This window comes from Vanellus vanellus (assembly GCF_965231255.1).
Source record: "Vanellus vanellus genome assembly, chromosome: 7".
NCBI classification, from domain to species: Eukaryota; Metazoa; Chordata; class Aves; order Charadriiformes; family Charadriidae; genus Vanellus; species Vanellus vanellus.
Window position 1 is genome coordinate 11,231,955 of NC_138912.1, and position 71,465 is coordinate 11,303,419.

Below are 71,465 nucleotides of genomic sequence, written 5' to 3' on the forward strand. Positions count from 1 at the left end.
CTAGGTGTCATCATTACTGAAAGAATGAAAAGTTCATGACTGCAGACTGTGGGACATTCAGAGCATGCCTGTATACGCACTTCTTGGAGGTGGAGTAGACACTACCAATGTTGAATTATGCTCATGGTCATTAGTCAAAGAATCCTGAGCTGTAGAAGTCTTTGTATATAACTGAGAAATAGTCAGGCATCAGTCTTTGAAAAAAGCCATAAAATAGAATCAGAGCATGAAGTGGATTAATCAGTGTATCCAGTTGACTCTGTTGTTAAAGAGTAAGGCCGGGGGGGGGGGGTGCACGCACCCAAACCAGACACACTTCTAAATGCTGTGATTGTTGTAAGTGGCTTTAAAAGCCTGGGTTAGTATAGCACAAATTTACTTCTCTTGCCTCAAAACACTTGCCTTTAGGTCTCATGGACCCATACAGGGCATATGACCTGGCCTTCTTAATATTTGCTACTCAATTGCAGTTTTTAGGGTAAGTTTTTATGTACTGCATTTCTGAATTGTTTTCCAGGCCAAAGACAGAATCCAGTACTACCAAACGGGTGAGACCTTTATTTTCCCTTATGACATGGGAAGTAAATGGAAGAACTTCAAGCAAGTGTTTACATGGTCTGGGATTCCTGAGGGGGATGGCCTGGATTGGCCAGTAAGAGATGGCTGTCATCAATACAGTTTGACGGTAACTGATCTTCAATGATACCTCAAGTTAATCCTCCCCATAATCGAATTGCCTGCTTTCCTTTGTAGTGATAAACCAACTTTTTAAATAACTAATATAGACTGAGTAGTAATAAATATACTTAAGAAACAGGAGTTCTGTCAAATGTTCTCCCCTTTTTAATAGCCTGAAAAGTTATGCTTTTGTGAGTGCTTTTAAACGCTAATTATATTTCCTGTGTTTGTTGAATGATTTCAATACCTGACTTCATTTTGTGTTGAGTACGCAAGTCCTCTTAAACTAAACACTGCCTAAATTTCTATTTATAATCATTTATAGATAGAGCAACTGAAACAGAAAGCAGACAAGCGAATAAGAAGTGTAAGTATTTGTGGAGTTTGATCTGAAATGACTTTGAAATATCAGTATAAACAAATGTCAGTAATTGCTGAGACTATATCATTTCTTGATTTTAAACCTGCCAATTAAATACTTTGTGTTTCTACACAAACAGTGTGCTGCAACCTTTGCTTAATTAAACTTGGCATTTAGCTTTCTTTGCAATTGGTCCTTAGTTTCCAGATGGTAAGAAATGTGATAATAAAGATTACTGTGCTTCATTGTTAAGCAGTTAATTTAGAATTTAGAATCCTTTTGACAGCTGTTGTCACTATGCTCAAATCTAATGGTATGCTTGAATTTTTTTGGTGTGAAACTCAGCAAGGCCATAACTCCTTACAATAATATATTGCTGTGTTCTGTTTGTATTTGCAGGTGCGGTATCGAGCAGTAGAAGATTACAGTGGTGTCTGCTGCCCTGTGACTAAAGGTGTTAAAACATTCTTCACAACACCGTGCACTGAAGAACCTAGAATTGCACTGAGTAAAGGGGATCTGATTTTAGCCACAAGAGGCTTAAAGTTAGTGGCTCCACACCTTTATGTTTGGTTAAAAGAAATATTGAGATGAGTTCTGGCATCTAATTACCTATTACGCTTTCTTCCTCAGACACTGGATGTATGGTGAGAAGATTCTCGACTCAGCTGCTGATGGTATGAGGCAGTTATTTTTCACTTTTTTTGTTGAAAATTACAAATCAATTTTATAGCTGTCTAGAAATGTGGACAATATTACATATTCAGTTTTCAAAACGTATAATGACCTTATTGGCTCCTCTCCCGTCTTAAAACCACATCCACAATTTTTACTCTTTATATCTGGTAGATATACCAGTTTTGATAAACATCAAAAGCATTTGTCAGACTGAAAGAACATTCATCTAGTAGTTTATTGAAGGTTGAATGGGAAGAGGGACACTGCTTCAAAGTCTAAGAAAAAGTTAGACTTCTAGACTTTAAAGAAGTTAATGGTGATTTCATTTTTTGGGGGTGATATTTAAATAGAGAGACAACATCATAGCCACCTGCATTGAAATTTTTACATTTTTTACTTTAGCCCTCCTGCTTAGGACTCAGCTAAAATTTTACCTGCCAGACCTTCCATCGAGGGGGCATTGGATTCTCTTGTCTTTGCCAAACAATTGTGAATTCATTGCATGTACATTCCTTGGTGGCAAAAAAAGAGGCAGCCAACAGATTGGCTTACTAGATTGAAAGTTTCCATGCCTTTCATGGGAGATCTGAGACCTTTGTGGACTAGAAGTGCTTTGGCAGCTCACGCCAATGAACTCTTTCAAACATCAAATCTAAAGGAGTCACTGAACAAGCACGGTAATAGTTTGTATTGTGTTACTTATTGTGAAGATTAGCTGGAGGTATCTGTGCTATATCGATTATTTATTTATTTTAAATCAGATGAAGCGTGGTCTGGGTGGGGAACCTGGTGTATACTGAGAGGCTGGATTAGAATTTAAAATAACATTGACATTTTGGAGAATTAGGCTTCAAAAATAGGATGAGATTTGTTAGGAATGTGTAGCAAAATGCTGTGAATAGGCAGGAATAATAAGCTGCACTAAAACAAAGTGGAAGAATTAAGTAGCAATTCTTCTGAGGAAAAAAGAGTCAGTCATAATCTTAAGATGAGTCAACACTTGCAAAAAAGAAAAAAAGCACATAGCTTCCCGGATGCCTGAAATAATCCTTCCATCCTTCCATATTCAACATTGGCAGAGACTTAGCTGAAATACCATTACAATTAAAAGCAGCTACTGCATCTCAAGAAAGAGGGAGATCAGCTGTAAAGGGTTGAGAGGAAAACAGAATAATAAGAGCACTAGAAAATGTGATTTATAAGGGAAAGCTGAAAGAACTGGAGTGGCTTACCTGGAGAGGAAAAGGAGATAGGAGAAAGGCAGGGTATGTGCAAATAGTCATCAGCTGCATGAAAGTCTGTTGTAGAGGAGGTTGTTAGCTGCTTCCTGTGTCCCTGGTGTGTAGAAAGAGGAGTTGTGAACTTGAATTATAGACAGAAAGATTCAGGTAGGGTATCAGGAAATATTACCTAATAGTAAGGAAGGTATAGTACTGGAAAACTAGAGATCTCTGAAAACATTTTAGGCGATGAGAGAGACTACATGCATCCCTAAGCAGTGATGTTAGGAATGACTTTCATGTCCTGCCTTGGAGAAGAAAATAAACTAGGTAACCTCTTGATGTCTCTTCCAGTCCTGTATTTTTCCTCTGTAGTGGGTCATGTTTTGTTCCAAGTTAATGCAACTTTTCATGTCTTAAGGTGGAATAAGAGAACGAGGCTGGTTCCCTAGGAAATGTGTGGAAAAATGCCAATATGACTCTGAAACGGATCAACCAGTGGATGGAGAGAAGAAAAACAGATAGCCTTCTAATTTTTTACATAAGAAATGGAATTTTTACTTCAAACCACAATCCTTTACTTGAAATTTTCTGTATATTACTTTAGACTTATGCAATGAATAGGACAAGGTTTTCTCTTCCTCGCAGCTGAAAGGATTGGATCGTGCCATGGTTTGCATACCTTTTTAACAATAAATAACTGAAGAAGCCATTCAGTGGATTGCCTTCAAGGTGCATCTTTTTCATCACTTAAGGTTTTTTTTTCTTTTTCCTGTCTAAATTGCATTCTGAGGGTTCATATTTTAGTTTTTTTTTTTTTCCTCAACCGCATCTGGTTGTGATGCGTGCTGCTTATCTTTTGTATTTTACTTTCTCTGAAGCTGCCCCTGAAAACTATAAAATAAACATCTGCTTCAAATTCAAGATAAGATTTGTTACCTGTGACTTTTAATGATGTGAATTGTCCACCTCAAATAAATGATACACTCATATTCACTTGTGGATTTAATTGTTCTTAGACCTACAAGAACTTGTTTGTAGGCATGGCAATGTGAACTGACTGGGAAGTAAAGATTTCAGTGTTATAAATTGCTTTCCAAGGTTAGAAAGACTTCAGCTCTTGCTTATAAGAACATTCTGTGCTTTTAATGGCAAAAAATATAGCCAGCTTTATCTGTTCCCTATGAAATCTGAGCATGCACCCAAGAGACTAGAGTTCTTGATCTATCTTAGAGTGAAAGGAAGCAGTAGTACCAGGCATGTTTGTGAACCTAGTTGCTAAGTGATTAACACCTTTCCTAAAGCATTTTTATTTAGCATCTGGTATGGATTATTAGAAGGAAGACCTTAAAATGGAGTAACCTGTACCAGCTGAAGGCTTTCTAAATGTGTCCTAAATGCAGCAGGTTGTTTTGTTCTCTCATAGTCTAGTTGCATGTCACATTTTGAGACCTTTTGCAAATTACTATTTTAAAGTAACAACTGATTTACCTCCACCTGTATGAGTAATCTCAGCTAGATGAGCATTTCTTAAACTATATTAAGTGTTTATAGAAATAACTACATAAGGACAAGCCAGCATTACTCCTGTATACTTCTACTCAGAATCTTTATCTCCAGCACAAAGCCACTTTTTTGTTATTTCCAGCCTGCTGTGCGTTAGTGCTCATGGTGAGCCATAATCCAAGGCTGATTATGAGCTGTGGCAATTGGGAGTTCCAGTAGTGCCAGAAGATTGCAAGTGAGTGCTTTGCCCCTTTTGAAATCAAAGCACTATTTTCTAGAAGCAGGCTTCATTAGAGGTGAAAGACCATAACTCAGCAGGATGTGAGTTCTAATTTTAGAAATTAATATGAAAACCTTCAAACTGCATGAAATACTCTTAGTCTCAACTGCAGTAGTTTCTGTTCAGTGTCTGTGGAGTCTTGAACTAAACAAAGATAAGCTTGTCTTCCAGCTGAGGAAGCTGGCAACTAAGGACCTCTTGTTCTTGACTTTGAAATTATAAAATAGCTACTATCTATATTAGCAGGCAGCAATTAACAGTGTAATAGGAACAGATTAACAGCACTAATGATCACAGTTGATTGTTAGCTATTAGGAGGGGAATTCATGTAAGATGTGGTCTGTTTATAGGGAGCTGGATATCTTTTAGTGGTTGAAGAGCATCTTCAATTGGATTTCAGCTTTCATCTGAGCAGAATTTTGCATACCAAGATCACTGCACTGTGAAAGTGCCCAGAGTGTGCTCAGGAGCTCTGATTCAGAAGTGCACTTACAAACTGAAATGGACTTTATATGCTTTTCTTTTTAAGCTCTCATCTTGACTTTGGTCCCACCTCATCCCTTTTGTAGCACATTTACCATTACGACACCTTCACTCAGCAGCGCTTGCCTACAAAGAATCAGCTGAAACAAAATGCATACCTCCTAAAGGCATTTAGAGATTCTACAGCCAAGAAAATACAAGCTGTCTTTTCATTGCTGAAAACTGTATTGGAGCACGAACTTTAAAGAAAAACCACCTCTGAGGAACTCTGATACTTAATACTAGTAGATTTTCTTTTCCTTCTTTTCTGCCAGTCCATTCTACCTTTTATTTTTCTTCATCATTCCCCACTCCGTGCATTTTGCTTTTGTTTATTAAGGAAAGGAACAGGTATAGATTTGGCGCTGTTCTGTGTTCTGCAGTGATTCATCAGATTTTCTTTTAGGTTCAAATCCCTGGAGAAGCCAGGTCTGAGGGAAGCAAAAAGCAAGTGTCTTTTTCACACAGCAGTTAGCTCTATTAAACTATCTCTTGTTTTTCCCTGGGGAAAAATTACTATTTGTATCTAAAATTTTGAGCTTGGCATCCTTTCCATCATCTAACAGCAAGTCTAGACTTGCAATACCACACTAGGCTGGCTGGGGCTCTAGTATGATGGAAAGTAAGGGTAACTACGTACTGAAGTGGAACCCTGCCCTCCTGTTTAAAGGAAAACAATGAAATAGGCTAATAGAAATAGCCACCTGCTTTGGTTTAGGCAGTTTTTGCACCAAAATAGAATCTGTCATAAAAGCAGACAATACTGGCCATGCTAAACGGACATCTCGGGCAGCCTGTTCAACCACCAAATCAATGAAAATTTTGCTTTCTACGCACCTGCCCTCGCTTTGGCCTCCAATCTAAAGAGACTTTCCTTTGCAGAGTAAAGCCACTGTCTGTGCCAGGTGTCTTGGTTCCTAATGAGGAAGGGGCTAGATTACCATATACAACAGGCTGTGCAAAAGCCTAGCTTTGGTATTCTCATGCCTGGTAACTTTGAGGTGATTACCAATAGTAAAAATCAACAATGAAATAGTTCTCAATAGTCTTAGCCAAGAGGCTTCTGATTTTAATCCAGATCTTAAGAGTTGAGCGAATACAAGCTCACGCTAGAGTTTAAGCATCTCCCATACAGTTAGTTTTTCAAATGCAAAGTAGCGACCAGGAGGAGAAAAGAGAACTTCCCAGGTTTGGAAGCCAGGGATTTGCAGGTTATCTGTTTTTTACAGTTGAGTTTCCTAGTTATAGCATTAGTTAATAATTCTAGATCTGTTTTGAGGGCATTGATTATAAGGATCTCGTTAAAGCCAAATGATGAATTAAGATTCAATATTTCCCTCTGAACACTTGCTTTCAGGATAAGGACCAAAAGAGACTAACCAGTAATTAAGTTGCAAGTACAGGGCTTGTTACATAGAGATTGAAAGATGTGTTTAACAAATTGTATTTTGGTATACAAGTCTTCCATAATTTGGAGAGCCTAAATCAGGCAATCTAAGTTGCTAAGCCACTATCCGTCACATGTGAGAAGTTGTGGCAGTCTGGTGAGGTTCCTGCCAACTGGAAAAGAGGAAACATAACCCCGATTTTCAAAAGGGAAAAAAGGAAGACCTGGGGAACTACAGGCTGGGCAGTCTCCCCTCTGTGCCCAGCAAGATCATGGAGCAGATCCTTCTGGAAACTCTGCTAAGGCACATGGAAAATGAGGTGATTGGTAGCAGCCAGCATGGCTTCACCAAGGGCAAGTCATGCCTGAAAAATTTGATGGCCTTCTATTAGGGGTTACAGTGGCAGTGGACAAGGGAAGAGCAACTGATGTCATCTACCTGGACTTGTGCAGAGCGTTTGACACTGTCCCACACAATATCCTGGTCTCTAAATTGGAGAGACACGGATTTGACAGATGGACCACTGTTGGATGGATAAAGAACTGTCTGGACATTTGCACTCAAAGAGTTGCAGTCAATGGCTCGATGTCCAAGTGGAGACCAGTGATGAGTGGTGTTCCTCAGGGGTTGGTACTGGGACCTGTGCAGTTCAACATCTTTGTCAGTGACATGGACAGTGGGATTGAGCACACCCTCAGCAAGTTTGCCGATGATACCAAGCTGTGTGGCGAGGTACACACACTGGAGGAGAGGGATGCCTTCCAGAGGAACCTGGACAGGCTGGAGAGGTGGGCCCATGCCAACCTCATGAAGTTCATCAAGGCCACGTGCGAGGTCCTACATCTGGGTCAGGGCAATCCCAAGCACAAATACAGGCTCAGCAGAGAATGGATTGAGAGCAGTCCCGAGGAAAAGGACCTGGGGGTGCTGATTGATGAGAAGGTCAACATGAGCTGGCAATGCACAATCGCAGCCCAGAAGGCGGATCGTATCATGGGCTGCATCAGAAGTGTGGCCAGCAGGTCAAGGGAAGTGATTCTGCCCCTCTTCTCTACTCTGGTGAGACCACACCTGGAGTACTGTGTCCAGCTCTGGAGCCCCCAACATAGGAAAGACATGGACCTGTTGGAGCGGGTCCAGAAGAGAGCCGCAAAGATGATCAGAGGGCTGGAGCACCTCTCCTATGAGCTGGGGAGGGACTTTTTACTAGGGCATGTAGTGATAGGACGAGGGGGAATGGCTTCAAAATGGAAAAAGGTAGATTTAGATTAGATATTAGGAAGAAATTTTTCACTTTGAGGTGGTGAGGCACTGGCACAGGCTGCCCAGAGAACCTGTGGATGCCCCATCCCTGGAGGAGTTCAAGGCCAGGCTGGATGGGGCTTTGAGCAACCTGGTGTAGTGGAAGGTGTCCCTGCCCATGGCAGGGGAGTTGGAACTAGATGATCTCAAGGTTCCTTCCAACCTAAACCATTCTATGATTCTATGAGTCTAATTCCTTGTGTAGTACATATGAGGGTCGTTTCCAATCTGTTAAGTAAAAGGAAATATTATCAATATTAGTATTAAATATCTGCCTTATGTAAATCTTTATTAGTCATGGTATCGCTTGTTATTCAGCATGTATGTACATCTGTGTTGCAATCCAAATGGATCATTTTGGAATGGATAGCTACTAGATAGAAGGTTTTTAAAGCAAGTAGAGAAGACTAGATGTTATTTTTAGCTCCAATCCCTGTATTCTGGGGAAAAAAGTTGCAGCAATGTAAACTTCATTGCACCTATAGCCATCCTTGCCTCAAATCTTTGTTCACTGGGTATTACAGTGCTTCAAGCCTGCTGTTGGTAGCTTTCTCTAGTTCTCAATATCTTGAAATAATTTTTTGCATCGTTTCAATGCAAGCATGCTTAAATTACTCCTGTTTTCACTCTAGATCTGTGTTGTGGAAGCAGTACATATGGCAGAAGCAGCACCCAAGAGACTAGTTTCAGACCAATTTACACTTGAATTATTATATATGGTTTATTGGACAGACGGTGCCATAACTCATCCAATTCAGCTACTAGCTGATGCAACAGACGTGAAAAATCTAAAGCACTGTAGTTTGCCACGGCGAGAAGAGGCTTAATTGCCATTACGAGTAAACCAATTTCAGAGATTGAAATTCTCTTCCAAAAGAGAAAGCATCTCTATTGTATTAGAAATTGACCTGTAAAAGTTACTAGTTTCTGAGATGCACCAGGGAAAAGTAAGCATTCTCTACCCACTCCACAAAGAAGAAATCTGGAATGAAGCACTATGGTTGGTATCTGAACACTGCTAGTTGAAGGGCCCACCACAGAGTGCTGGGCTTCAGCAGCCAAACTCATCTCTATAGAGAGAGTTTCACTTGTTGATGGAATGAACAAGGTACTTTCCAGGCATTGCAGCAGGTGGCATCACAGCATTCAGCCTCGAGTTTATACAGATCTTGGTGGCACTAGACTTACTGTCCTCAACTGAATTGCTCATCAGAACCCACAGTGAGTTTAAGTATACATTTCTTCTTCCCTTTCGTTCCCCTCTTTCTCCCCAGTCTCACCTGGGGGAAAAGATTAAGCCATCAGTAAATTTTAAGTCACATATTGCTTTAAGGAAACATGGGAAAGATAAGCAGCATAGTTAGATGCATTTTCAGAGTCTTAGAAGCCTTTATAGCCTCAGGTTATGACAAGCACAATAAGTGACAGAGCAGTTACCAGGAAATGTCAAGGTCTTTGGGCCTAGACTGGAAACAGAATAGGGTCAGTTGTTTTTACTAGTCAAAGCTAGAGATGCCTCAGAGCAAGAGTTGAGTCTTTCCTGACCATCAAATCTACTGGTTGCTTTCTTTTTGGGATATCTGACCAAGAGCATCAAATACAGAGAGGAATAGCCACTAGCTGTAAGAATCTGGCACAGACAAGGAGAACTGGTATAGAAAAGCTACATGTACTCCTCCCCCATGTTACATCCTCATTAGCGCTACATTGCCTTTGGGACTGATACAGCACACTACTATAGGGACAGGGAGGAACTGTCAGCAGAGACAACATACAGTAATTGAAGGCATGTTTCTAAAAATAGAGACAGTACTCATCTTGCCACATAGTTTTCTAAAGAAACAGCTTTAGCCTTAGAAAATAAGGCCTTATTTTGTGTGATAGGCTGAGCTGGAAGAATGAATTTGTCCTGAAGTCTTCAGCACATACTACCTTACTACAAGAAAAGGCAACTTGAGTAAAGGAGCAACATCTGGGCTGGCACTGTCTTATAAACAAGGTAGCTTTCTGCAGCAGTTATGTGATACCTGCAGCTATACAGAACCGGCAGCAGTAAACCTTTCCGCTGACAGTCTGGTTGCGGCAGAGAAACAAGTCACACACAGGCTTTGGTTTGATTGTGCAGTTACAGTTTATTACATCCTATACCCTTAGGAATGACAGCTAAAGCTTTCCATTTATCAGGCAAAAATTCATAAGTATAGAGGCTTTGTAACTGCCATTGCGTTTGAGAACATGTGAAGAACTGATCCAGTGCCTCCCATGCTAGAGTATAAACTGTGTTTGCTTTAGACAGGTACTTTGTAAACCAGTTGATGGCAGACTACTCATTTTCATTAAAAACAACCTGTACTGTGTGGTCCAGTACTTGGGACAGGAAATTCACTTCTTTATTTGCTGAACAGGTGTTAAGCACCAATTCATCTTGTGACATCTTGAGTTGAGACAGGTTATAGCATCCTGAGTGGAAACGGAAGTGTTATTTTGCTGCACTTGTTTTTTTTAACCATCTCCCCTGCTCCCCCCCTGCTCCTGCCCCTGCCCAAACATGTAACTGCATGAAAGAGGTCAGTCTGATTGCAATTCACAAAAGTCATAATGGAGTTCATAGTTGGAGGAGGAAAACAAGATTTGCTTTTTGCAGGGAGAAGTTCACACTGCTGCCTCTTAAAGGCTGAGTCTCTAGAGTGTTTTTGCACTTCAGTCACAGTCCAAGGAAGGTGAAAGTTCAGGCTTCGCCTAGATAGCTGATGCTTAGTCCTGCAAGATGTGAACACTGCCACTTGTCAGTTGTACTACAGCCATCTTCATCTGAAAGTCATTTTTCCCAGGATACCAGAAACAATATATTTAAGTTCTTGCTCCCCTCCACTCACGTGTGTGTTCTCCACAGATCATGTAGTGTCACAGATTTGCTTGGATACTCCATGCAGTTTAATTTAAACTGACCACTTATTCCTGCGTACTTGAATAGAGGGCCTCAATCTGCTTCTCAAAGACTTTAACGAGTTCTGCTCGTTTTGCCTTCAGTGTTGGTGTCAAGAGTCCATTTTCTACTGAGAACATCTCTGTGTGGATGTACAGGTCTTTAACCTATTAAAAGAAAGTACTTTAGCATGTGACACTTGCATAATTACTTAGAGGACAAGCAACAGTTCTTCACAGCTTCCTTGAGCTCAGTGTAAGAACTCACTTAGTCTCAGGAGGTCCAATAACTAAACTGTTCTTTGATGTAAGTCAATCTCCTTTTGGCAGACACAGCAGAGGATACGCTGGAACTACAGTACAGCTCCTGCAGCCTATGGTGAACCTCTACTCCATCTCACGGCAATTGTGACTATTGCCCTTTACAGCCACCTGTCTCTTGGTCAAGAGACAGACAGCCAGTCAATGTTTCACCGCCTACTGCAATCAGTTGTCTGGGGCAGTTTTCTTGGGTCCCATCCTGGCACAGTCAACAGGAATGAAGACTTTCCAGCCATTGCATTCGCAATACAGGTGCTTGTGACAAGCAGGATTTAGAAGTACTCACTTGTTCAAAGGATTTAAGACCAGCCTCTTTCCCCAGTCTGGTCATATCTTCTAAAATAGCTTTCTTCACTGCCTAGAAAATAACAGAGCAGGAGCAGAGTGGGTAAAGCTGCCATTTTGTAATTGCAACTCAAGACCATACCCATTACCCAGGCCGTGAAAAATGAGGTTGGCAAGAATACATGTACGTATTTCAACGTTCAAGATTTTTTATATTAAGGCCACTATGACATCATGTCTATCTTTTCATTGGAAAAGAAGCACTGATAGCCCTCGAAACATAGACACCCCTATACTTAGTTCCAGTTTTTACTGTACAGCTGCTTGCGTGACTCACCCAGCATTAAGCCAGTTTAATTTACAAAAAAGGTGGGTAGAATGAAGTCAAAGCAATGCAAGACTGGGCTTCATAATTAAATTCTATCTATAACCCACTAAAACCAAAGCCACTCACTGGATTTTTGCAGATATCTTCATAGGAACCTTTTATTCCCAGTTTTGCTGCAAATTCTGGAAGTGTCTCAGGATCAGGAACCACTATACCTATTAGAAAAGACTGAAAACAATTGGAAGTAGTCATTTTGAGACCGAGATAAGTCATCTGAAGTTAATTTGATTGTCTATGTGAACTTGATTGTGGACAGTGTCTCTATAACAAGCCACATCCACATCCACATCCATTTCCAGAGTTTGGAAGGTAGCTACAAGGACTTTCAAGTCATTTATCTGAGTTCTGACAGCAGTAATTGAAGTACTAATGCAGTTTGTTATGTGTGCTGAATGCTCCAGCAATTACTTTTGGCTGGTTTACAGATTGAAGACTGGTCTCTGCTAGCATAGGTGACGTCTCTGGGGCAAAGGAGTGGAGAAACACCCGTCCTGTGAAGAAAGGCTGAGAGAGTTGGGGTTGTTCATCCTGGAGAAGAGAAGGCTCTGGGGAGACCTTATTGTGGCATTTCAGTACTTGAAGAGGGTTATAAGAAAGATGGGGACAAGCTTTTTAGCAGGGCCTGTTGCAATAGGACAAAGGGTAATGGCTTTAAACTAGAAAAGGGTAGATTTAGACTAGATACAAGGAAGACATTTTTTACAATGAAGTTGATGAAACACTGGCCCATGTTGCCCAGAGAGGTGGTCGATGCCCCATCCCTGGAAATATTCAAGGTCAGGCTGGAGAGTGTTCTGAGCAACCCGATCTAGTTGAGCATGTCCCTGCTCATTGCACATGGGTTGGACTACATGACCTTCAGAGTTCCCTTCCAAACCAAACTATTCTGTGATTCTAAACTGTACAGAGCTGACCTGACATACTAATCCCATACAAGTATGTAATTAGACTTTACCCAGCTTGCAGCTCGATCCCAACATCTCCTTTTTTTTTTTTTTTTTTTTGCTGTCAATTGGGAAGGCTATAGGTCTGAAAGGATATTCCTATAAACATGGCACTATTGGGAACAGGTCTTTTCCAAGGACTCTTGTAAATGCATACATTTGTGCCCTGATCTTCCAGAACTCATTGTAGGAGGAATCTTACAGGATGCTCACTCCTGACATCACTTACCCTCAGGCTTTCCCCATGTACAAAGACCTGGGCTACAGGAGCACTTCTGATATAGACATTTTCTATCTTCTCTGGAGCAATGTATTCTCCTTGTGCAAGTTTAAATATATTCTTCTTCCTATCAATGATTTTCAGCGTTCCATTCTAGAAGTTAAAGGTGGAGGTCATTAGTTTCAAGTCTGTCTTGCTTCTATAAGAAGTAGAAGATAATAGGTTTGGTTTTGTTGTATGAAAGGCATGTGCTAGTTTGGAACTGGTCTTTGCTCTCTACAGAGAAAAGGGCATTTTGTCTAATTTCTCCAGTTAGCTCAGGACATGATTAGACAGCTCCTTTATTCTCTTCTAACCGAAAGCAAGACAGCTTGTTGTTCTTCACTGTGGAATTGACATAGTCTTAACTACTGGTCTAGCACATGTTATTTGAGATCTTGTAACCTAATTAGTCTTTGGAGCTTTGCCTGGAGTTACTTGGTGAATGATAACAAAATACCACGTGGGGCTTTTATCCTAGAATTCACTTCTCCAGCTTTTCAGGTTACTGTAAACTAGCCAGGAATTCACATCCAAGGCATGGTTCGTACTAAGCAATTACTCACTGGCAACCATTTCCCTATGTCTCCAGTGTGAAGCCAGCCATCTTTATCAATTGCTTCTGCTGTCTTCTCAGGGTCTTTCAGATAACCCTTGAACACATTTGGTCCTTTAATGCAAACCTATAGGAAGCACAGAAATTTATTAGTCACCAAGCCATATGTTTCCGTATTTCCTGACACACACGACATGGTACCTACCTCGCCTTCATTGTTAGAAGAGAAGTAGTTCATTTCTTCCACATCATCTAGTTTTATGATATTACAAGCCAGAGGGGCTCCAACATGGCCTGGGGGAGGGGGGGGGGGGAGAGGGGGGACAACAAACAAGGACAGTTATGTTTTGGGGATTCTGCTAGCAGTTGTCCTTATTTGATCTAAAGCTAGAAAGACTAGGTCTTGAAGATGGGAGAACTCAGGTGCCCCCTACACTGAAAGACTTCAGTGATAGTAGATACTTAATGGCTCTTCATTCACTGTTTTAGCAAGAACCAGTACTGTATAAAGGAATCTGACATGTTCAAGAAAATTATTGTAATGCTATTTTCAGACAGTTAATGCAGAATAAGTAGCAGCTAAGCCTCAATGCGTAGAGCCATTTATTGGTGTAATCAATCGACCACACCAACCATGTACCACACTTGCCTCGACAGAATTCCCTCACAGACCCTGGCGTTCATTTTCATTTCATCCTCATTATGCTCTGAAGTTATTGTGGTCTCAGAGATGGTGACTTGAGCTTGAATTTAGAATACCCAATATTAAAAACATCCTTACTAAGATGAAAGCTAAGTCTTCAGGGTCAGGTAGTCCTTCAGGAAAATACTCAAGTATCATGTCTGATATTTTAGTCATAGTTCTCTCGGTAACACAAGTTATTTGGGAGCTAAAGCTCGTTTCTTAAATCCATTTGGGAAGTCCTTATCCAGTTTGCTTAGCTCTGTACAGACACTCCTTTCCTGTACACTGGGAAAGGGTTTAAGCTGGTCTATGTCACCGTACACGAGAGATTCACACCTACTTGAGTCAAGAATTTTGGTACCTATTAAGCATATACATGGCTGTTCCTACCAAGAATCACTTTGAGATTAAGTACCCAGGATTTAACTTTCATTGAACTAAAAGCGGTAGAGCGCCTATAGCTTGAGTGCCACTTTCTGTTGACAGCTGTGGGAGAGTTTCCAAGTCTCAACTACCATACCTGTTGTCCAGTCTCCAGGCATTGAAAAAGTACATCCAGCTGAGCATTCAGTCTGGCCATAAGCTTCAAAGATCTGTGTGAGGAAGGATGAATATTCTTTGAACATTAAGTCTTTGACATGAAAGAGCTCAGTTTCAACTATGCCTATGCTTAATTCTTCTTAGGAAGAGAAGCCAAGACAATCTTAGCCTTTAAGACTTCTTGGTCTTATTGGTGTAACCAGATATTCTTCAAGTTCACCTATGCAAGCCTTGCTTTGGTCACCTCTCTCTGAACTCTGTTTTCAAATGTACTGCATTGGGAGCTCATTGACTGTCCAGATAAGCCACAAAGCTCAGAGGCAGCTGCCTGACTTTAAGTGCTGCATGTTCCTATTTCTGCTGCTCTATTCCTCTTCCCAGAGCCTACAGGATAGTTTTTTGGTAGTGTAGTTGGAAGCCAGCCCTGCAGAATTTTGTTCCTCTTATGATTAACTCAAATCAAGCAGCCTGTAAATACCGAAGACTGACAGCAATCTCCCCAGTAATCAAGTTGGGCTGGACCACAGCTGTATCATTGGTCACTTATTTGGGCATAATCAAACAGGTCTTACTTTAAGAAAAAACTCAGCTTACCTGACAGCCCAGTGCTGCTCTAAGAAATGTCAGGACAGAGGGAGATATAGGGGCCGCGCCTGTTACCATTATACGCACTCTTCCACCCATGTTTTCCTACAAGTGAAATAGAAGCCATCAGATCCTCCAGTACTACAATGCTCAGCTTACTTACACTTAGAGTAACTTACCTGAACTCGTTTGAAGATTAGCTTATCCCAAATGCTGTCATTTCGAATTATTCCCTGTTTTATTTCAGCCATCTTCATAATCACAGCAAAGTTTAACAGGCAACGTTTCACTGGGCTCTTTGCACCACTTTGTATCTGCAAGGAGAAGTAGTGGTGACTGCTCAACTCACATTTGTACCTCCAGTTCTCGCTTTGTTAGGAGGCACCATATCTTACTTTAATGTTCTAGGGTCTGTCTTCGCTCTTGCCATGGTATAGGAGATGAACCAAGGGGCAATACTAATTTGTGTTACTGCTGACATACTTCAGCCACAGCGTTGGGCAGTAGCTTTACACTTGCTTCATTTGCTTTCCAAAGGTGAACAAGCTTCGTCTCTGAACAGCAACAGACTCAGTCCAGTCATGACTCGTTACACTGTTCCTATCCTTCAGGTCCCAAGGCTCTTTCTATCTCCTCAGAAAGGATTTTAAAGAATTCTTCCTTTTGCAGAGTAATTAACTAGTGGCAATATTATGCTGGATTCAATATTAAACTTGTATGCTTGCTCAGATGTACAAACATGAAGATAATTTAGCTAAAATTGTTCACGTACCTTGTCATATATTCTATTGAGCAGTCTTGGTACAACTGGAAATAGTGTTGGCTTCAAGGTTTTCATGTCATCCGTTAGCAACTTGATGTCTCCTTGGAAGAAGCCTACTTTTGCTCCACAGCTGTAGACCACAGTCTAAAAAATTGACCAGACTAAGCTTAGTCACAGACAGTTCCTAGCTTTGTTAGTCGTAAATATTTGACTAGAAAACCACATGATTTCCAGTGCCCAGTGGTAGGAAAGTTCTTGTGTGAATAGATTTTGAGAAGGCTATCATACTTTTTACTATAATTTGATCTATAGAAGCTCAGATGCATAGATGAAGTTCTGGCATGCAACTTTGTTTTGTAGTTCACGAGCACCACAAAACAAAGCTTCACATTATAGTTGAATACAGTTAATATGAGCTTCACCACATTTGTAACAACTGTTCTATTTTGGTATCTTTTGAGATACCTAGAAATTTAAATACAAGGCAACAGAAGAATTTCACAGCTTGACAAGGAATAGGACAAGACACATTCTATTTTAAATACTGTCTTTGGAAATTGAGGTTAAAAGACTGTTCTGAGACCACTAAATGTAGAAGAATTAGATCCTGCCACAAAGTTGCTAGTATTCCCTGTAGGAGGTGTTACTTATACAACATGCTGGAGGAAGTGCATTAATTGGAAAACTAGAACTTCAGCTTCGGAAACAGATAGGCAGGATGACACAGGCCAGCAGAGTAAACAGTGGAGAATGTACCACTGTTTACCTCCGAGTACTAAATCCACTGGTCTTAAACTGCTTCCACTTCAAGCATTAGCTTTCACTGTGTTTGACTAAGGTCTCGATGCTCTTCATTTCCCTTGCTGATTTCTTAATAAGTCACAGACTCAGTGAGGCTGGACTGAAGAACAAAGCTTCATTTAATGAAGAGAGTAGCTATATCTAGGAGAAGTATCTGGGCATTATTTAGTCAGTTCAGAGGTTTTATTTTAGGTAGATGGTCTTAACCATTTAGATATGGCTTCTAACAAGTGTTACTGCCTGAACTAGTCATACATACCAGATCTTCTACAGCAGCTTAGTAGCATGCACACAGTCCACTCACCTGTACAACTCTCTCAAACATGTGAGCCAAGGGGAGATAGGACATGGCGATATCTGAACTTGTACACTCAACTGTGTTCTAGAGGGGAAAGAAATAGAGGTGGGTTAGCACTCGCTATGTCTGCTTGAGTTACTCTGAAGTAGAAAGTGAATAAAGTTTGGATCAATTTGAATACTTTGAAACAGACACTTCAAATGACTGAAACAACTCAGGCTCATCCATCACCTCTTCGAAATTTGCAGCTGTAACTCAGCCATACTACATCAAGATTCGTTTTATGTTTTGGCAAGACTTGAAGTAGGGTAGTTTAGTACTCTTGGCATTTAGGACTGACTCATTCTAGAATAACTTCTGTGTAGATGTTTATGTTCAAGGTTAAACCCAGTTTCTTGCAATACTATTGTCCCATTGAAATGTGGGCACTTAGGAAACCATGAGTTTGCTGTGAGTGAATGGTTTGCAGAAAATGTCCACATTAAAGCTAGCTTCACGACTGAGTGACATAGCCTAGAGATCACCATTAGCAGAAGCTCACCTCTGTGCTTCTGAGGAAGGCAGCAGCATTTGCAACAACATTTTGATGTGTCAGCATGGCTCCTTTAGGGTTACCTTTGGAGAGATCAAGCAAAGTCAGTTGTGGCTCTCACTGCTTCTGCTGTCATTTTCCCATACCTTGTTCGGTTCAGTTTGAACTATCTTGCTATTAGGCTCAGTCATAGCATACATTATCTTAAGACATCACAAATACGCCTCATTTTATGTGCTTTCAGCTATGGATATTAAATAAAGGAAAGGTCTACTGAAACAGCAGAGGAATTAGGAGTAGCATAGAGAATGCTGAAACAGGGTGTTTCTCTAGCCCCTGTGGATCAGAATACAGACACAGTTAAATGACCAGTCTCTAACATTAAGACCCTGTATTTTTCATTGGGTAAGACAACATGAGTTTGGCTATTCTTCCCCCCATGTCTAAGAAGTCTTAGTGCACTTGACTAAGTGCACTTAGTGTAGTGGCAATGTCCCAAGTAAAACTGCAGTAGTGGCTTGACACTGCTCTAATTTACTGGTTTAGTTCTATGTTGTTAGCATTTCCTTTTTTTGTGTGCTAGAAAGCTATTTTTTTCAGCACAGGGGGATTGTTTTAGTGAGGAAGCATCACTCTATGTTCTCTTACCTGTGGTTCCACTGGTAAAACACACAATGCAAAGATCTTCAGGCTTAGGAGGCTAGAGGGAAAAAGCCATATAAGGTCAGAGTAAGGATTATGTTGCTCATCAGTATTTACATACACTTCCTAAAGGGAGATGAACCAGGAATTCTGTTTGGAAACAGCAAGACAAGATACAAACAAAATCCCTGCCAGCCATCTCTACTAGCAGCAGGGCAAAGTCTTTTCAGAGGTCTTTTCAGGGCAAGGTCTTTTTCAGAGACTAGTTTTGGAAGTTTATAACTGTTCCAGAGATACTTACAACTGGTTCTCTGATGTTGTTTCTTCCCAGCTCCTGTGTTAGAGAGAAAACACAGCTTAACAGTTGCAATAGAAAGATGTGCAACAACAGTAAATGAATAGGTAATTGCATGTCAAATGCAATTGCATGCCAAATGCAACACTTTTTTTTTTTTTTTACTTTGCCTCTTGATACTCTGTCTCATTCAGAGAGAGAAGTTGGTCTTCCTGAATTTAGCGTACACAGCTTGGAAAAGCTGACTCCTGTGGTTGTGGAAAGCATGAATTTGATTATGTAGAAAGTGACCAGAACTACTTAAGGAATTTGGAAGTCCTGGGTGGAGATATTTCATTTTATTTGACGTATGCCACATGTCTTATACTTTACATTTCTGCATTATATCTGGAAGGTTAAGCCTAGAATTGGGATGCCAAAGCAGCCAGTAATTTGCGTTACAGTTTCAATTAGACTCAACTGCGAGCTTAGAAGCCTGATAAATCCTGTTACAACTACACCGTGAATTAAGCTAAGGAAGTCTTCAGTTTAATGCTTACTGACTGTCCACAACAGATTGACATAACTTTAGTCAGGGGTTTGAACTCTGCAAGTCCATTTGTCTATCTTTGTCAAGTTCCAAAATGACTCAGGTACAGGTGTGACAACTGGATAATGCTTACATTAAAGTGTCATTGTTGCCAGAGAAGGTCCAGGTGTCTAGCTGGCAAGGTCAAGCAGAAGCCTTTAGTCACCTACCTCAGCCTCCTGCAGTGATAGAATTTCCACTCCCACTTTAGCGCCTCTGTCCTTGAGCTCTTTATCAAAGAGGTCCATGAGAATGATAGCCTTCAGGCCTGGGGTCTTTTCTTGCTCACAGTTCTCAAGCAAGATCTGTGCTTTATCAGGCTTGTCACAGATCACGAAGCTTATATCAGCTATAGAAAAAATTACATTTCAGAAGTCTGTTTAGAAGTCATGAGGCTAGTGAGTGACAGCTCAAGTAGCACATACGTTTAGAACATAGCATTGATTTGTTCTAAAGCCATTTGCATTTGTTTATGTGGTTTCAGTGGCTGGCTTACAGTGCTAAGGTTCCTCCTACAATGGCCAACTGATTGTATAGCTAGAATCTCAAAGTGAGGGCAAATGCTGAGGAACTGAAGACAAATATCCTCAGTCACTGTTAAGATCGGCATTTAAACTTTTAGCATTGCCATAAAACCTCAGAATTGTCCTCACTGATTGTTGAGGTTTAGCCATCTTCCTTAAATCTAAAAGAATTTAGACCTGCTTGAAAGAGGTAGCCAAAATTCTTGAGTTAATGCCTCATCTTCCCCCTGCATGTGCAAGAGAGTTTCATGCAATTACAAAAGCATCTCCCATTAAGTCAGTAGAGGAGTTGGATTTGCCTGAACATGCCGGTTCCCTGTTAGCCTAGTAAGTCACAGCTGTGTAGTCCCAAGGCAAGACCTGTTTGCAAGGTTCAGCAGCATAACTGTTGAAGTGATTTTGCTTGCCAAATCCTGTTTATGGGTTGGATCCCAGATCATTGTGACAGCAGTGGATATTCCCCCACTCCCCCACATATCTGCCCTAAGACTGAGAGAAGAAAGTTTGAAGATTTATTCAAGCTTCCTCACCAGCTTCTTCCACGACAGCATGCTAGTTATTGCTTCTGTAGAACAACAGGCCCTAACCAGACAGATTAAACAGATTTAGGCATATCTTTACCTCTCCCTCCTTCACTCTTTACGTCCTACAACTTTAAACCAAGACACACATCTAGTCTTAATTTGCAGGCAAGCCTGTCTGCATTGTCTGTTTATGTGGCAGTGTGGGAGTTCAAGATTGCAAAGCCTCAGATAGCAAATAGTTGAACACTGATTGCAGGATGGTCCACAGGATCTAGCAGGTCTTCAGTGGACTTGCACTCAAGACACTAGGAGACACAGGAAGCCCACTGGCTTCTTCTAGACATTGAACCATGTTCCCTACAAAGCAGCTTCATTTACAGAAATTGTCTAAAAGTATAAGAGCAGTAAGGTTAAGACTACTCTGACTTTTGCATTAAAATTCCCTTGAACTTCAGCCTTCTCAAAACAAAGCTTCTTAGAGAAATCATTACAAAATAGTGGAAGTCAATATTTACCTTTGTTAACAATATATACAATGGCCTCTGGCCCCAGAGTGTCATAGAGTGGAACAGCAACCATTGAGTAAGTGTAGCAGGCATATTCTGAAATGATCCACTGAAGAGAGAAAACAGCAAAGCTAAGGAAAACTAGCAGCTCACAAGACAGGATTACCTACAGATTTCATACAGCTTGACTAGCCCATGCACATATTAGTAGTAGGGGTTGTGTAAGGAGCATGTCCATGAGATTCTCAGAGCAGTGAGGGTTCAAGATCATTGGATTACATGCCTGGCATAGTATGTGCTCAGTCAGTAACAAGAGAACTGGGAGTCACAGAATCACAGAATGGTCAGGGTTGGAAGGGACGTCTGGAGATCATCTAGTCCAACCTGCCTGCCAGAGCAGGGTCACCTACAGCAGGTTGCACAGGACGGCATCCAGGTGGGTTTTGAGTGTCTCCAGAGTGGGAGACTCCACAATCTCTCTGGACAGCCTGTTCCAGTGCTCTGCCACCCTCAAAGTAAAGAAGTTCCTCCTCATGTTAAGATGGAACTTCTTATGTTCAAGTTTGTGCCCATTACCTCTTGTCCTATCACTGGGCACCACTGAAAAAAGACTGTTCCCATCCCCCTGGCACCCTCCTGTTAAGTACTTATAAGCATTAATAAGATCCCCCCCTCAATCTTCTTTTCTCTAAACTAAAAAGACTCAAATCCCTCAGTCTTTCCTCATAAAAGAGATGTTCTAATCCCCTAATCATTTTTGTAGCCCTGTGCTGTACCCTCTCCAGCAGATCCCTGTCTTTCTTGAACTGGGGAGCCCAGAACTGGACACAGTACTCCAGATGTGGCCTCACCAGGGCAGAGTAGAGGGGGAGGATGACCTCCCTTGACCTGCTGGCCACACTCTTCTTGATGCACCCCAAGGGAAAAGCCAGTTGCTTGCCATTGTTCCTCACGTGGCCTCAAGCTATTTAAATACAGACCCTCCTCTCTCCCCAAGGTATCAGAATATTCTGGGAAAGGGTATTCAATTTTTTGCTTACCTCTGGCCTATTCTGCGCAAAAATGCCAATAAACTGGTCTGATGATGGTTTGCATCCTTTTTGCAGAAGCCCTGATCCCAGGTATTGAGCTCTGTCCAAAACCTGCAAGATAGTTTTCCCCCACTTTAGTGTTACAAGACAGTATCCCAAATTAAACTCATCCATCATGTACAATACTCACCTGTTTATATGTCAGCCACTGATAAGGTTGTTTGGGTTTTCTGTAGCCTAAACAGTCACCATTTCCTAATGGAAGAGTTCAGAAAAGCAGCTGTAAAGCTCAGTACTGAAGCTGCATAGCACTTTAATGCAACACTTTCAAGCAGGAAATATTTTCAGTCAGACTAACTGACTGGATCATGGAAGTACACAGTGTCCATAGCTAAGCACTCTGCCCAAACCAAGACTGTTTGCTTTATCCTTATAAGCAATATTTTCAAGATCTGGTAATATTTTCCCATTTTACAACCCAGGTGAGCTTAAATTAGATTGCAAGGTATCACATATTTCCATGTATGGGAACCCTGAAGTCACATAGACACAAATTCATACCTGTTTTAAGCAGGCAGTAATTTTACACTAAAACCCACATCATAAGACAAAGCAGAGGTGTTTCCCCCAGCCCCCTCTGACGCGTACTACCTGCTGACTCTTCACTGAACTCTACCATCTTAAGCTTCTGATGTTTGTTCTTGCCCAGTCTGACAACTAAGACTACTTCTAAATAACTGGGGAAAAAAAAAAATAGGTCACTTGTCACCCCACAGAAGGCTAGGAAAGCTTTTGCTAGCCTGAATTATTACTACAGACAAGAGGCAAGGCAAAAGAGCTTGGAATAACTTCATTTACTTGTGATAGGCAAGTACTAACTAGCAGATGTACAGCTTACCAGAAGCATGCAGTCCTCTCTGGAAAACTTCATACAAGGTTTTAGCATCTTCAAAGTAGTAAGAAATCAGGTTATTGTCTGTCAAGAGTGCACCTCTCCTGGCTCCTCCCTAGAAACAGTGCAGAACAGATGCAATGTCATTTGTTCCTCAGCCATTCTCCCAGCATCCCCTTTAATGCATTTCAATAGCATTGCATTGTTAGGGAAGTCTCATTTTCCTTCCCAGTTTTGATCTACTCAGTCATATGCAGAGGAATTTGCTAGATGGCCTAGATTAATATTCAGTTACAGGTTATTAGAGAGTCCTTGACTAAGATGGACTGCTACGACTTGCCCAGTTACAGGAAGTCTGTCATTGTAGTTTAGCACCAGCCTCAAAGCTGATGCAAAGCATTACAATACAGAAAAAAGTCAGTGATAGCCAAGGCCATCTGTTAAGAAGCCCACCTAACCCTGTTGGCAAGAGCCACTGGTTCTTACTCTTAGTGTCTTAAGACTTCCCTTCTCCCCACCATACTGTTGAGTTGTACACCTGGGCGAGAAGGCTGTGCATATCAGACAGGAGAGTTTCCACTGATACCCAGAGTCAGAATGGATCAGTATTCAGATTAAGCTTTTCCAAAATAGCCCATGCCCACAAGCAGAGTAAGTATTACCTCAACTCCTATTGACTGCTTGTTCAAGTCAACAGGAGGCAAAACAGGTTTTGGCCTGCTTATCACCCACAGGAAGACGCCAGCTCCAAATACAATAAGACTAATCAGTGCTGGTGTTGGAAGCGGTGAGAACAAGACTTGAAGTATCCAGATCATGGTGCTGGATCAGTGGAGCCAGATTTGAACCTGCAACAAACAGGAGGCTTAGTAGACATGAGTTAGAAGCACTCACTACCTACGAGCCATGGTTACTTCCGTAGTTTGTTAAGCAGTACTAATAATAATTTCAGCAGTTTGCCCCTAGAAAGTCCTGGTACAATAATGAACCATGCTTATGCAATGCTTTAAGCCTCTTAAGAGAGATCTCAAGTCACCTGTCCCCATAAATCTTAATCCATGCTGCATCCACCTCCAGAAAAAGCTGAAGCCTAATGAAATCAGACAAGGAACAGATGTCAGTTCTTTCTATTCAAGAGTGAAAATCTGGCTGGGGAAAGCCAGTGTATAATTTCCCAGATTAAGCATAACAAAAAAAGTGCCTACAGTTCAGTGATGTGAGGAACAGAAGTAATAAACTCAGTGTTATAGCTGTCCAATAGGGGAAGGGTATTGCTAAAATATATCATAGAATCATAGAATGGTTTAGGTTGGAAAGGACCTTGAAGATCATCGAGTTCCAACCCCCCTGCCATAGGCAGGGACACCTCCCACTAGACCAGGTTGCCCAAGGCCACGTCCAGCCTGGCCTTCAACATCTCCAGGGATGGGGCCTCAACAACCTCTCTGGGAAACCTGTTCCAGTGCCTTACAACCCTCAGAGTGAAAAACTTCTTCCTAATGTTTAATTTGAACCTGCCCTCTTCTAGTTTGAACCCATTCCCCCTTGTCCTATCGCTACATGCCCGAGTAAAAAGTCCTTCCTGTATGTAGGTGTAACAAACATATCAAAGTCTGCAGAACAAACAGTGTCTTCATCAGCTGCTCTTTCTGGAAAGCAGGGTCTATGCTGGACAAATATTTCAGATACTGACAGTGCGTTCAGCACAAGATATGGCACAAGTCAAAACTGCCAAAGTTAGTTTCCCCCTTGGAAGGGGTGATCTGGAAGTCTGTGTGTGCAATGGAAGTCTAGCTGGGAAATACAGAAGCAGTTCTGCTGCTCTCATCCTCCGGAGTCTCTTCCTTCAAGAGCAGGGAAGCAAAAACTGAGAAAGCAGGATTTCTTATAAGAAAAACCTGAAGTTTTTCAACCAGCAGTAAGGGAATAGAGTTATATGCAAGCAACTGAAGAGTCCGCATGCCTGCGTAGCTGTACCAGTTTTAGTGGTTGAAGTATGCTCTTGTGCTCATTTTAATAGTAATTTTAAGGTAATTTCCTAGAAACCAGGAAGGCCTGGTTGCCTTGAGTATCATGGTAGAGGTAATAAACAGAACGGGGGATTATGTCTATGGCACAAAGTCCTCTGCTATAACTTATTAGCACTGATTAGCATTAGCACTGCCTAATCAGACAGATCAGTGCAACTGTCACAAATAGCTACTGTCTGTTACGTGGACTTATTTGACAGAAAATTAATAAAGGACACTTGTCTGACCTTTTTGTGGTAAAGATCAGAGAACCCACGAACCCCAAATGCTCCATCCAGCAGCAGATAAGTCACTGAAAAGCTTTCAGTCAGCGTATTCTCATCTCCTCACCGACTCACACGCAAGGTGCTTTGTGCCAAGACATCTAGGAAGGCTGAACGTCAGGCCCTGAAGGATAATGATGCTTGGAGCAAAGAACTCAAAGTCCAGAGAGAACACCTGATCAAGTGTGAGAAAAGCCTGAAGATTATTAAATGCAGCAAAGCTTTTGCCTTCAGATTCTCAATTGATTCCACAAGTCTCTTACACGGAGAAAAGAAACCAGACAGTAGTCTGATCCCAGTGTAACCTAATCAGCATCCCAATAGTTAGTCAAGGATCATTTTCAGTTATAAGCCAAATGGATTTCTAATTTAAAGAAAGGCCTGTTGGCAAGTATATCTCTAAAGCCTGGGAAGTATTGTATGCTCGTTTGCTTCTAGGTTTTGGTTTTGGTTTTTTGTTTGTTTGGTTTTTAGTAACTGTCTTCAATAGTCCACTTACAATCCTGAATGAGGCTATATATGAGTCAGAACCCAACATCCTTTAAAGCTACAGAAGTCAGTGTTGTGTCAAAAAAGCACAAATACCTAGATCTTGTTTGCAATACACATACAAAAAATATGCTTTTCATATATGAAAGACTGTTTTTAGTTCCCCTACTTCATGACTAGAATAGTGTGACAATGTTTTGCTTTTACTTTCCGACCACATTTCCTCAAATGGGCTTTAGTCGCTCCTATCAAAGTGCAAGCTGTGGCAAGAGACTGTCAGCAAATTTGTCTCAGTTCCCAGCACTAGGACAGTCGTTCCCTATGCCTAGAGCTTCTACTGCAACTACTTGTCTAATCCAAGTCACTGCTGGTTAATCACCCCTGGTATCCTCCAAAAGCCACTTAATCCTGCTTCCCTCAAAGCAGAGGGGCCAGCAGAGAGGATGGGAGTCTGTTTACTTGACAGAGGTTTCTGTCCATGGGAAGAGAACAGCTCTACCCTAGAACTGTGCTATGGAGCAACTACCAGCAGAGCTTAACCCACAAATCCAAATGCCCTGTGCATACACAACACCTGATCTGTATCAACTGAGTGAAAACTCAACTCTGCAGCATGAAACGAAGCCAGGGCATTTTTGACAGAAACCAGCTTCCACTGCAGGGCAAGTCTGAACACCAGCTGCTTTCTTAAGCATGCGGGGGGGTGGAGTGCTTGAAACCCCTGAGTTTTGAAGGGCTCAGCTCCCAGTGACCAGAAAGATGGAATATGCACAGGATGTCTCAAACCACCCGTTTAGTCCTCTTGTGCAATAGGATGCCAGACACTTAAAGCGTACTTAGGTTGTCTGGCCTGATCAATGGTCAGGGATAAGGTGCACTAGGCTCTGGAGTGCAAAGGCTTAGTTTTTATCCAAAGAGATTACAGTGATACCATTTACAGCCTTGAGTTCAGGAGTACATGTTCTCATTTCCACTGTACTCCCCCCCCCAGCAATTCCTTTACTAGCTAGAAGAAATGAAACAGTTATTCTCTGTTCTCTCCAAGCCAGGGGATTCTCTCCACTGGAAAGTGACTGAGCTTTGTGCCTCCAAGCACTAAGTATGAAAAAAGAAATCAGTGCCTTCTCCATCACAGCAGTTCTTTACAGACAGCAAAGCAACCTCTGATACTTGCACAATTTCAGAAGCAATGCTCATGCACTGCCTGGGAGAATGTTTCCTATAATTATGTTTTTTTGGCTCAAGTTTGCCTAAGAAAGAGTTTGCATGTGCCTTTGAGGTGATCATGAGAATTTGTCGGTCAGCATTAGTAAAGTAACATTGACTTTTTCAAAGCAGGAAGAGTGGAGTACAACCAACTACACTGGGGTCACTAGTTAGTTCACTACCAGTAGCTCACTCTTCACGTTTGCTTATAGAGTGCAGCTCTTGCCTGGTGTCCTGCAGATGTGAGCCACTGTGCCAGTTCTTACTCCTTGGAAGCATTATATCCCATCTTCCTCCAGCTGCAGCAAGGAGAAGTCTTGTGTTCTGCAGGGTTTAGGAACATCTAACTTTTAGCATCCAGAGAGAAGCTGAAGTGCAAAAGCTCAGCAGTGGCTGCCAAACAGAGCCTTGTAAAAAACACAAAGCAAAATCCACAGTAACTTGCATTAAGCTTAAGATACACTTTAGTTAGGCTTTGCTTTCAGAGTACCTCTTATGAAGGTCAGAGCCAAACAGTTCAAGTACCCTTTGATCTTGGCTGAGAAGCACTCTGCTCGGGGGTGGGAAAGAACGAGGCCTCAGTAACTTTCAGGAAGTTTAGACTCTGTGGTTTCAGACTACATGTCACAGGCTATTTCTGAGCCTTGCTGATGAAACCTACTGAACTCAGGCTTTCCGTATACTTAAATAGAAAGGCCGTTTTTCAATAAACAATTTTACTATGTCTGATATTACTGTCCCTCTATCGGAGGGCAATGACACCGTGGCACTGCTTCATATGAAAAGTCATTTTGTCAGATAAGTCAAGCTTTCACATATTTTTTTATATGAGGCTTTCTCCTTGAAAAGTACCTACTCAGAAAGATAGAATGTGTTCAACTAGCCCTTTGAAATGTTGAAAGCTTTAAAAGTATTTAGAATAATGGGTTCCCTTACTGTTTATCCTATTATATAATACAGGATAATAACTTGCAAGACATACATGCAACAACATTACAATAGGAAATTATCTCACACACAATGAGCATGGTTTAAAGAGCTAGAACTAAAACTCAACTTGAAAATTCACATAGAACTCTTAAGAAAACTAGAATGTAATCATTAAACACCTTACTTACAGCCGCACAGAAAAAAGGTAGCACTAAAAGCTTCTAGATACTAATGTCTTTTATCACTACGCGTTATTACAGCACTTACATTATGAAGAGCAAAGAGCAAACATCTATCTGAACTTAACTCAGCCTAAGGTTAACATCTAACTAAGAGCTCACTACCAGAGATTTCCTAGCAGGCTCCCGATAAACTCATTATCTTGAACCCTACAGCTAATCACTGTACTCACACATCGGTAATAGTAAAGCCCATGTGTGTAACAGCAAGTAAGCCCATTAGCAATAAAACAAATAAAAGTAGAACTTCATTAGTTATACAGAAAATATTTCAAAGCAAATACAGAGATGAGAACCAGTGATCAAAACCACCTACCATTTTGAAGATGGAGTGGGAAACCAACCTCTTTTCCTTAAGTAAAAGGGAGCTTTACCAGCACAGTAGCAAACCAACACCAGTTAGGTAACATTCATGTTAAAAACTACAGCTAGTTCCCTCTTCCCGGTTTAAATAAATCAGCGAGCAGAAAAGCATGCTGGGAAGGGAGCTTCTAAAAGGAAGGAACTTGTATGGGGAACTGAAGTAGTTAGGAAAAAAAAAAAAAAAAAAAAAAGAGGAGGTTGTTGAGGTTTTTTTGTTTGTTGAGGAAAAGAGCTTGAAGTTTACATATTTCTTAAGAGCTAAATAAAAAGGATACCAAGACCTTTTGATTTAATACTTAGAATTTACTCTTTATAAACTCTTTTCTATTTTTTCTGTGTATAAAGTTGTATGCTCAACAATAGTAATTTTCTCTTTATAGCTGTGTATATGTTAAGCTGAGCAGAGCTTTCTAGCCTGTAATACTGACTAAATGCTTTGAGTACAGTATTTCTTACATACTGTTGTAACATACTTGCTGGTAGTCTAGATCCCCATTTCTGCTGCTGGCTTGGTTTATTTGTTTTTGCTGGGTGTTTTGTTTTGTTTTGTTTTTTTCTTCCCCAAAAGCTACCTAGTTCTTTCTGCTGTGGTATAGATTTATACATGCAATTATTTGCACAAGGTAACAGTGAATCATATTTCAAACTTCAGTTTTGTTTCCTGCTATGACAGGGATTTTCTTTATGATTTTACAGTTGCATTTCTTTGTTTAAAAGTTTATAGCTGCTGCTGTTTCCCTTTTTCTCTCTGATGCTTGTCATATATAAATGGAATTTTGCAGCACGTTTGGAGGAGTGGGAAGAGAGTAGCTTCACCTGTCTCTTTTCTTTAGTGCCTTGACCTTAGATCTTGGAATTGTTTTTCCACTTAACAGTTTGCTCGTCTGAAAGTTTTTGTATGCTGCACGATCTAAGAACAATCTGCTTAGCTAGACTAACCATTGCTGGGATGGAATAACATGGCATCTACTTGCATCAAAAATACAAATGGTCCTAGACCTTGGCTTGCTAAAACACATAGCTTCTACTAATTGCAATTATGCTTTCATTGCTGCTGTGAAATTTAAGTTATTCCGGTAAAGCTGACTTACACTGTAACCGTGGCATTATTTAGCAGTGCAGATATACTTTTAGAGAAGCTGAGGCTTAATCACTGATCTTACTGTAAGCTTTACATGAAGATGAAAAAGAAATAGTTTGTTCTGCATGAAGCTCCTCTGCCTTTGTCTTTGCCTTCCCAAACCTGTTCTTGTGGCATTTAACAGATGCTGTGAGCTTCAGCTTTCATAGTGCCAGTCAGGGTGAGCTTACGCCGAGAGAAAGGCAATGCCTCTTACAGAGAAGGGAAGGAAGGCCAGGCTCCCAGCTCAGCCAGCTCCATTATCACCTTCGAGTGCCTTTCTGAGGATTTTCCCCCATCAGGTAACTGGTCTCAGGCTGTTATTTTTCCAGGAGGAAGAGAAAAAGCAGTGAATTTGCCCTGTTTCTGATCAGCTGTTGAGTAGCAATGCTGCATATCTCAGATGCATTGACTTTGGCTGTGGGTATGAGAGAACATGCCCACAGCTCCCTCCTACCTGGCCTGCCAGAAGCCCAGCATGTGATGCAGAGGTCCCTGAGCTGGTGAGGTTACACTGCGTTGCCTGGACTTGGTGGGTCTCACAGAATCACAAAATGGTCAGGGTTGGAAGGGACCTCTGGAGATCATCTAGTCCAACCCCCCAACAGCTCCAACATAAATTGGATTAAGGGATGCACATAGAAAAGCCTTGGGGAAGATAACCTCTCCTTAATGATTGGTTCTGTTTAATGCTCATAAATTAAATACAGCTGGTGCTCCCTTCCCATTATGCATAAGAAGTAACATGAAAATTGTGAGGTTTTTAATTTTTGATACTGCCTCAAATGATCTGAATAAACTGCAGATTTTTATGAGGCATAAATCCATTTGTTGCTAGTAATTCTCTGCCAAAAAATAAAGCAGAGTCATGAATAACTCAACCTTTGCTTCTTTTTGTACATGTATATGAAATGTACATCTGCATCCTTCATACCCATTAGCCAATTAAGATGAGCAGTAGGTAGAGTATGTGTATAGAGAGTTCAAGTTGTTTCCTTTTTTTGTCACTGTCACAAAAGGTTTGTATAGAGGATGGATAAGATGAGCTTTTATAATATACCTTAAGGTCATGGCACAACGTGAGCTTTTGCTTTCCAAAGATGCCAAAATAGCCCATCTACCCTGTAGCAAATAGCAGAGGATTTAAATAAACGAGGGGGAACCATTAGCTCAGTATACAGTTTTCTCTGTTGTCACTTCAAGACTTGGATCTAAATTTTGTGAGTCTTTGGGAAGTGTGGGCTCACTTTATTTGAAGGGATTTTGAATTCCAGTTTGTTTTCTTAATGCTATGAAAATAATAATTCTTTATTGTGCTGCTACACTTTTCAAGGGCAGCCTTATGGTTTTGCTAAAGCAAAGTAACTGCACAGGGACATAAATAATCATCTCAGAGTGTAAGTGGGTTCCTCAGAGAAGGTAGTATGGACAGGACAATGGGCCGAGGACTTGAAGGAGCAGCATGCTTTTTGCCAGTTGTCTTACTTGCAGCTTGATTTCTGGTTAATCTTTGTCTCTGCTGTCCTCTGCTCTGTTACAGCTGCATCTCCATACACAAGCAAAAGCTTGGAGGAGGCTCCATCTCTATAGCTACACCAAGCAGTTGTACCAAGGCAATGGCAGAAGTCTGCTGTGCCATACTCTAAGATCTGTGCTTTTAAAGCATTACAGCCAGCTTTTGTTTTCTTAGGGATTAAGGTCCTATTGTTGCCAATAAGCTTGTGTGTATAAATAATCTAGTGTATAACAGTTTTTACTGACAAGATTTCAAAACCTGCCTGCGATGCTGTGGAACCAAATGATTCTTTTATTTCTAGAACTCTGTTTTAAACATAAGCCTTGGATGGGAGCCTGGCACTGGTACTCTGTGCACTGTATCTTTAAATAGACATAAGTAGCAAACTGATAAGAAAATGGCATCAGCCTGGATGGCAGTCAGGTTTCCCGTTCCAGCCAGTCTATAGCAACAGGGAGCGTTCAGGTGGTTGCTCTTGCTCAGCTGTGATTTCTCTGTATGCCACCCCTGAGCCCAGACTTGCTTCTTTAATAACATGCAGCCAGTTACACAGCTTTAGCAGCACAGAGTGTGATGAGAAGAGTGCATTGCACCCAGGCATTGCAGCAAACGAAGGCTATTATCCCACTTGCAGTACTTCTCTGCAGGACCAGGAAGCCTCGTACTTGGGAAAGACAGGCTCCGATTCAGGAGAGATTTGCTTACCTTCCTTCAGCGCTGGAGGAGGGTGGAAGGACCGGTACGGCTTGCTTCCTTGGCTGCTTTACAACTCCAAGTAGGTGTTCGAGGGTTGGTGCTTCCCCGGCTCCCGTGGCAGGACTAAGCCCCGAATCATCAGTGTGTGGCTTTAATAAACAGGCAACACTGCACCCAGGTAACCTTTGAACCTGCGTTGCAACAGGTTCAAAGGTAAGAAAAAAAAAATTATTCCTGATCAAATATAAAGAGCAATTTTGGCTGGTTAGAAATGTTAAGCATACAACTCTTGCGCAACAGCTTTAGAAGAGAGCAGCACACTGTGAAAGCGAACCCCAGCCCTGCGAAAGCTGCACACTTGGGTTTTTAATAGGGCTCTCATTTACCCTGATTGTGCATGGGGCACTGAGTAAGTCTCGTTCCATTGAGAAAAGGTGCCTCTCACTTTGAGAAGCAAATATATTGTGATATTTTTTTCCCTACTGCTTTGTGGAGGGGCCTCTCCATATTCACGTCCAACTGCTGGGGCATGGGTTTCCTTTGCAGCTCAAGTGGTCCATGAAGTAGCACGTTCCTTTATGGTAGGGGCTCTCAGTGCAGCCGGGATGTACAGGGGTCCTGTTCTCTTACTATGATGCACCTTCTCTTTTGAAGGTGTGCAAAGGGTATTTCACTTGCTGAACTGGCAAGTAGGCTAAGCCTGCTTCATGAGGGATTTCTTGTGTTGGTTTAAGTGATTGATTTTTTTTTTTCTTCATCTGTGAAAAGGGAGTAACAGAGCTGCTGTGCTTCATGCTGCTTGAGAATGACTCAGCTGTGAGGTGAAGTACGCCGGCTGGGCTGGCAGGTGGAGCTTCTTGGCATCACTGTGGATGTGATCTTTGGAAGAAGTTTGCTCCTTATGATCCAAGATATAAGGCTAAATACCAAAGTCCTTTCAGCACTCACTTCATACTGTCAGGACTGGTCAAGATAATGAAGCTTTTGTTCATCCAGGCCTGGTTTGACTGGTACTGGAATTTGACTCCTTTATGATATTTGAAGAGTAAACCAATATTAACATTTTTCACTTATGATCTTAAGTATTCTTGATTGGAATGGGGAAACCTGCCTGTATCAGTGGACATGAATAAAAATGGAAACACCTGTGCCAACACTAATTATCATCCTAGACCTTCTGATTGCAATCTCCTCTAAGTTTTTAGAAAATGTCAGTTTGAGGAGGGTGAAGGAAAATGAGTGGGATCGTTCTAGACTTGGTGTAAAGAAATGACACTGGTGTGCAAGTCTTTTGGCTCCAGCTTGTGGTGCATCTTGCATGTGGGAAACAATGATGTCGGTTTAATGCTGTTTTGAGATATGCAGGTATGCAGTAGATACTAATAATAAGTAGTTGGGCAGGTCCCCATTCACTGTAGATGGATATTGCCTCACCACCTCAAAAGAGCTAGAATGACTGAGTCTATCTGTGGTTTCGGCTCCTAGATGCATCTTATATACAGATGTTTGGGGGAAGTATAGCAGAGTCGCTTCAGGAGGGAACAAAGCGAATTACCTGAGCTAGCTGTATGTGTAAAGCTGTACCTGCTTTTCCTTCTCCGCCCTTTCTCCCTGTTACATCAAGTACGTGGCTTTTTACCTCTTTTGAATAGCAAATTAATCCAAGTTGTAGTATTTTGTCACCTTTTACCTATATAGTTACTTCCCGATGAATGAAGACCGTTGGTTAGTTCACTGTTTAAAACTGTTCTGACAAGTCTGAGCCGTGAATGTGTCATCTCCGAGTTGGGTAGGTTGGGCTCTTGATCTAAACTCTTGCTGACTTGCTAATGGTAGGTTACCTTTTTTCAGCTTTTATTGAAAACAGATATGAAAAAAACATGTTCACAAGCCCTAGGAGACACATGGGCTTACGGTCTGCAGAGCAGACTTCTCTGTGTACATTATCTGTGTTCCTTGTTGTTTCTGAATGAGCGATGCTGTAGTCTGTGATCTCAGTGACCAAAGCACATGACCAATGACATCAAAGAGACTAGATCAGCTATGGAAACATCACCTATGTCCCAGTTCTGAAAAACAGAAGCTCGAGGAAGACTACTCAGAATTAGCGAATGCTTTTTTCTACAAATTGGAAAAAAATGCTTTCAGTTAATGAAAATGCTGGTAATTTTTCTCCTCAAGACTAAATTATGAAGAAAACATGACAAACTACTTGAAGAGCTCTCTGTAGACTCGCAGGGACACTATGAATTGTATCAAGCTAGTAATATTTTAAATCTCTGAACAGGTTTTGGCTCAAAATGTTTATTCAAAAGTATGAATTTTTGACAGAAGTCTCTGCATGCATGTAGTTTTTAAGCCTGTGATAATCCAAACTTTCTTTTGCTAGTTTTTATAGGTGATAGAAAGCTCAATAGTTTACCTTCTCCGTTTATATCCATTTTCTGTGCTTGTCTAAAGTATCACTAGTCACATTAACAGTTCTTTCAAATATCACACAAGGAATTTAATCATTTGCCCTTTGTGCAATTCCCTTGACACTTCAAGAATATGCACCAAAGAGGGAGCAAAAGAAATTGCAAGGACTCTTTCTTCCAGCTTTCTGTGAGCTCCACTCCTGACAGTAGGATTCACATATTTTAGATACCTGCCAGTGAACATACAGCTATGGGGTATCCTTGAATGTTGATTAAAAGTAATTCTTGCTGAGGTTGTGCAATGAGTCAGAGCTGTGAAGAGTGGAGCTAAAGGTCATTACCACACAGAGCTGGAGTTTAATCCCTTCTAGGTAACATATAAGAAGCCTTTTTTTTATTGGTCTTGTGAAATCTACTCAAATGCAATAGGCTGTTGAGTGATAAACATGAAACAAACTCTAACCCTTCAGCCTAAATAATTGCCCTGACAGGAGTGAGGTTTGGTGCTAGGATATTATAAGTCATTCTTACTGTGTTAAAGCATTTGTATAAAAAGGATGGATGTGTAGTTCAACTATTTAGGTCAACTAATGAGATTGCACATATTTGAATATTTGTAGTTGCTCCGTGGTGCCCAAGAGCAGCTGCACGCTTACTTTGTTGGCTGGTACAGCTGTGTATAAAATTGTGGATTTACATTGGTCTATTTGGGATCAGAATTTTCCCCCAAAAGACCAGTTCTTCTGAGCTCTGACACAAAAAATATTTAGCATCGATCACTTCTGTTCCATCTGAAAAGAGTCATAGATGAAAAATTAATGAAGCTGTCTGCGTAATCTCCAACAAAGTAAAGCCATTCCTGTCTCAAAAGCACTGAATGCCATAAATTGTATGTTAACTCTGGAGACCATCCAGCACACATTCTGCCTGGCTGCATGGCTGTGACAGCAAGGCTCTGATTAAAGTCTATGGACAGATTAAATTATCAGGTCTTTTCCTCCTCTAAAGGTTAGTGACATAATGGAGGCTGCTCAAGCACGAAGTGGACAGACACAATGGATACAAATGAGCTGAGATCCAGCTTGCAGCAACTCATGAAGATTTCATGGTATTTAACTCCTGATGAAAATGAGAACTGCCTACCAAAGTTGAGGATCTGATAACATTTTGAAGCTCAACACAATTTTTATTGCTGTGTCCATGCAGAGCTTGGCTTCTGCATCAACTCCAGACTTTCAAATCCAATCCTTAAACATGATCCAAGAACTGAAGCTTCTGATTCATCTGTTCAGTAGTTTTCATAGTTTGGCTCTGTTATTCTGCTTACACATTTACCTGAGCATTTTGCTGTACTTAACCTCCCCTACTGCCAGCATAAAATGTGGACAAGAGAAGCAGACATGACAGTTTATGAACAGAGACTTTGACCATTGACTATTCAAACTGGAAGTAAAAAAACGGAGCAAATCTTTCTTGGTGACTTTAGACTTTGGATCTACAGGCTAATAAAAGAGAAAAAAGCTAATGTTCAAAGTGAGCAATATGAGACGTGTAATATTTAGATGAGGAAAGTTTAAAGACCACTTGGATTGCTTCTAAGTGTTATCACAGTGCTGTAATTTGTTTAGGTGGTTAAACTTTTGTTGAAACAACCAAATTCCATTTATAGTATAGATAGCCATGAAGATTTGATCTGTCAGTGTCAATCCTGAGTAATTTAGCTGAGCAAGAGAGCCAGCAGTCTTTATTGTTGGTTTATTTTTTTCTTTTTCTCTTAAGATGCCATGCTTTTGATGGTGGAGTAGTAAATACATCGGTTTGCTAAGGAGCCTGTTACAGCCCTTCATGTGTTGTGTCTTGGACCTTATCGGTTCACCTGTGCTTAACACAAAGCATACGCCTTGGAGTTCAGCTCTTGTTCTGATATTCTGAAGAGCAATGATCTGACTTGGGGTCCATTTCGAATTTAGCAACTCTATAATATGGAAGGTCTTTTTTTCCTTTCAGACTACAGATAATGCCATTGATGTTGTTGAGGTGCCATTATAAACAAATACAGATCTTGGTTGCAGCGACCAGCCTTTACGATACAGCCAATCTTCTGCTTATACATTGTTATTTGAACAATGCAGAATACCTATAATGTTCTAAAATATTTTCTTTCTACCTGTGCTTCAGCTGAAGCCTTGACAGAGTCAGTTTTGTCCCAATTAAAGACCAGGCAAAGTATAAGAATTTCGAGACGTGGCTTGTTGTGAGATGAGGTGTCCGATGCTTTTGTGATTTAATTCTATGGACTACATTAGATGCATGGATTTAAAAGACCAACAAATGATGCTTTCTGATGAGTACTGGCATGGTCTTTAATTTCCAGAGTAATTGTATGTATTTCTTTAGAAAATCTGTTGAAACAGACCACTGGGGCTAAATTTCAGAAAGCTTTTGAGATCATTGTAGTGCAAGATCACAAAGAGACATTGCTTTGGACTGTGGATTTAGATTTTAATTAAGCCTCTCGTTGAAGTTGCTTTTTACTGATGAAGGCACTTGTGATTTGGTGGCTAAAAGTCAGTTCGGAAATTTAGGGACTGTGATCGAGGTCATTACAATAGCACATGTGGCTTTTCAGGGCCATTTTTGAACTCAGTTTTGTGCCAGTTGAAGCTACTGACCTTGAAAAAAGCCATTTGCTTGACTAAACATACGCAGGTATATATTGCAGTTCAGGGAAATACATGGAGAAGAAAGGTAGTGATATTCAAATTCAGGCAATTAGTACTTCCTGTGGCTAAGTTATAACCCCTGGGTCATATTTAGTAAGGGTATGGAATGAGGTGAGTAAATGACTTTTGTCTACCCGATTAATCAGTGTATGATGTACGGGTGTGTAACATGCTCTAATGCACATCTACGGCATTTGCACTGCAGTCACTGCAATAGACTTGCCAAAGGGATGAATTTGATGCTTTTTGGTTTCGCTACAGCAAATACAATTCTCAAAAGGTACTTTAGCCTGTGGGAAGTCCTGAAGAATCACTAAAAAGACTTGCCACGGTGAGCACTTAAGCACAGACATTTCCATTGTGTTCAGTGAGGCTTCTCCTGTGTTTTAAGCTAGTGTGTTTCCCAGATTTAAGTTGCTATGGACAGAGAGGAATCTGCATAAAATATATTCCAAGAACAGGGATTTTTCTTGGGTTAGGATGGCAGCAGAAGTACGTGCTGATGAAGGGCATAGTGGATTCTCACTTGGGTAGGGGGTGGATTAGAGGACTTGCAGCTCATCTTGCAATGATTCTAATGATGAAAGAATTCAAGACAATATGCATCACATAAAATTCTACACCTTTTATGACCTTGTGGTTTGAATCGCAATCACCGAGTTAGCTTTGATTAATAACGCTACTCAAGCTTATGCAGCAACACACTGAGATGGCTATTGATATGCTGCTGAGTTACCTCAAGACCTGTGTCCCAGCCCCAAACAATTTGAAGAGGACCTACTGGTAGTGTTGCAAACTTTTCTTAGAAGATTTCAGGCCATATCTAGGGCAGATGACTGTTTTGTCAGCTGCTTATTCAGGGCAAGCTCAGAAATAAATTATTGGAGTTACATCTGTTTCAGAGCATGTGGGATATTTCATGTGAACAAGATAAAATGAGACTTGGTCACTGTACCAGTAAACCATGCTGGATTTGTTCCTGGTGTCTAATGAAGGATATGCAATGCTCAAAACTTTGTTTAAAAAAAAAATATTACAGAAAGAGGAAAAAAATTACAGGATAAACAGAATATGGGAGAACAGAAAACAAATTCATGCTGGCTGTATACAGACAAGCAACCTGTTCTGCCTTGGTCGTTTCATGACCTTTGTGACCAGTGGTATTGGACTGCCTGTGGGCTCTTGATTGTGTAAAAGTTTGAAGGTCAAAGGAAATTATTTGGGCAGCAAAAAAAAATGCTGGTAGATGTTTGGAGCAGACATCAGTAGCCCCTTTCTGCAGGACACTGCTGGTATCCTGAGCAATATAGAGGGCACCAAGTGCCATCTACTGCTTCTCCTGAATCTTTTGCTTGTATCTGAAGGTGTTTACCTAGGTTGCTGGAGGATTTGGAACTTCTTCACTTGTTCTGGTCACATTCAGTTTCAAAGCGAATGAAACCATGCATCTTGCATAAAATGCATGTTAAGTCTGAGGGCAAACTGAGCAGGGGACCATGTTCATTGCTTCACAAGGCCGCATGTGTTCATTCAGTTCTCACTGGAGAACCAAGAGAAATATTTGAAAAGCAAACAAACAAAAAATCCCAACCAAATAAACCAAAACTTCTCCCCCATCACCTGCCAGACTTTTCTGTCCAGAAAGAGAATTTCTACCCTTCCTATATTATACGTAATGCAACTTCTAGCTTAGATGGAGAGAGAACAACAGTAATACTGAGTCAGTCTCACACTTCACTGCTAGTCGTACTTGCCTTCGTCTATGAGTTAGTGTTCTACTGCATCCCATATACCCGTTTGTTTTCTTTCCAACTAAAGTGTGTTAAACAATACATGACAAGCTGTAAAATCTGACCTTCCCTGAGTTGCAGTATATATTGAGTCCAAACTCAGGATGCCATTGAAACAATGAAACTAAAATGCTCTGGTTAATTGGGATTATTTAATTAAAATCTGGTGACAGGCAAAGAAGTTGGAGCCAGGAGAATAAAAAGAGGAATAAGATAAAAACGTAGTGTCTGAGGTTCAGGTGTCACTTGGTGACAGCCTGGTCTCAGTATGCCCTTCAGTGCCAAGGAAGGACTCCTGTCTCTGACAGTGCTGGTATAGCTCTCGCTCTGGAGAACCTTGGCGATGCCTTGGTTAATGGGCCAGACACCTTCCAGCTTGTTGTGGCACTTCAAGCACCTTGGAACGCTTCCTACCCACATGGCAGCAGAAGCCGGGCTCAGCTATCCAGATTGCCATCAACAGTCATTTCAGACCAGTCGTCCTTAGGTAACTTTATCCTGGCTTCTGTTTATGCAGATTGTGTTTGCGATGCCAAGAAGTCTCTTAATGCCTTCGCCTGTCAGGTTCAGCAGGGCAACGTTTCAGCCCTTTTGGACCAGATTGTTCAAAAGCAGATGAGGTAGAGTAAGTGTTTCTGTGGTTTGTGCTTACCCCCCAGTCCTGCGATTCTGGGGTTCTTTTATTTGAGAATAGTGCTCAGACCAATATCTTTCCAATTTCAGTGGGAAGTGCTGGCATGGGAGAAGGTTTTGCCTAATATGTGACTCAGACTTGCATCTGTCATCCTTGGTAAGACCCAGTTTGACTACTGCTTTCCAGCAGATGCAAAAATACTGTGTTCTATTTCCAGGCTTCTCTGGCGGAGTGCACTGGGGGAAGACTATTGCTCTGAGGAGCCAGGAGCATTATATCAGTGAGCTCTGTCCCCTCTGACGTGTTTCTTCTGCCTCTGAACTCACATGTTATTGCAGTGCGTGCATCTCAGGACATGAACTCAAATGCTTTCTCCCTCAGTAAAATATACTGAAATTCTTGTGACACCCCAGTGCTCCTGCTGGTAGTTGCTAAAATGACATGAGACTTTGTAACAACAAGCTGCGAAATGTTGGGGTGAGGAGGAGCTTATGGATTGCTGCTTCTGTGTAAGTTTTTTTTGTGTTAGTTAACATAGCGTTAACAGGGTGCTCCTGTGACTTCTCATCCACCTGTGGTGAGAACTGCCTTTGATGTGGATTGCTTTGTGCCTGTGCCAGATCGTGAAGCATATTGCTTGTGCTATAAAGTTGGTATTTTCTGTTAGGAAGAGGGAGAGAAGAGGGCTTATTTGTCTGTTATTTATAAATGACAGAAGGGAAAGCGCTTAAGAGCAAACCCAGGCAAGGAGTGCTCTTCAGCTGTACTGAGCGCTTGAGCCCTCAGCGATTGCTGCTGAAGGCTTTTTGCAGTCAGCTCGATCATTTCCTCTTATGAGGAGCCGATTTCTGTTCAGGGTGTTTCCTACAAGGTACTTTCTAGAAGACACCAGTGTTAGAGCTGGTTGGGAAGGGCTTTTCTTTTGTCTCTAGCAGTATCTGAAAGCTGCCTGAGCTCTCTTTTGCTTTGAGGATCTTTCAAACCTTAAAAAGCAAGAGGACAGTTTTAGCTGAGTAGAATTGCATTACTTTTTTTCTGAAATGCTGAAACACGATATCTTGGCACTTTCCAGCTGGGCTTGGGTGTTTTGCAATATGATTTGCTGCGGCTGATACAAATCTGAGAAATATTTTAACTAGTCAGAAGCAGACTGTGTCTTCAGCCCCGGTTTTGTACATCCCGGCATGGCACTTCAGGCATTAGCTCATGCTGCCTCAAGTACCTTTCAAGCCTGAGGCGGCTATTTCGTCCACACCACAGTGTGCACTGCCAAGATTCATCTCTGTACCATGGGACAATATTTCTTTGAGGCCACTTGGAGCTCCTGAGTGCTGCCTCTTCTCTGGCACGCAGCCTGCTCCTTTCTTAACCTTTCAAACACAACACCTGCCATAGTATGGTTTGCCCCAAGACTGCGCTCTGAGCTTCTCTGACAGTCTGTCTGTAGCTGTAAATGAATTTGCTATGACTGCAATCACAGCATTTTGACTCACTCTGTAGCAATCCAAAGAAGGTGCTTCCTGGTATGCAACAGGAAGGCAAATGCTAGAAAATATTCCCGCAACACCACATCTCTGTTTATAACCAATAACAGCCAACTTAAAACCTTCCTTGAAGCGATGATGGCATCCAAGCAGGGCCCATGTCTGTATCATATAAGGTAGTCTGTCCCTCTGATTGGAGCATGCGATAATTGCTATAAATTCTATAGATGTTGAATCAGCATCATCAGCGAGAAATGGATCATTAATTATATGAGCATTTGGCAGATAATTCTGAGTAACAGAGGAACACGTGAACGGTGTTAATCTGTACAGTCACTTTGTAAAGACTAAAAACTGCTTGAACATAGTAAGCCGTATCAACTCCATATGCTGTGTATACTCCACAAAAAAGACTTGTTCTGTGGGAACGCCTTTTGTTGTCCTCTTCTGGGTGCTGAGATCCCAAGCTTACTCATGTTTCAGCGCATTGTGTGGAGCGCAGGTCATTGCAAGACTTCCTCCTGATATGCAGTCACATACCATACTTCATTTTAAACACCCACGTATTGTTGTAATGCCTTTGGTGTAAGTAATATCATTAATAAGTTCATATTAGAGTCATACATCCAGATCCCAGCTTGTTGACCAAATGTAAGGAGAGGGTCCCATATTCAAAGGTAGAGTGGGAACTAATATAGAAGGTGTTTGACTTCAGCCTCCCAACAAAGCTGGAGGAGAACTCAGGGCTCTGGAGATTCTGCCAAGTGTTGGAAACGATGAGTCTTTCTTTACTTTTCTTCCGTTCTATTTCATTCAAAAGTGGTGCACACTGGTGTTTTTAAATTATTTTTTTTAATTAAGTTTTTGCAAGAAGACTCATTAGGAAACACTTCTGTAACACCCAGCTAGATTTCATCTCATTTGCATTCCCTTTATCTACAAATTTTGCAATCCATGTTTGCTTTAAAAAAAAAAAAAAAACAAAAACAAAAACAAACGCCAAAAACAAGAAAAGAAAGGAAAAAAAACCACCCCAAACCTATGGTGTTTGTCTGGGAAGGTGTATCCAGGCAGTTGATGGCTTCACTTAGTTCTATGTAGTCGCTGGTGTAGTTTATATTCCTTAGTACTACTTCATTATTTAGAAAAAAATAGCATCTGTGCTGTTGCTGCGATCCTTCTTTTTTTCTTCAGGGTTGCAGTGCTATTTGCTTTCTTCCAGTCTTGCAGTAAGTCCACATGCTCTTCAAAAATACATATCAGTATACATTGATTCATTATCTCACAGTTTTCCGTGTATAAAATAGCTGTCATAAGAGTTAGGAACTTAAAATTTCTTCTTTTCCCTTCTCCATCCCCTTTCTTTTCCCCATCTCCAGCCCCAAAGTGCAAACGCACAAAGCAGGTGATGATATAGTAGCTGTTAGTCAAGACTGGTACGTGGAACTAGGTATTCTAGAGAAGATACTCCTCATGCATAAAACCATAAAACTCTCCTAGCATCTTTTAATGAGGTTACTACGAAAGACCAGAACATGCATTGAGTAACAGGAGAGAGCAGAAGAGATCAACAATATCATTGAAGTCTTAACTCTCTGGCAACAGGGAGTCATTAACATCAGCTAAGCACCTTTGCCCAAGCAGTGGACAAAGCAAGCAGCGTTTCTTTTACTCAGTTTTTCTGTCTTCAGTCACTCACCTCTTTCAGTAGAATATCAGTTGTTGTTTCTATAATCTCCTTAGCGCTGTCGTTAGCTTCTCGCTCTTTGCTATTCGATCTGCTTACTCAACCATCTTTTATACTGACAGCTACACCCTCACGTAATAATAACTTGTTTTTATGCAGTGCGTTCACCTTAGTGATTTACCCGGCCTACTTACAAGCTTACAAACCTGAAAACACTGTTTTAATGGGACACTGCCTGCCAACTGGTTTTCTAGTCTGTTAGTGATGTGTTTCACGTGATTACAAGATCACCTCCAGCATGGCTTCAAAGATCCATAGCCAATCGTGTAAATTTTTTATAGATCTATTAGGTGAAGAAGAATTTCAGTCTGGAATGGATTCTTCTTCCCATTAAATTTCAGTGATTTGGAAAAGGATTTTCTCAATGAAGCCACTTTGGCAGTAGAGAGTTTCCATACGCTTTTCAGACATTGAAACATTTCTAATGCAGTTTCAATGCCCAGAGTTAAAACAGAGTTTAAAATTGAAGTAAATAACCTTTTTCATCCAGAGAGGCCTTGTGATTATTGGTTCCAGTCATCTTAAGACAATGCATTTAAGTGACTGTCAGTTAAATGGATTTCTATTGGGGGCTGGGGGAAGTCCCTCTCAATTCTTCCCCAGTTTCCATGGCCTGAAGCTTGAGCAGTTGCCTGTTGCTGCAGAGATTGTTATTCTTCAACAAAGTGTGGCTCTATGCTTGGAGGGATCTTGCTGTAGTGTTCTAATGAGCCTTTCTACCAAGTCCAGATAGAGAATGTCCAAGAGTAAATAATGCAGCTATTGCTGCTCGTGTCTACCATACTGGGCTCCTGCTCAGGTTGCAGGGAGTAATATGCAATTCCCTCTGCTGTCACAGGGCTGGTGCAAACAGCATGACATGCTTCTGTGGAAGAGTGGTTAGCTTTCATCTTGCAACACTTTTGTTTGCTTGATTATTTTTTTTTCATTTCTTACTGACCTTCTTTTCCTAAGCCACATGATTTTATTTATTTATTTTTTTTTTAATTGGAGACTACTTAAGGGCGAAATTTGTTCATCGCCTTTGAATTAGTGGATATAAGTCTTGATTCAGAGACACATTGTAGGAAAAAAAATCTATCTATTACTGATTGCATAAGAGTTACTTAGGTAACACATGCTCTTCAGTTTCAATATGGTCCCTTCCAGTGTTAACGTCGGGCCAAAAACATTGAAATTTGGTCTTTTATCTAGGTCTTCCAATAATATAAAGATCAGCAATGTTTTGATAGAGGAAGTATATGTGGGTTAAAGATCTGGGAGAAAAACATAACCATAGCTTTTTCTAGAGCTTAGTGGGTAGCGTGTGAAAATCCTCCTGAAACCGTCATGGTAAGGAAAACTTCCATTTGTTCTTGATTTCAAAATGGGAAAGTAATTGTATTTCCTACTGTCTAAAGGGCAGGAAAAAATGCTGAAGGAGATGTTACTATGAAAAAGACAGGATGTTTCATAGGACATAACACTGCTCCAATGGGTGAAAATGTAGAGTGCATGAACCACTGAATGAAATTGAAGGGTGTTTAGACTTCACCTGTGTGAACCAGCGAAGTGTCTTTAGGTCTGAGAAGCCCTCAAGCACTGTTCTTATTACTTGCTGGTCTGGAGTGAATTTCCTTTGCTGCATCCTACCCAAGGATAACAGCAGTAAGCCTCAGCCCTGCCAGAGGGAGTAAGGTGGTTGGGAGCAATTTCACTTTCCTAATGGCTGAAGACATTGGCTCACTTTTGTTGCTGAAGGTACAAGAATGCTGCCAGATAATTGAGCCACAGGGTTTAAAAGCAAGCTTTAGTGGTTGATCTGTATATATGGGTGGCTGGCAGACTTTCTTTCATGAATGGTGGAGAGGTGGACAGTCTACAGGATAGCATTTTACTGACAAAATTGCCCTCCGGACAAGGAGTTCTCCTCCTCCATTGCAGATGGAGTTATGAGTATGGATTATCTTCCTAATAAAAAGATTATTGGATCTCTGGGTTTTGTTACGAAATGCTCAGACTGAGAGCAGTGAACTGTTTTCTTCCCCTGGTCTTCCCTGAGGTTAGCGCCCATCATGTGAACCAGTAACATGGTTGCTCAACTATACAGTGATGCTAACAATGATTTGGCAGCGCTGTTTGTGAGTCCAACAGCAGCTCCTATGGAACAGCCCTTTCAGGAGGCCAATAGTAACCTGCAAATTGCTCGTACTTTTTGGAGCTGGTATGTCAGAACTTTACATTGAAATTTGAAGGCAGCTTTGGGGGTGGAGAGCAGAGAGAAAGGGGGTTTGGCCAGCATGTGTCAACAGCCGGAGGAGCGATCATCGCCAGTATCGTGCATTCCTGAGAAAAGTAGTCTTTGAACCATGTAGTGTCAGATAAAAATGGAGATAAACCAGGAAATCCTTCTTCTCTCTAATGTTGTTCTTTTGTGCCATAACTGTAAAAATGTAAAATTTACATGCTTCTAAACTGCATTCATTGGTTGAGTACTTCCCAATGTACTCAGTAGACCGTACTCAGTTGGTTAACTTCAGTTATGATAGCATCAGTGACATAAAGATGTTAAAAAATCAGCCTTACAAGGTTTTCTCAAGGAGAAGGTGTCTGTAGTTGATGTGTTGAAGAATATTCCAAATCTAGTAATATCACCCATATGTAAGTCTCCAAAATTTGGGCCCTAATCTTTACATTTTGGTTTGCTCCAAATTCTTGAAAAGCTTAACTGAAGAGCTGGGGAAATACTTGAATCAATGGATTTACCCTGAGTATGAATTTGTCCTGTAAAATACAAAATCACAGATTTTGTGAACTATGCCAGATTTGGTAATTTTTCAGCTGTATGGTAACTGTAAAATATTATGTCCTTAAGATTTCTCTTGGAACTTGATTATGATATTATAAAGTTTGAAAACAACTGAAATTGGGGGGACACACCAATAAAGCCAAACTGCTGAGATGAAAAGCAGAAGCCAATGACAATTGTGATTAGTGAAGACTATAGAAAAATTCAGAGTTGCACTACAGAATAACTTTTGCCTTCTATTTTCTGACACAAAATAGAAAGCCATCTTCTTGTCACCGTCTTTAGGATACTTTTTTTTGGCCTTCTGACTGAACTATCCCTATGTTTGGGTATGACCAGACAGCAAAACTGGAAAATGTCCTTCTCTGACGCTTCTGTCAAAATTTTGTCCCCTCTGCAGTGATTAGAAGTACTTTATAAATGTCCTCTGACTTGACCTCTGCTGTATTACTTGGAAGCTCACCCGAAGTCGCTGTGTAGGATTAAGCAGATGGATTGTGGACCTCTGTGGAAAAGCAGATCAGTCAATGTCACCATTGCTGCTAAGCTCAGATACAACACAGAAGATGCAACCCTTCACCAGGAAAATGTCAAGTACATATCATCTGCTGCTAGATGTAAGTTTCAGTTTAAATACAGTTTTCCTTTGCCTGTCAAATCTGTCAGTGGTATTCTTGCAAAGTGTCAGCAGGAATGCATTAAGGGAGCAAAATTAAGTACAAATCAGCTTGGCTTTATCAGAATTTTACTCTTAGCCTTTCTTAGCTTCCGAGGTAAGAAAGGCTAAGAGTAAAATTCTGATAAATTACCTTCTTACCTGGGGAGGCAAGAAAGTGCTGTGCTGAGGTAAGAAAGGAATGCACTGCACCGCACTTGTCTCTCATACTATGGAATATAGAAATGGGATAGTCTTGCGAGGGGCGATTATTTCCCTAGTGCATATTTGGGTTTTAACAGTAAATAAACTTCCTAGTTTGTTATGGTTAATATTCAAGTGTGTAATAAACACTTGGTCAAAGGCTGTCAGTATTTGAGGATATATGTGGTTCTCAAAGACTATAGCACTTCCAAAACTGTATGGACTCCATCCTTAGAGTTAGCTGTTTAAAGGATGATTTATATTTCTTACTAGCTCTTGCAGAAAGCGCGTGAGGCTTTATAAACAGGAAATGTTCCTCTCTGAGCTAGAATGCAGCTCAGGTACTGTGTTGTTAGTGAATATTGAAAACTGCTATTGTGACTAATACTGCAGCCATCCTCATCGCAATTTATTTTATGGACTTCATTATGTTACACACTTCAGTAGCGTAGCGCAAGACAGAACACCGGGCAAGGATTACTGTGTGCTGAACTCTGTGACACAGAGACAAATGGCATCTCCACCTAGAATAACCAGTAGCTTAAAAACACAATTCATCCGCACAGAGCAAAACTCTAAATCTAAATGGATATCTGATCCGGTTGTTGGAATATCTCTAATTAGGATGTCTGTACTCAGGATGATTTCATAGCAGTCTGCATCTGAGCTCTGGAGGCATCTGCTGTGGGCATCTTGCAAGTGCGCGATTTATGGAAGCTGTGATCACTGAAGGTCTGCCTCATGTAGTTTCCAAACTCATTGTTATGTCATTTTTAAAATACATATATATTATCTTATGTGATGTTACCTTAGAAAGACATATAATTCTGTATTTTAGCAATAGACAGCCCATGCACATGCCATTGAGTCTAGCTAGCTAAATTATACACAAATAAATGATCTTTTGACAGACTTCTTGCTGGCATTGTACTTGGCCCCAAGACCCTGCTGATAGCATGTGCTGCTTTCCCCTTTGCTTGGGGCATCCTGACTGTGCAGGAGGAGGACTTTGCTCTACTTATTGTAGATTAAGCATTTTGCTCTTACCTGGGGGGAGGGGAGAAGTGTTCACATATGAAACTAGGAATATAATAAACTCTGACCTAAATCACTCCCACGCATGACGTGATGTGACTGCACATTCAGTACTTCAACAGGACAGTGCAAATCAGAACAGTAATTTTCTGTCCTTCCTGAAGAGCACAAAAAGTGACACAAGTCAGAAAATATATGTAAAAGCAAAAGATCAGAAAGAAGGCAGAAAAACTCTTCTCCTCCACCTATTGGGCTGTTTAGAGCCAGGTGAGAATTCATCGATGGAAGAGGAGAAGGCAGAAACTGCATTTTATCGATTGCCACAGTGGTGGGGGCTTGTGGTAAGAAAGGTGGTTGGATGCTAAGGTCGGGCATGTGAAGAGTGTTGGGTGAGGTGTGCCTGCCTGCCAGGCTGCTGATTTCCAGAGTGGAGCAGGAAAGGAGTCTACACTGGTCCTCCTGGGCTTTTCCAGGACACGCTGTTCTGCTGCCAACCGTGACTCACCTGTTTGTGTAGGGCTCAGACCATCCCTGCTTATCAGCAGTAGTTAATGCCCACTGTGATGAGGTGGTCTCCCCACCCACCCGTGTTCTCCAGACAGTGGAGTAGCAGAAATAAAGCCTGTATGTGTGACTCTTCCTTGGGAAAGCTCTGGAGCAGCAGTTACTCCTGGACTCTCGGGTGCTGGACTTTGAAAGATATTGTCACTAGTTCTGGGAATGAAAACTGAGAATTTTTTCCCTAAGCGGTGGGAGGGAAGGGAACTCTCTACTTGCTTTTCCCCATTGGAAAATTCTGGCTTTTTCACAAATTTGGAAAAAATTGGGGAATTAACTTTTTATTTTCTTGAAAAGTCCCACAGTTTTGAAAGAGGGAGAAATACCCTCTTCTCTTTTTAATGGGAAAATGCTCTCTTGCGTAACTGGAAGGTGCTGAATTCCGAGATAGTGATGGAGCTCTGGGCTTTTAACACAAAATTGCCAGGTAAAAAAAGGTTTATTAATAAATATTTTACAGCTTTTTAGTAAAATATGTGTTTCTGAAAATTAGTTTTCCTCCACAAAAGGAGAGGAGAGAGAAGATAAGAGGATGAATGAAGCTGTTTCTTGTTGTCTTTAGTTGTCAGTGATGTCCTGTTTGTGGATGTTTCTGTGCTGGTTTAGGTTGCTACCCACCATCACTCAAGGAAATGCTTTTCGCAGGGATTTTTCTATCCCTTCATAGATTTGGTTTGATATTCTGGAAGAAGTTATTTTTCTTTACAGCAAAGAGAAGCCTGCAGTTGGCAATCTTTTTGCATAAAAAGCAGTCCTTTCTTGTGTTATCTCCAAGTGATTTACTTTAAGGAGTAAATAATGGGTAAAAAATTGGTGGAGGTTTCCAGCAGCCAGAAAGCACTTAATTTTCCATCACTACAAGATCTTTAACCAACCATCAGGCAGCTGATATTGAGCAAGCAATACATGTTTATCTACTCAATTACAGCCCAGTGGGATTTCCAGGGACACACCTGTGGTTAAATTCTGTACATAAGTGTTTGTTATGTGGTGACAAATTCAGTTCGCAGAATATTAGTACTGATCAGTAGCTCTGTTTGGTGACAAACTGGAAGGGAAGTGACTGTGTGTGTGTGCTTCTTCACTCCCCCCTCATGCTTGCAGTCGTTTTAATATGCAGTTCTTCAGATGTCAGTCAATTATGACGGAAGTTAAACAGATCGGCTAAATGAGAAACTTGTCTTTGTTGTCTAACAGTTTAAAATCTGCAGCAATGTACTAAGTCTAACTTAACTTTGTTATTACATATTTGTTGGTCAATAGGAGAAAATCACTAAACAAACCAATGCATTAAAGTTTTCACAACCCACCAGTGAGCTGACCTTAACTTCTAGTCTTTTCCAGGGGATTGATTGGATTAAATGCTGGAGTTACTAACTGCATGCCAGAGGAGAGGCACTGTTTCTGGTTTTCAGGACAGCAGTGTGCTCAAAGACTACAAGCATGTGTTCCTGGTCACCCTTAGTCTACTAAGTATTTAGATTTTTTGGAAGAGGGCTAGGAAAGGCTTGAAGGGACAGCCTTTTCACTGCTCACTGTCTTCAGAGGAAGAGGTTTGACATTGTGCTCCCTGCTTTACAGCAGTTGCCTAATATGATATTCTAATTAAGCCTCCTCCTTTTCCCAGTTTGTCCTTTCCCCAGATTTGCACACCTGAATAAGTTTGACTCCAGCCAAAGTGCATCTGAGGCACCTGTGTGTGGTTTTCAGTCCCCAGGAACTAAGGAATCTCAAACTCAATGTAGGAGTGACATAGGACATTGCTAGGCATGTTTTTGTTCATTTCTACTTGAAGAGTGATACTAGCTAGTTCTAGGTATGGATTGTCAATTAATTATTATGGTCTGGAATCACAGCTGCGTTTGGGACAAAGTTGGAATGTATTTACTGAAAAGGAAATGTACTTTTAACTGAAAATGAATTGGTAAATACCAAACCCAGGCAGCATCTCAAGACCGCTGCCTTTTGTTGGTTAAGGTATGTTCTTACTTGGCCCCCTGGCATGATACAGCCCTGCTGTATGCCATGCCTGTAAAGGAAATGTTAAATCAAGGGGCTACATCTGTATAAAAAAAAAAAAAAAGAAGAAGTTAAATGATGGGAAGGACATCTGAGAACAAAGAGCACTTACTGCGAATCTGAAACTTACTGCGAATCTGAAACTGCAATAAAATCTGTTTGTGTGGTAAGCATTCAAGGAGGTGATTTTCCTGGTTGTATACAATTGGAGTTAACCAACAGGCGGCTTCCCATCGTAGGCTGTACCTGGAGCGGTAGTTGCAGGACTTGTGAGCCTGTACCAGCCATAGCTGTATTCCGAGGTGATAGCTAACTGTGCTATTTTAATGTCACTGAATGAGTTTGAGATCAGTACCTCCAATTTGGATCCAGGCAGTTCCAACAAAATGACCTGGTTACCTTAGATACTTCTCAGAATAACCTTTTGTTTTGCCTTTTAACTCCAGGTCGTGAGGAGATTGCTGGGTTAGGGAGAGGTCCTGCTCAAGGGTAGGCAGGCAGCGGAAGCTGAGTAAGGTGCAATGATTTTATAATCTGACCAGCTGCAGCAGCATCACTGATTACTGGCTTGGTGCCAGTCCCACGTGGCTCAGACGGTTCATCAGCCAATATGCAGGCTGTCCCCTACCTGGCATTCTAGGAAAACGATTTTTGAATGTCTGTTGTCCTTCCCTCGAATAATAAGCGGAGGATATCTGCCAGGGATCTGTCTGTCCTGGGTCTTTTCCACTGAATTACAAACCTCACTGGAAAACTCTAGGCAGGTCTACAGCATTTGGTGAAGAGTGCCCCGATTTAGTCCAAAATTGTGAATGGATGTTGTGCGTTGACCAAGCTCATTAGCCCAGCTGCTCTGGAGAAGGAAAACACATTTAGAAAGGCTGCTGAGTGGAAGGGAGAGAAGTGGCATGAGAACAGGAGGTGTACATCTGAGGCTCTTGGTGCTCACCTCCCTTGGAAGATGCTTTCTGTTTCTTTTGAACATGCACAAGCACAATGTGCCTTTGAAAAGTGATGTAGTTACTTCATCCGTCTGTCCCAAGGCCCACTAAAATCCCCATTGGTTCCTGAGGACCAGCGAAAGTGCCAGTATAAGGGTCAGGAAAGCAAGACCTGTCCTGAAAGCTGCTTTAATGCCTTTTCTGGGCTTTGCTGGGAGCTGCAGAATGTTCAGGGAGCGCAGATGCCTCAGCCGTATCACCCCCAGTACATACCACATACTTTCTCAGAAGAGGGTAGCAGGTGATGGAAGAAGAGGTATGGCCACTTCTTCACCAGCCTGGAAAGTACCACATTTGAGATACTATGTCATGCCGCAGATCTGTTCTCTGTGCAATAGCTTGTGGAAGGGCTTTGGTGTAACTGGAGCCTTAATTGTGATTCAGCAGCAGTTCTTCCCCCGGCAGGCTTGGATCCTCTTGGCTTCAACGTGAACAGGGCTGTTACATATATGACATAAGTTATATATTTCTCAAAAAAAAACTTGCAGTAAAATATCAGTCCTTTGGCTGTCTGTAATTAGCAGGTTACTTTTATTGCACATGAAGAAACTGAGGAGGGTAAAATGTGCAGTTTGGAATCTTCTTGCTCTGCGGATCGTGATTAATTTCTAGAAGAAAAATGGGAGAAACTAATGGGGGAACGTCCGGCTTAACATGCAGCAAAGGCAGAGAGAAGCTGAGACTGACCATGTTCCTCTCCTCCACAACTTTAATGTGTTAAATGCCTTGTCTTCCTCAGGATTGCTGACTCTGTGGGCATTGATGAATGGGGAGAAAGGAACACGTTTTAGAAAAACATATTTTATAGGTGGCTGGAAAATTTCCACTATCAATATTCTTCACTTGAATAAAGATGATTTTCTATGAAGGAATTATATTTTAACAGGTTTTGATATTTTTCCTCCCCTTCCAAAATATTTTCTTTTATTTATAGCTTGTCTTCCACTTTCTGAGGGGAGGAAAACATTAAATTTATAAAAACTTGTGGTGTTGAGCTTTAGATGACAGCAGTGTGGTGTGTGTCCCCCACAATTTGTAAAAGAAAGTAAAAAAATGAAAGAAAAAAGATAGTAGAAATGGCTTCTTAAATAGCTGTCTGCACCTGCCTGCAGTCCAGCAAAACAAGTCGCTCTGTCAGCTCGCCGCTTTGCTTTCCCTCCTAAGGACAGGCCACTTCGTGGACTTCGTAAGAATATCACCAAACTTCAGTTACAAGTGAGTATGTTTAAGAGTCACAAGGACTGAACTGTCAGGTACTTTGCAGAGCGAGGAAAGCATCGCTTTCTTCAAAGATGACAATGACTTCTTACAAATGTTAACTAACGGAAGTTTGTGGTGTGCACAGTCACACTGAAAAAAGGGGGGGGAGGTGGTGAGGGGTGTGAGGTGGGAACTAAGGCTTAGAAGGATTAAGCCTTAAGTTAAATTTAGTGTCTTCCAGAGTTGGTCACCAAAATAAAGTTGAACCCTGTTTGATTAATTAGGAGCCCTGAAAGACAGAGCATGTAGATTTGTGAGCAAGTTTAAAATTAGTTAAGAGATTACACCAATCTTGTCAAAGGTGTCCTCTGGTCCACCCCCACAATCATCACCAGGCAATCCTTCAGGCTGATTTTCAGTAGTTTTAAGCCCCTCTGCTGAAACCCTCTCTGGGAAAGCCCGGGCAAAGACGGCAGCGCTGGCCGAGCCCAGGTAACACCACACCTCGCAGACTTCCTGAGCGCTGATCAAACCAGTTTCCCAGTTGCTCTCTGCTGCCAGAATGGTGCAAAGGTGCTGAAGTGCTGCCAAAGATTACGTGACGGCGAAGCAAGCTGACAGTGGGCTGCTGCACTGATGGTGCTTTGCTGCAATGACGCCTTGCTCCACTTCCCTGTACCTAGAAATAATTGATAAAAGAAAATCTTAATCCCAATATTTTTATAAAACATAGGATGTTAAGAAATGCCAGCCACTGGGCAGCCTCATATTAAATTATGCCCAATCTTCAGGTGACAATTACAAAGGAATGAAGATCTTATTTCACTCTTGAGATGGAAACCTGGGCTCGGTGCCTGAGTTACAGTGCCCCAGGGCACAGTGCTGCTTTTAGTATCTGACCACAAATAGAGAGCTGCAGTGGCAGAACTATAGCAAAAGAGTTGTCATCCTGTCGTCGATCAGACATAATGTCTAACCTGGTTCTTCCCATGTGGTTACTTGAACCAGTCTGCCCTTGGTTTGTGGTCAGTCCTGGTTGTCAGAACCTGGTTCTGGTTGTTCATTTTTTCTAGAGCCTCTCCTCATGACTGTTCCATTTTTCCTTCTCCTGCCTTTTTTGATTTATCTTAGACTAAAGGATCTTAAATTGAAAGTTATTCCTAAGGCAAACTTTTACAGCAGTCTGTTGGCACTGCTATATCCTTCCTAACATTTGAGTTTCCTACTTGTTCTTTTTATTCTGTTTGTACAGCAAAACCAGTGCTGGGTCTGTGAGCTGGGTCTGTTTGGTACCCCTTGACTGGGTTTAGGCATCAGCGCTGAGATCAGCCTGTGGCTTGAGTCCCTGGCAGATGTAGTTGGGACAATGCCATGTAGCCATAGCAGAACCATGATACTGTGTAAGCTGATGGGAAACAGGAGCTCCTCCAGGAGGGAAAGTTTGCTGGATGGAGAAGAGAAAGCCTTCTGAAGCCATCGTTGCCAGATTGTTATGTTGCTTGTTTTGAACTGTCTTTCATACAGTCCTTTTTGGAAGTGCCTATTTACATCCTGAAGGAGCTATATTTACTGTGTTTGCATTGAAACATAGAACACCTGAGATGAGTATAGCCAGAGTTATCTATCTCTCCACTTGCTAAAGATGTCACCTACATCTTTGAAGACTTGTATGGATTTTGACCTTTTGATAAAGATTGTACAAGATTATAGAATTTACCTAAGCTTACTACTAGTTCCTTCATTGGAATTTTAATGCTAGATGGAGATCCTGTCACTGATTGTAAACTCTATAACCAAAGAACCTAAACACATGCATCCCTCCAAGTCCCCCCTGCTTCCACCATACCCAGAATTTCAAGCAGCTCAGCAAAATTCCTTGGCAGTTTCAGCAACCATCGCCACTCTTTCTCTCTGGTGTATGTAAAGCACTCACATGATATCTTCTTGTCCATTGCGTATTTAAAAGACAATTTTTCCTTATTTGATATTCTTATTTGTGTAACTTCTGGCACTGATTCCTACTGGTTCCCTGAAAGCTTTCTCAAGTGGGGAGCTGAAACACTTTATGGGAAGGACAAATCCATTTTCTTGTTATACACATTTTCAATCCAATAGGGGTAATACTAAAGTGAGAATAGCTGTATGAGGATCTGGAGTCATGATGAATCATGCTTGCTGTGTTCAGAGATTATCAACAGAATTAGGGACTCATCCCTACATCCATCCCAGTGTGTGTGAAGGGCAATGCAAGGATCATCACCACGTTAAGAGCTTGTGTGGATGAAAATACAGAGCAAAGACTCATTTTCTTCTCTGGGAAAAATTGGGCAAGAGAAGCAAGCCGTGAAGGGTGAGTTTTGCTCACTTGTGAAAGGCTTATTACCACAAATACGTTGTACCTTTCACTTGGCAGGTATCAAAAGTGTTTTGTAGACCGTGTGAAATGTGCAGGAGTTGTTTGTTCACTGCTCAAACGCAGCAGTTGTAGAGATGGGAAACAGTAGCTGCTGAACAGCCCACAACGACAATCTTCGGTGGTTTAAAGCAGGAAATGAAGGCAATTAATATCCAGTTGAAACCAGATGTCACATTAATTAGGCAAATAGTAAGCTAGTCTCTCTTTTTTTTTTTTTTTTTTTTTATACAGACTGTGGTTGTTTCAGGCGTCATGGGTGATGGAGTGCCGGCTGGTTATTTTCTATATTTGTGGTAAATAATCTCCCTACTCATTTCAAATGTTTGTCTAGTCTCTTCTTGAAGTGAAATAGGTCGCATTAATCTTGCCACGTATAAAAAGCCTCAAAATAAACTAAAAAGACAAAATATATAAAAGTGCCTCATCCTTTGCATTTGTGCTTACTAATAAGTAGATAACCCTGATCTCCCCTCCCTACAGCCCCTTCTCTCAGGTAATTGCTTTTTATTCCTTTCAATATCTCAGTATTTTATTATATAATAATCTATGGCAGAATTTGGCCAGGATGCAAGTCTACAGCCTCGTGTCTTGCAAGATAGCTGTAGGTTGCAGCAGTTGTTGCAGGGGACCCTGAGATTCGCTGTGTACGTGTTCTGTTGCTTTTGCACTTTGTGTAAGCAGCTGCTGGTGGGCACTGTCAGAGGGAGGGTTTTGATTTAGGTGAACCTTTACTCTGCTCCAGTGAGGCTCACGTTAAATTGTGCTACATGGGAAAATGATTTTCTTTCAAAATTATTTCTTCCCTCAGCAAGATATCCCTTTAAACTAGTGGGAGACATGACTATGTAATTAGTTGTGCATGTAGATTCTGCAAAGATATGTGGTAGGAGGACCCAAGCATGATCAAACTATGGCACCTCAGGAAAAGGCCTGGAATATGGAACAGACAAGTCTTTCCCTCCCTTGCCATGAAATCGAATCCCCAGGAGGAAACTCCTGGAATCTTAAACTATATGCTGTGTTGCTTGGCACCAGATGATAAACAGCTGTGACCTTGTTGTATATGCCCCAGTAGGATCATGGACAGCATGGTGAGCAAACTGGAAAAATATGTTGATCGTTTGGAGGGACTGGTGCAGTTGGTGGCAAAGAGGAGGAAGACAGATAAGCTCTTGTCATCAATGTACAAATGTGTTGCTAACCAAAGTGTTGCTCTAACATTAAGAAACAAAAGCCAATGGAGCATGCAAAGGAATATCAGAAGCAGGGGAAGAAATAGGAGGGCAATATTAGTCAGCGTGATGGGCAGTGACCTCCATGCATTGCTTTCCTTGATTCTTACTGAAGTTTTGGAAAATGCTTTCAGTAACTTCTGCCTATTTCCAAAACAAATCAGGACAAATGAAGGAAATGAACAAGAAACAGTGCTCACAAAACAAATTATCCTTTTTTCTCCTCCATTCTAGCTTCACTGGAGAGAGTGGCTCATTGCTTGGTGGAGCTGCAATTTGTGTTCTCTCAGCATCCCCCTTCAAGTGGTCAGTCTTCTGAGTGGCCTGTACAGCCTCTTCTATAACATCCTTAAAACACATGGTGCTTGGCTCTTTCTGGCTATTGAGCAAATAGTCGTGGAATAGGAAAGCTTTCATCATGACTCTTCTGCTGGCCTTGGAGAGGGACCTCTGCTATTATAACTCAGTAGGCAGGTTAGTAGCAAATAGATTTTTATAATCTGTTATGGGTATGAGGAGAAAACTTGTTTCCCCATACTGCCAAAGTAAGTTGTGAAGTGGTTGAAGATCTCTCCTAGGAAAAAACTGAATAAAATTTCAGTTTAGTCCAGTGAAGGATCATTGGTACAGTAACTTCAAAACATTTGGGTCGTGTGTCCCTCCCCCTTTTTCTTTACATTTTGGAAAATAGTCACTGCAGGATTGAAGGTTCGGATTTATTTGCACCCTGCACCCCACGTCCAGGATGTGCAATAAGTGTAGTTGCGCTCTTTCTGTTGTTAAAGATAGAAACCACTGGGGAGACTTATATGGTGGCTAGCAGCCTACCTGTCCACCGTGGGATCAACCACACTGAAGAAATAGCTATTATGTCTGTGAAATTCCAGAGTGCTGTGATTACTTTTGAGATAGGCCCCATACCCAGGGAGAAGCCCAAACTGCCTTTTTGGCCTTCACGCAGGTAAACAGCCCGAGTCTGGCTGGTTGTGAGCTGGGGGGCAGGTCTGGGTAAGGACTGTCACCCATTGAGGCATGGTGGCACACCTATGACAACTGTGAGGCAGAACTCATTGGTGTAAACTTCCTTCCTTAACCTTTGAGTCTTACCTTATGTTTGCTATGGGTGCTTGTGATTTGTTACTCTGGGTCACCAGGTACATAATATGTTGTGTATCAGAACCCTTCAATTTGTCGTATTGATTTTCTGTATATATGGAATTTATCTTTCTAATACAGACAAAATAATTGCAAGAGTTGCAAGTTTTCTTAATTCATCCTCAGAAGTATCAGATCAGGCTACATATTTTGCCTCCATGACTCTTTCTGTTATTCAGGTAACATTCCCCTCGACTGGAATGAGCACCAGTCTGACGTGTCCCCTGCTGTGACCTGCTCGCTTCATTCTGTCTGCCTCAGTCTTTCTCATTTTGTAAAGGGAAGATTAAATTTTCCAGATTAATCGGTCACTGTTTTTAGAGTCCTTTGAGATATTCACTAAAAGGTGCGCGCGCAGAAGTGTTGGGCATGAAGATGAGAAGTTCTCAGAATGCTCCTATCAGGGCTTATTAATCACCATGTAAATTTATAGTGCTGTGCAAACATTTCGCAGTGATAAGACCTCCGCTTTAGCATTAGACCTCAACTTTGTTGCTCACCCAGGAATAGGATCTATGTGCCCCACTTCCCGTCATGCGGTACTGCATCATTTGGGCCCTACTGAATGCGCTTATGGAAAAGCAGAACGCAATTTACACCTGCAAGATCTTCTCAAAACACGCTTCAGGGCCATGTTACTGACAAGCCTGTGCTACCCATTGTGGCTTAATTGTTGGTTTCAAATGAGGTCAATATAATATACAATCTCCGTGTCTGTGTCTTAGGAGTGTTGGTGTATGTTGCCGTGTTTCCTCCCAGAAGAAAAACACTGATGTTATTTTCCAGTTAGAGCAGGTGAGCGTGAGCGGGAAAGCAGGCTGAGATCCCTTCCAGTGATGGTTTGTGTCGCAGTGTGTAAATGCCCAGAGGCAGTCAGTCTGTGGGAGGCGGGTGTTGTGGATGAAACCACACGCTGAGAAAATTTAGCAGGAGAGGAGACGCGGGCTGCTCAATGTGGGAATCAGTCTGGGAAGGCTGGAGACTGGTTGCACCACAGAGCGGCTGTTTGCATTGCAGGTGGCGCTTTGTATGGGGGAATTTAACAACATTTCACTTAGAATTTGGAACTGGCCCATGCCTGACATAATTGCTTTGAAGATCAGGCTAAGACATGAGATGGGTACACGGTTTTCCTTGTAACAACAAAGTAAAGAAAAATGTATTGGAAAGCAGGGTGATCTCTGTGCTTCGGGGTGCAATGGAGCTTCTGACAAGAGCCCTGAGTACTAGTCTCCCCCTTGAGTGCCTCACTGCCTGCCTGCAGGAATTATTATTTATTTCTCTGAAGCCACTGGACTTGACCTTTACCGGGCCACAATGATACGCTACATGAAAGGGCTGTGGAGTCCAATCAATCAATAGCTATTTTTTCCTCTGCACCTGTGAGTGACAGCTGCCCTTTGGAGGGAGATAACTTTGAAAGATTTGATCTTCAGAATGGGGTGGGGAGGTTCACTCCTGATACAGGCTATGTACTTCTATGATGTGTTGTGTATGTATAGAGTCACGGTTCTTATGCTACTACTCTGAGATAAGTAGGGTTTTTCCTTGTGCCTGACTGGGACATTTAAACAATATGTCATGGTTTTACAGAATAAAGAGGTGAAGTTGGTGTTTAAATTGGGATTAAGACAGGGAGTTGCTATACATGCTATCTGGATCTGAGACATTGCCTGTGTTTGCATTGTGTAATATATTGCCAATTCTGGCAGCCTATGCAATGTTTACTCAGCGTGCTACTGCATTGAGATCCCCCTACAGAAAGGCTTGCACTCCTGATGTGGCTTCACTCCTTTCAGGGCTGAGCTGGCAGGGGGTGCACTGTGTGGGCATATCAGGTCAGACCTAGTCTGGCATCTCTGCGGCAGAATCTGTTGCTATCCTAACAGCTACCGAGGATTCGTGCTCGAGTTTGGATTTGAAATTGTGGGATCCCAACAGAGGATATAAGACACAGTGCTTGATTATAATTAATTCTGACTTGACAGTCTCAGAGCCTGCTCCTTCTTTTTCACGATGGGACCTGGGGTGGCAGGAGTAAGGATCACAATGCCACAGTGCTGCCTGTTTGGGGACACTGAATATAGAGCGTGAATGATGGAAAGTACTGACTTGCGTGGGTGGCATGCTTGCTGCTTCGCACTTCTGAGGGTTTCATGTTATACGTGACTCACTCTTTCACTGGCGATTTCTGTTGGGCCTTCTTAATCATTATTTGCATCTGCAGTGACCGTCAAACAAAGGCCATCCAGGTTAATGGTATTTACCATTTGCAAGTGAGAGGAGTGACCTATCTTTAAGGAACAAAATATTGTGTAAATGTGTGTCACTGCACTAGTGCTACTGTGCTGCAACCTGTGTTATTGTCTTTACGCCTGTGTGTGTTCATTTCTCTCCTACTTCTTGCCGTGACCTCAGTGGCCCTGTGCTTCAGCATTACAATGCCAAACTCTGAGAAGGAAAGCCTGTAAAAAATCATGCCTCGTTAGAGTTCATCCAAATAGGAGGAAGAATTGGGACAAACCTGAACTTTAATCTTCCGGAAAAAAAAATGTTGGGTTCTAAAAAGATTATCTGTGTCCCCTGTAACTAGCCTTCCTTTCCCCACATCTCCATGACCAGCCTCGAGTTAGACTTTCAGATACAGATTTCAAGGCCAGCATCCCACCAGCTGAAAAAGATCCATCATTATAGTGCACCTGAAATGATGAGGTCTATCAGGCTTTAAGCTTGTGCTGAAATCTTTTGCCGTCACTGCGTTTTCTCATACTGGCAACATAAGTGGTATTTAGCAGAATAAATAGTGATGAGCCCTATGCAGGTTAGGAAAAATGAAGGTGAATTATCATCAGGCTGTTGAGGATGGACAACTTGTGCTTCCTTAAGGAAGATTAAGTGGTTCACTTCTGGAACTGAAGCCTGTTTGTATGTTGCTGCCTTCTCTGGCAGATAGATCTTTTCACAGTCACCTCTGGGAGCTGGTTTGCAGTTGTGTTTGGTTTTAGCTATAAACCATTTTTGGACTCCAGGGAGACAGTGATCCGTTTTTGGGTTGGTAATAGGGCTTTGCCCATCCTGCAGCCGCAGCCAGCTGCCTGCGTGAGCCCCACTCGGTGCAGTCACATGGACGGCAGATATGTATGCCCAGAGGCTCCATCCCACGCTGGGCAGGGAGGCGGCCTGGGAATTCGCAGGCACGCTTCACAGCTGCTGCAATCCTGCAAGGTTTGTTCCAAAGCAACACTTGTTGCATAATCAGCAAGAAAATTAATCAACCTGCCAAGGAAACTCAGTCCAAGGCTTTCTGCACGAAATAGCCACGACAGGAGAGCGGTGACTGTTGCAAAGGCAAGGCGAAAGAAACAGGCTTTGGAGAAGAAGCTGGTGTGTTAACCTCATTTGGCAAGGACAAGAATTTGAAGAGGTAAAGCCACTTGGTGGGGTGTGTTGAAACCTGGGATGTTAGTGGGAGGAGGAAATGGGAAAGGCAGGCGAAACAGCAAACGGGGGAGAAAAAACCTGCAGGGTCATCAAAATATCCTGTGCTGCACAAAACATTCAATAGCTCTGCTCTGCTTTAGAAACTTGTACCACTGGGAGTTACTTCGAAGTGACAGAACTTACTTCTAAGTCTGGTCTATCTAAATCAGACAATTCTGTCAAGAGAGTGCCCTCTGTTGTATGTAATGGCTAAATGCATGCCGTCAGAACAGACCGCTGCTCTGCAGGCTGTCAGGGTGAATGCTGTCTGCTATCATTTCAGCTTCTAAACAGCTTTATTTTTCTCGGTTACTTATAAATATGCATGGACTGAGATTACACCTAGAGGAGCAGATACAGTCCATGGTAAGAGGAATCTGTGTGTGTTTGAAAACTGTGGCTGTAATGTATGCATCTTCTAGCTATGCATCATCTTCATAACAATGAGTTTTCCAAAAGAACAGTGAGCTTAAAATCCTTAATGTAATAGAATTATTCAGGAGGTTTCCTCTCTAAAAACAATAGAAAAAATCCTATAATGTGCTTATGCTGCAATGTGTACGCCCACTGTGTTCATTAGTAGGAAGTGTAACAGCTGTAGTCATTCTCTCTTTAACATTTAAGATCCTGAAAGATTTATGGAAAAGGCCTAGGAATGTTTCGCACACTTTCAAGAGTTTTGTTCAGTATTGTTTTAGTAATTACTGGAACTAAGTAACCTACCATCACTCCTGCTGAGAAATTGTTTCATGTCCTGATATTTTCTGCTCTTTAGAAATCACGGGTTTCCATTTCTAGTGATTTCTTCTTAGTGCTATTTAAGGGCTGGCACCTGAACCCTGGTGTATCTGACACCAGCTATGTCCCCAAGAAAGTGTAAAGCTCATTAGCTTGTTTTCCATCTTCAGATGTGCTTAATTTGCATCCACGCCATGCAGCTATCCAGCACTGAGCCTGTCCAGTCAGCAAGACATCCTCCTCCTAACAGTGTTGTACCTGCTGCAGCATGTCGTACTCCACTTAACCCAACCAATCAATACTGATAACGCTGAGAAGCAGGAAAAAAATGTCAGGTAATTAATTCAGAAGACCTTCTAACTATTGCTACATAAAAAGCATCTTTTTTCCCATCCTTGACATGTTAGGTTAGTTTTCATCTTGGTCAAAGGCTTCACAGATCAAGTTAGGACCTTGCAAGACCAGGCCTGGAGGGGAGTTTGGTACCACACTGAGACTGACAGGGAAGGGGGACCCTGGAGGGAAGTTTGGCATTGAAAAATGCTGAGTTTGCTTATCCCTATGTTCCTTATAGAAAGAAGTGCTGTTGGCATCACAACTCTTTAAAAGGAGGCATCAGTAGAATACATAAGCTTTGTTTTCACTAGTTTAAAACGCCTGCAGAGACTGGGGAGAGGCTAATCTGCTTTGGGATTCTCCAGTTTGGGATTCGAGGCACAAAGCTCACGGAACGTTTTATTTATCTGGTAAAATGGTGCACAAGAAATTTTTTGTGACTTCCATTTTTCCTCTGTAAAATAAACATCTGTAGTAAAGAAGTCCAGGTCCAAACAGGATTGGAAAAGTTAAGAAACACAGCTGGGCTGTGTTTTACAATAAAACAGCACAAAAGCCAATCGCAAAGAGTAGGTGGAAGATGATATCTGCAAGAGAAACACAGACTAAATGTGAATACTTCACTGTCAGCTGCCTTTCACGTTCTCTTCCCACCCCATCAATGCAACTGCATGCCCCTAATGTGGCTCTGTCACCATATCAAGTTTTAACAAGCAGGCTTTGAAAGGGCTTTTTCAAACCCTCTTCAAATAGAAATGCTTTTAGACATCGCTGTTAACCCAGTGAAACATGCGTGTTTCATTTTGGGAAGGGGGTGTGAAAATAAGAGAAAGTAGAGTTCAGTATTGGAAGTTATTGGTATTATTTTGTTGTCCAGAGTGAGGGATGTGCCAAAAGGAGGAAAACAAAGTGTAGAATGTTGAGAAATAAAATTTGATTTTGAAATATTTCCCTTTCTGTCATATTTACCAGGTCTTTCTTTGAGCTATGGGTTTTATGTTGACAGAGTCACTCAAAATCCATATTTGGGATGGATACTTTCATTTTCATGCTTTGCTATTTACCTGAGAGTGTGCAAAATCTGGATAAACCTTTGCCTGTATAAAATAAGAGAAAAAGATAACATTGGGAGAGCATGTTTAAAATAGGGCAAAGTGCACCAGCGTGCTTTGTAAAAGCGCAACAGATAACATTTGCCACATTTTGAAATTGTGGGTATTTCTTCCTCTTGGCTTTACTGTCTGAAGTTATAAAAGGATCCTCAGTTCTGTTCTCTTCTAAAATTGATGAGGTTTTACTGGTGCAACATACTGAATTGTAATAATGCTGCTGTACGTGTATTTGCAATTTTAAATTGGCTTTCAGGTTGGTGTGGATGTAGTTGATAAACTAGTGTAATGGGCTCTAGTGAAAACGAGATTTAGACATACCTTGTTCCAAGGACCTCTTTCAAAAGATGCACTGGATCCACAGGATTAAACCATCTCAGGGATAAATTCCTGGTGCCTCCAGAAGGCAGCAGTTAGAGGAAACAGGCGTTTTATAATGGGAGGACCCGATGGCAGTTCAATTTGTGTATCAGGAGGGATAGGCACGAGGGGTTAACCCACCAGGGTTACGGTTATGCTGCAGCACCAACCTGCAGTGTAAAGAGCAGCTTTCCTGCTGCTCCTAAGCCTGACCTCTCTCCCAGACCTGTGCGATCCATCAGAGCTTGTCTGGGCTGTCGCTGAGGTCAAATGCAGGTGAGCAGCGTTTACATTACTAACCTGGTGTGTAAGTGGTTTGGCCATTTATCATTAATGCCAAATGGGTCCCTTTACTCACTTTGTAAATGAGGAGAGTTTCCCTGAGCTCTTCTGCCAGAGCCTTGAGCCTGGAAGGGACCAAATTCCGTTCAGGACTCCTGCTGCCACAGGAGAAAGGGCTCTGGCAGAAGGCTTTGGCTCCTTCTGCTTGCTCCTGCGCCGTGCACCACCAGCGGTTCCCAACCTCATCGCTTCTCAAAGGGAGAAACATCCCAGAAACTCAATCACTTACTGCGTACAGCAATCTCCGCCACTAAAACGCCTCCGGTTTGTTCCATGCGCTGTTTTCGTTTGTCACATGTCTCAAGAGATCAGAGAGAAAGCCATGTATACCAAAAAAAATTCCAAACCCAATTCTAATGTTTCCAACCAAGGCAATGAAATCTTTGGCGATATTGCTGCATATTTTCTAGAGATTTTTTTTCCCTGTAATTATTGGGTTTTTTTGGTGCAGGAGAAATGTAAGGAGAGTCTTTACAGTGCATTTTCTGAGGATTTTGGTGCCACAGCCCTTACAGTGACTGTCAGTGTAAGTGCTCTTTTCAGCTGTGAGATGGCAGGAGCCCAGATGGGTGTCCACTGGCTAATCACAGGTCCTCCTGGGCTGCCCTTCCCACCCTGCCTTAAACAAACCTCCTGTCAAGAAGGAAGAGGGGAGCTGAGCTCCATCTATTTAACCCGTGACCTCTGTGATGGCTTCTGTTGTTGTTTATTCTAATTATAGTTGTTGCCCATTGGGTAGAAACAGGAAGCGCCGAATCCCTGCCATATAGATCATCTCATGTCCAGCACTAATGACGCCTGTCACAGCTGACAAGGTCTGTATTGGAGGCAGTGCTCTACAGATTAAAGGTCCTTGTCCATCCCCTGACCTTTGCAGATCCCCAGCTGCGAGCATGTCTTTTACAAACTCTGCGTGTGGTAATGCTGGTTATGAGGTGCTTGTAAGCATAGACCCCCGGCTTGGTTCAACCCTAATTGCAGCAGACCACCAGCTGCATTTTTGGGGCTGGAAGTGGACTCGAGGGATGTTAGCTTGATCGAGCAATTATCTTTCGCTGGAGGGCGAGGAGGGAATTCCACCCTGTGCCTGTAAGGATGATGTAGATGTTTGGCAGCACTGTCAGAAAGGCGGATACAGAGTACTGGTTTTGTGTTTTCTTTTAACCCTGATCTGGCTGGATAAAAAGTTGGAGAATTCTTTAAGAACAAACAAAATCTAAGTCCAGAGTTTTTTCTTTTACCTTTGAAACTTAGAATTTCCAGCAATGCAATTTTATCAAACAAGCAGGTTTTGCATAAACCAATGCCCCCTGCTTAGTGCTGAGGCTGGGTAATAAATTGCTATCTTAATTTGGCTCCTGGATTTACAAAGAAAAGTTGGTTTGACCCAAAGTTATGCTTTCACTTCTCCAGCAAGAAATACGTGTTGCTGAAATGACAGTATGTTGGCCAAGGAGTCTTTTGGGCATTCACTTCAGGTTAAATAAAATATGACTTCATCTTATAGCAATGACATATTCATTGCACGAGAGAAAGAATAGTGAAGCTCTGACTTACTGAAGGAGGGAGAGGGACGTCTTTAAAGAAGGACACTACTAACCATCACCCTTGCAGCAGTTGGTGCAAGCAGTGTGCGCCTCCCCGTGCTAAACAGCACGCCTGCGTAGCACCCACACCTCATTCCCACCTAAGGTCACCCAAACCTACTCTTCGACCATGGTTCCCGCTCCAGTGACAACGTATGTATTCCGTGAGAACAGGATGGCTGCAAGAGCAGTAACTTACTGCAGCGCTGCGGGACAGCAGAGAGGACTTTGCCTGGGAAGAGGGGACTGGGAGGTTTGGTTCGATTAGCGGCATGCCTTGAGCCAGGCTCTCCTGCTGCCCCTGGGGTGCCCACGGCACCGAGATATGTGGTAAAATGGAAAAAGCTCTACTTTCTCCTTTTTTTTCAGGCTTGTGTTTAACTGCAGCTGTTTGTCTGACAGGACTGTAGTCTGGGATATTGACAGGAACTGAGTTTTTAAATGTCTACCCTATTTCTCAATACATTTAAACAAGTTTCCCAACATTGCATGCGGCGCCTGTGGCATGACAGGGGTCGGGGTGCAGGGCTGGCCACTCGGGTTCACGCATGGCGGTGGCTCCATCTACGGAAAGCCCTGGCACTGGCTCTGCACCCGACGTGCCCTCAGGAAGGTCTCGACATCCTCTGTCTAAATTTAGCACTGTGTGTTTCTCTGGGAGGAAGGCCTTACCACCGGGCAGGAGAACTTCTCACTGTCGCAGACATGTGTCTCGCAGTGCAGCCAGACCTTGGACAGCTTGGGGATGTTACGGAAGCGGAAAGCGTTGAACTGGAACGTCGCCCGGCTCGTTTTCCCGTTCTCGTGCACGAGGATGGAGTTGTCCGTGGCACACCTGTGTTGTACATGGAGAAGCAGTGTCAGAGCCTCCATGGCTTCATTGAAATGTCTCCTGAGATCGCAGTCTGAGGGATGCATTTGCCCTTCTGTGGGGCAGCTTCTCATCACCCAGCCCCTGGCTTTCCATCGTCCTCGGGGCTGGGCTGGGCAGAGGTGCCCCCCTGGGTCCCACCAGCACCTACCCCTTGGTGATGAGAGGCCAGTGGATCTGGTAGAAATACTCCGAGGAGGGAGTTGCCCAGCAGTTGTTGAGAACAACTTTGAACCTGGGGAGACACAAACCCCAGATTAGCAAGGAATGTCATGATTGCCAATTTATTAATTATTACTCCTTCCCTTGCCTACCTGTCACTTAAGCCTTTAGCTTCCACTCCAGCAAATATGTCAGAACCAATTTCTGAGGTTTCAACAACAAAAGGGGCTTCTTTTATACTTGAAAACTTGGCATTCTTTGAAAGACAAAGAGAAAAGCATCATACATTAGTAGTAACATGCAAAGAAAAGGCACGTGGCCACTTCAGACAGCTCTGGAGAGATGGACTCCAAAGTCTGGGTTCTTATTACCCGCAAGCTCCAAACTCTACACCTAGCAGTAGGACTACTGCAAGCCCAAGATGGTGTTTAAAAATCTTTTTGTTAATGTTTGGCTTATAATGATAAAAAGTGACAGAATGTGATGCTATTTGGGTTGTGGTATGTGTTATGTCACAGCATGGGTGGGAAGCGAGCTTTCTGCTCCATCCGGTACACCAGAGGCGGTATGGAAAGCTGGTGGGAATGAGGGACTGGAGATGACTGTATGGAATGGGAATGGGGTTGGGAGACGGCCATATATCGGGGAAAATGAATGAAGACAGGCAGAAATTGTGTGCCTGTATGCAAAGGTTCAGCACTCCGTGATTTGTACTGGTGGTGGCCAGCACGGTGAGAGCTGAGGGGACACGAGCGTGCAGAAAGAGATCTGCCAGCTATAGTTACTCATCCACTAAAAAGCGAGACTGCTTGAAGTAGTGCAGTGTGTGGTGCTCAGGCGAAGCAGCCACCTTGAATCCCACTGCTTTTTATTGCTGGCACCAGAACTATCTAAAGAGTATCATGTTTAGTCAAAGCATTGGTTTACTTAGTTAAATTTACACAGCAGGATATGTAGTTCTAGAGCTCTTGGACTATCTTTCCCTGCTGTCCTTGCTCGGTTCCCTGGTACTGATTTTCTTCCGTACCTTTCCTCGCCTACACGGCGAGGTGGCTGTGAGGCACTACAGTATTCCCACTGCAACATCTGATAGATTGGATGCACTGAAGTTTAGGCTCAAGGCCGTGTTTAGATTAGTGATCCATGGCTGTCAAGCGCCCTGAGAAATTCTCATTTAACCAAAGATCTCTGCCAAAGGAGAAAACTTGCAGAAGTCCTGTCATAAAACTCCTATCGGTCCTTGTGCTAAAATGAGTTGAACCTGGTATAATGCTTCTTTTTCCAAACTCTACTGCTCTGCACTGTTTTAGGGTACTATCTTGCTTTTCTTCATAAAAGGTTTCAGTGCTGAAGGTCTGATCTCCATTCAGGCTCCGGCCCCTCATGCTGCATCGCAGTCCTTTGCTGTTAATGGTGTGTCACAGACTAAGGGTCACAGGTGAGGCTGAAGGCTTTCCCCTGGATTACGCTGCAGCTTGGGCACTGCTCTGCGTGAGGGAACGGGCACGTGAAGCACCTGGAAGTATCGCCCACCTGAGGCAGAGGGCTGTGTCAGGCAGCAGCAGAGAGGAATAGCAAGGCAAAATAAATCTTTTCATTCCATTTTGCCAGGGGAAAAAAAAAAAAAAAGGAGAAGAACATCTCATTGAAATTAACCTGTTCTCCCCAGTGAAAACGTGAACAAAATAACAAAGGAGCAGTCCATTAGCTTTCTGAGCTTGTTCTGTGCTTGTGCTCGGTGGGAAAATGCGTTACTAACAGTTCAGCTACTCCCTCCTTGACTCCTGGGAGTCCCGTGGCCATTAGAACAAAACAGTCATTTGGAAAAAAAAAAAAAGAAAAAAAAAAGGAAAAAGTACCAGAGGTCCATTGCTCGCTGCCTGTCATTTGTTTTTGCAGCCATTCTGTTAGGAGTTGACAGGAGCAGTGTGGTACCTCCTGGGACCAGCGTATACTACCAGTGTGCCATAGATCAGGAAAAAAAAAAAAAAAAGACGGCATGGCTTTTCATGTGGCATCCCAAGGCTGCCGAAACCTTTAGTGATCGGTTGATGCCCAAAAGGCAGCGTGTCAGGGAGAGATTTCCATCAGTACCCCTTGTGCTAAATACTCCCTCTACCTGGCCTATAAGTTTAACACAATATGTTATTAGTTGTGCTTTTTCTAGTTCTGCTAAAATAGAGAGGCGGCTTTGGTGCTTTTGACTGTGCTTTGGTGGAAAAAAGACCGCAGGAGCTGTGGGGAGGAGAGGGGCGTTTCGAAAGATTGGCTGATATCCAGGGATAAGATTTTGGGGGGAACAAAATTCCAGCATGACCTAAAGATCTCCGGGGAACAGGAAATATCTGGCGGGTGAGAGGCCCAGGAAGCAAACTGCAAGGGAAGTGGATGGAGCTTTGCTGTACGTACAGAGACTGCGCGGTGGCAGTGGTGCCTGCAGATGCACGCTGCTCTCCGAGTGGGTCTACAAACGAGTTTTGCTTTTTCCCATAAAACCCGTCAGTGTGTTAGAAATGTGTCTCTCGGCAGAAAAATCTACCTTATTTGGAGGGATTAAAAGAAGAGTTGGCATATGCCTGCTCTGTTCAGTTTAAGTATATCCTCATTAATCAGCGGAAACAGGGACCCCTGCAAACCCCACTGTAATTATCTGTTAGAGGCCGGTAATGTGCTCCGTGACACACACAACTCAGGAGCAGCAGCCCTTTTTTTGTTTTCCCCCAGCTCTTAGGCTGAAGCCTGTGAAAGGTGACGGCGAAAAGCTGGGTGGCAAAGAGCACTTACAGAGTAGAAGTTGAGGGACAACTGACTTTCAAATGAGCCGGAGCTCCCGTTCTTCACGTGGACGGTGGCCACCCTGAGGACATAACAAATTTTCTGTATGAGTGAGATGCGGTGCCGAAGACAGGGTGAGGCGCACGCTCAGAAGAGGTCGTACCTTTGGTCAAAGGCAGCCTGATTCACCAGGTAGTTGGCATTGTATGTGCAGGTGAATGAGTAATTCACAGGCTGGCTCTTCACAATTACCGACGAGTCGTTGGAGACGATGGAGTTGTAGAAATGATAAACGGGGTTCTTGAACTGTGGGTGGCGAGACAGAGAAATGTAGGCAGTACTGAGTCTTTGAGGCATCAGGAACAATTTCGTACCTTGAAATGTGAAGACTCAGTCTGGTGACAAAACACCACCCCCAAGGAAACATGGGTTTGGAGCTCTTTATATGCTGTGCTGCCTATATATATGCCTTACTATATATATGTTCTGTGTAATGCAGGTGCAAATAGGTGACTAACGCACAGACCAGTGTCACTTAGCCTGCAAGTATTTTGCCTGTAGATGCAAGGCACGACGATTTGATTCTTCCTTCTCCCTGATACTGGAGTTTGCCTCCTCCTTCCATCAGTACTTAAAGCCCACTCCAAGCTGAAGCAAATGGGACTCTGGCAAGTGAGTCCAGTTGATTTCTAAGTCCAGCTCAGAAATGCTGACCTTGATAGTCTTACCTCCGACTGCGTCCCACAGTATGATTTGTTTTTAGGTGACAGGTCTGGGATTGTGAACTGGTAATATCCCGAATCATGGATCCCATTGTAGCAAATACCTCCAAGTGCCAACTGATTAACCTCCCATCCATAAGGACACTCCGGAATTTTGGTGATGATGGTTTTAGGATAGCAGTATACCAGAATTACATCTGAAAGGAAAATAATATACCTAGAGTGATATTCAGTGGTGGTTTGCTTTCAAAGAGGCAGATCTGCACACCTACTTTCCATTGGGATTAAACTTCTGCACGCAGAGGTATGTGCTGGAAAGTCCCTTAACGTGAGCAGCTTTTGCTACACAAAACTGACCTTTGAGTTGTTAAATTCTGTCCTCTTTGGAAGAGTTTGGCCTTTGCCTTCTAATCAATGCAGAACTTCATGTAAATTTTTGATCTTTCTGGAACAGCTGATTGAGGAGCAGAGACACTGCTGAGAAACCCGAAGTGAAAAATTGCAGCGCTGCAATGTGTGAGGTTGTGCTGCAGAGCCGGCTTTTCTAACGCCACTGACTCTGTGAAAATAACACTGGTGAAGGGTTTTGTTAGGCTTCAGTAGACGTGCACCTTCTTGTAGCAGTGTCAGATCTGGGCTGTGATACATATTCTGCTCTTTCTCTCCTGGCACCGGCACTGCAGTGCCAGCGCAAACTGAATTTTTAGAACTCTCAAGTTAAAAGCTAAGGTCTAAAAATGAAGCTAGCGCTGGTAATGGCAGTGATAAATGAACTAAAAAGCCTAGCCCTGTTAATAGCAATTGCAAATTAACCGAAATCCTAGCCCTGGTTAACAACAATGGTTAATCGCAGTGCAATATGTTTCCAAACATGGTGATTGCTAATACAACCGTGAATATTGACCACCATAACTTACAGACGGATTGCTTCATGGTAGCAGAATTGGACATTTTTCAAAGAGAACCGGGCAGTGCAAATTTGAATGTCTGACAGGAATTTAAAGGGCAAATATTGACTAAACATTAGTGACCTGAAAATTGAGAAAGACTTCCAATTACTGCAGTCAGAAAAAAGACACCTGGCCTGGAATTATTCAATTATTTCTTTTAAAGCCATTGACACTCTTATTTTTATGATAAAAGCCTGATTTTGCAGCCTTTTCATGTCTGCAGAAGGTTAGGGAATACTCAGGGAAAATCAAATAGGGACCTTAAGAACTAGCTCCTTTCTGGTCAGCAAACCTTCAGCCCTCGCAGGCTGATTCTGCTTGTGGTGATGGTCAGATTTGTAACTCTGGAGACTTTACAGCTATGAAAATTTCTGCAGTTCAGAGAACCTGCTTGTGCAGATGAAGGTACTGACATAAATGGCTAGAGGGCCAAATACTTAAAATATACCATGCAATTACTGGCAGTAGACTGACAAGAGTCACGCACATAAAAAGCAACACTCCCTATTGAGGCATATTCCAATGCATTTCTGAAGCACATTTCTTAATTGTACTGAATTCTGTATTACAGGTCTGTCTGGCACCAGATCATTTGAGTTTCTAGGCAGAAATCAGTGTGCAATTAGGGCCTTGGTGTCAATGACACTTGTTTATTCTCGTTTAATACAGCAGAGTGGTTCAGGAGCTCAGCCCAGCGCGTTCACTCACCACTGGTCACTGATTGCGGGCAGCGGGACTAAAGCCCAGCCTGGGCAGCAAAGATCTGCTGCAGTTAGCCTGTGCTATTGCAGATAATTTCTAATTGTTATTGTTTTCTTTGCCGCTTTATGCCTAACTGCTGCTTGTGCTTAACTTTATTGCACTATGATTATTGCGTAGTTAAGCGTATGCCTGATTCTCTGTGGGACTAGGACTTCAGCGGTACTGCTTTACTGTGCTAGCTGAAAGCCGATCAATAACAGAAATGTAAGGATTAGCTCTCCAGAATCCACAGCTTAACCTTCTGAAGAAAACCCTTTCCATTTTTAAATTAAAAAAAACCAAACCCTTTGGCAGCTTAATTACAAGAGAAGATCATAGGAGACTTAAGTTATTTTACCTGCTTTATTTGGATTGCAAGGCCCCGCAAGAGCTTGAGCCAAGATGACCAGCAGATAAATAGTAAGAGTCACCATTTCTTGCAATGATCTGAGGACACAGGGAATAAAAGCTGAAATTGTCTTTTAAAGTTGGAAATAAAAAAAATTGCATTGGCTGCAGACCCAAAACTGTAGCTACTGTTACACGTGTTCTTCTTGCAGAGAGAAACAAATAACAGTACCGCT

At 42.1% G+C, this 71,465-nt stretch overlaps 3 protein-coding genes across 4 annotated transcripts in view; 1 reads left to right on the forward strand and 2 right to left on the reverse strand.

The window, feature by feature from the left end:
- ZDHHC6 (zDHHC palmitoyltransferase 6) overlaps positions 1-3,929 on the forward strand; it is an 11,057-nt gene extending 7,128 nt beyond the window's left edge. The window contains exons 6-10 of one of the 2 annotated variants that reach the window (XM_082486665.1): positions 518-685; positions 1,004-1,045; positions 1,439-1,584; positions 1,673-1,716; positions 3,359-3,929. In XM_082486665.1, the coding sequence (XP_082342791.1) occupies positions 518-685; positions 1,004-1,045; positions 1,439-1,584; positions 1,673-1,716; positions 3,359-3,462 (504 nt within the window). In that variant the 3' untranslated portion in view covers positions 3,463-3,929. The remainder of the gene's footprint in view (positions 1-517; positions 686-1,003; positions 1,046-1,438; positions 1,585-1,672; positions 1,717-3,358) is intronic. The other variant, XM_082486666.1, reaches the window with a different exon arrangement.
- A 6,958-nt stretch (positions 3,930-10,887) lies between these two features.
- Positions 10,888-23,617, reverse strand: ACSL5 (acyl-CoA synthetase long chain family member 5; the record flags this gene model as incomplete). The annotated part of the gene is made up of 20 exons (XM_082486463.1): positions 10,888-11,028; positions 11,468-11,539; positions 11,921-12,022; positions 13,028-13,171; positions 13,624-13,740; positions 13,819-13,907; positions 14,819-14,891; positions 15,433-15,528; positions 15,603-15,737; positions 16,196-16,330; positions 17,292-17,369; positions 17,827-17,900; positions 18,466-18,517; positions 18,761-18,793; positions 19,493-19,671; positions 20,886-20,985; positions 21,917-22,018; positions 22,098-22,162; positions 22,806-22,914; positions 23,462-23,617. 20 exons carry the CDS (start codon positions 23,615-23,617, stop codon positions 10,888-10,890), a joined length of 2,052 nt encoding a protein of 683 aa, XP_082342589.1.
- Positions 23,618-61,797: 38,180 nt separating this feature from the next.
- On the reverse strand, positions 61,798-71,315 carry TECTB (tectorin beta; the record flags this gene model as incomplete). Its single annotated transcript, XM_082486567.1, has 10 exons — positions 61,798-61,850; positions 62,328-62,360; positions 63,304-63,373; positions 65,333-65,495; positions 65,683-65,766; positions 65,846-65,949; positions 68,478-68,550; positions 68,632-68,774; positions 69,197-69,387; positions 71,240-71,315. 10 exons carry the CDS (start codon positions 71,313-71,315, stop codon positions 61,798-61,800), a joined length of 990 nt encoding a protein of 329 aa, XP_082342693.1.
- Positions 71,316-71,465: the final 150 nt, after the last annotated feature.